General features: G+C 47.5%; 2 protein-coding genes and 2 long non-coding RNA genes across 5 annotated transcripts; 2 read left to right on the top strand and 2 right to left on the bottom strand.

Annotated features, from left to right (window-relative positions):
- Positions 1-19,862: 19,862 nt before the first annotated feature.
- On the top strand, positions 19,863-20,385 carry LOC125546382 (uncharacterized). Its single transcript, XR_007300620.2, has 2 exons — positions 19,863-19,965; positions 20,113-20,385. It is a non-coding gene; the product is annotated as an uncharacterized LOC125546382 (long non-coding RNA).
- A 17,521-nt stretch (positions 20,386-37,906) lies between these two features.
- On the bottom strand, positions 37,907-38,691 carry LOC147982559 (uncharacterized). Its single transcript, XM_087516345.1, has 2 exons — positions 38,302-38,691; positions 37,907-38,107 (listed from the first exon to the last, which is right to left on the bottom strand). Exons 1-2 carry the CDS (start codon positions 38,689-38,691, stop codon positions 37,907-37,909), a joined length of 591 nt encoding a protein of 196 aa, XP_087372471.1.
- A 2,552-nt stretch (positions 38,692-41,243) lies between these two features.
- Positions 41,244-53,073, top strand: LOC125546379 (pectin acetylesterase 5). Of its 2 annotated transcripts, XM_048710635.2 has the most exons (11): positions 41,244-41,490; positions 42,662-42,794; positions 42,942-43,021; positions 43,095-43,184; positions 43,317-43,441; positions 43,515-43,575; positions 43,828-43,881; positions 43,981-44,058; positions 44,146-44,251; positions 44,355-44,500; positions 44,607-46,001. In XM_048710635.2, the coding sequence occupies exons 1-11, from the start codon at positions 41,272-41,274 to the stop codon at positions 44,715-44,717; spliced, it is 1,203 nt and encodes a 400-aa protein (XP_048566592.1). In that variant the 5' UTR covers positions 41,244-41,271; the 3' UTR covers positions 44,718-46,001. The 2 variants fall into 2 exon arrangements, with proteins under 2 accessions (XP_048566592.1, XP_087370577.1); XM_087514451.1 differs by lacking the exons at positions 41,244-41,490; positions 42,662-42,794; positions 42,942-43,021; ... (4 more) ...; positions 43,981-44,058; positions 44,146-44,251 and adding an exon at positions 49,489-53,073 and having other exon boundaries at positions 44,327-44,500; positions 44,607-45,847.
- A 12,777-nt stretch (positions 53,074-65,850) lies between these two features.
- Positions 65,851-69,047, bottom strand: LOC125529978 (uncharacterized). The gene is made up of 3 exons (XR_007300619.2): positions 68,713-69,047; positions 66,458-67,931; positions 65,851-66,063 (listed from the first exon to the last, which is right to left on the bottom strand). It is a non-coding gene; the product is annotated as an uncharacterized LOC125529978 (long non-coding RNA).
- Positions 69,048-72,089: the final 3,042 nt, after the last annotated feature.

Raw genomic sequence — 72,089 nt, 5'->3', positions numbered from 1 at the left:
GGCGCGCCGGCGGCTGGGCGCCGTCGCATCGGAGGGAGATGGCGGCGGCGGCTAGGGTTAGTGGCGGCTAGGGTTCCGGCTCCTTTGGGAACCGGGCAATAGGGATAATAATATTCTTATTGCTTAATTCCAAAAAGAGTCTTACAGCCTATATTTATAACCTAGATAACTTGCATAAGAATTAACCTAAGATAACTTGCATAAGAATTAACCTAAGATAACTTGTGGGCTAAGATTGCCCGGTGGGCCTAGCTAAACCGGCCATAACACTTCTCCCCGCCTGCACAAACAGCTCATCCTCGAGCTGTAAGGTGGGAAAGCGCTTGCGGAACTCCTCGAAGCGATCAACCAGCGTCAAACACCTTCTCGACAGCTGGGGCGGCCAGGTCGGCAGCGACGGCGTCATCCAGAATGTAGTCTGCAACCTCCAGGTAGAAGAGTCGCGGGCAGGCATGGCCGGGCGTGTAGGGCTCGCCGCAGTTGAAGCACAACCCTTGGCGGCGACGCTCGAGTAGCTTGGCTGAGGTGAGCCGGCGGAACGGGCGCGCCGCGGTCGCGGCGAGGGGTGCCGCAGAAGCCTACGCAGGCCGACCCTGCGCGGAATCCGGCCCGGGTAGTGACCCAGCGGTCCGGGACGGTGATTCCTGCTGGATGGCCACCGCGCGGCTTTCGAACGCGCGGGCGTAGTATATGGCCGATTGGAGATCCTGGGGTCCCTGAAGCTCCACGTCCACGCGGATGTGATCCGGAAGTCCACCGACAAAGAGGTCGGCTCGCTGCCGCGCCGTCGCGCCCGACGCATGGCATGCCTGGGCCTGGAAACGGTCGGCGAAGTCCTGCACCATGGAGGTGAAGGGAAGGCGGCCGAGCTCCGCCAGGCGGCTCCCGCGAACCGGAGGCCCAAAGCGAAGGAGGCAGAGCTCACGAAAGCGCTCCCAAGGGGGCATGCTGCCCTCGTCCTGCTCGAGTGCGTAGTACCAGGTCTGGGCTGCACCGCGGAGGTGGTAAGATGCCAGCCAAAGTGCGCTCTAACGCGAGCGTGTGTTGGCCACGGAGAAAGTGCTCACACTGGTTGAGCCAGTTAAGCGGGTCCTCCGTGCCGTCATAAGTGGCCAAATCGATCTTGGCGAACCGTGGCGGCGTCTGGGTCGGCGCGCCATGGCCGACCGGCTCGGCGGTGCGGAGCAGTGATGATGACGGCGCCCGATCAACGGTGGGGAGGCCGTCGTAGGCCCCCGCGGAGCCGGACGAGGCCCCAGGCTGCAGCGTGGGTACCGGTGGGTCCCCGGCCTCTGTGTAAACTGGCGTGGCGACGTCCCGGTTAGCCAGGCCGGGATCGGGGACGGTGACGGCGGAAACCGGACTTGCTGGATCAGAAGTCCTCCGGGTGTGGACCGGCCCAGTCCGGAGCTGGGCGGCGGCGGTTGGAGCTAGACCGGCGCGGGCGGCGCGGTTGGCGCGGCTGTGGTCGGTGCTAGGGCGGGCGGTGGCTGGAGCGACGGATGGGCCCCGGCGATCGCCGCGGGTACCGAGTACCAGGGCAGGTGCAGCAGCGGCGGTGGCCCGCCGGTGTAGCCCGCCTGGAACGGCAGCAGGGGCGTCCCGCTCGGGCCCGACGCGTTCTGGATCGGCCAGTGCGTCACCGGGTGGCTGTAGGCGGGGGGCGCAGCCGGCGGGGTGGTGTGCGGGCCGGCCAAGTACAGGAAGATGCCCTGGACGGCCGTCACGAGGTCCCGCAGGGTGCTGGTCATCTCCTCCGGCGTGAAGACAGAGGTTGTCGGCGGCGCGAAAGTGACGGGGGCCGGCGGTGCGGAGGTGATCAGGGCCGGCGGCGTTGGGGACCCGACAGTGGTCATTGGGGCGGTGGTGATGATGGGCAGCGACGGCGTGGGTGTTAATGACGACATGATCGAACCCGAGTCTCTGGATACCAAATTGGTAGAACCAGGGATCCTACCGGACCTACTCCGTAGGTTGTAGGGGAAGGATGGAGTAGGACGGGGCGATGATCGGCGCACCGTCGCGTCGGAGGGAGATGGCAGTGGGGGCTAGAGTTAGAGGCGGCTAGGGTTCCGACTCCTCTGGGAGCCACGCAACAGGGATAATAATATTCTTATTGCTTAATTCCAAAAAGAGTCTTACATCTTATATTTATAACCTAGATAACTTGCATAAGAATTAACCTAAGATAACTTGCATAAGAATTAACCTAAGATAATTTGTGGGCTAAGATTGCCTAGTGGGCCTAGCTAAACCGGCCATAACAACCGCTCTTACTCGTTCGGGCTCACTATTATCGATCTTAGTTTTCCGGGCTCACAAGTACCGATCTTACTCGCTCGGACCCACAAGTACCGATCTTAGTCGTCCGGGCCCACAAGTGTCGATCTTAATCATTACAAGTGCATATCTTAGTCGTCCGGTCCCACAAGTGCCGATTTTAGTTGTCCAGGCCCACAAGTTTTGATCTTAGTCATTCGGACCCACAAGTACCAATCTTAGTTGTCTGGACACACAAGTACCGATCTTAGTCATCCAAGCCCACAAGTTCTGACCTTAGTCATTCGGGTTTCGGATGGTAAATGTGGGTTCGGACTATCCATTCTGGTAGCTCTGGGTTCGGATGAACCACATTGCTAGTAGTGCCATCAAACGACCCATAGTGCTATGGACCTCGGAGACCGATAGTGCTAGTTGTGGGTTCAGATGACTCATCGATGAAGATGACGATGAGTAGCACCGCCCGACTTTGACGGAAGACGACCCGTGATGACGAAGTTGAGCAGTCGCGCAGAGCGCTTCCCAAAAACTTAATTTATCCTCTCCCAGTGCAGGATCACAAGGACGAAATATTCCGGAGACTTGCTCTCCTGCGCGCCAGCGTTTGGGACAGAGTAGACTATGGTGGCAGAGCAGACGAGGCAAAACCCTAGGTATTTTTGGTGTATCTTTGGCCGAGGCCGGTAAGTAGTATATATAGGTGAACCAGAGGCGGCATCGTGTTGCGATCACAATCTCAATCCAACTTGGTTTCCAAATCAAACTTACTAGACAAGGAAACAATGAAATTGTCCGACAAGACACCAAAAAATAAACGGCATAAGGAAGTTGCGCTCCTGCAAGACAACGAACCGAATTTAAGCAAACCATTCATGCGCATGTCGCACATACGCCTTGGCCCCGGCCAGGCGAGTGAGCGCGTGTGGTCTTCTTTTTCTCTCCTTCACACATCACTAAATGTGATGTAGAGAACCCACCATATAAAGAGGTTCAACACTTCCTCAACTAGCGGTACTAGACTAAACTTTAGCAGCACCACTTGTCATTTTTCTTATGGGCCATTTTGAGATTAGAAATTTTTAATGGGCCAAGCCCATTTATTTCTAACAAAACTTTCCCTCTAGAACAAAGTTACCACGGTTTGCGCGTAAGTCATGTGGGGTCTTGTCTAATTGTTGGTGTTCACACGAAAGTTACCGAGGTACCTTGTCTAACTGTTGGTGTTCTCGTCTGACTTTTGCTTGCGGCCTGTGAGCAATTAGGCATGACCAATTTAAGTAGTAGAGTTTTTTCAGGGAAAGCTTTAAGTAGTAGAGTTATTGAAGGTTCAGTCCTCAAATGACAAAATGAAATGAGTACCAGTCGCTTCCATAGTTGACACAAATGTATGTATCTGCTTGCTGACACCCTTTCCAGCTTGAAGATTACTGAAGCTGTTTATCATTCTGTAGATACCAGATGATATGAATGAAGTGGTGGAGTCTCATAACCAAATGCTGGACAATGGACATAATGGTATGTTGTATCTACTACTTGAAACTTATCTTCCCCCAAAGATCTGAATGTACTGCTGCTGCTATCTTAAGAACACGTGCCTTATTCAGGAAAATGACAGATTCATCAAGGGGGTTTCTCTCTGGAACAATGGACAAATTCAAGATGGTAAGCGGCCGGATTAAATAGCTCGCCATGCATCTTCTGCTCGTATTCTCCCGAGACTGACCGCGCCAGGTAACCTGACCTAACCCGGCCGGGGAGGCATGGGCGTTGCTGCGGCGCGCGAGGTCAAGTCCGGTGTGCCGGCGGCCGATGGAGACGATGCGCAAGTCCCGCTGCCGGCTGTTGCTGACCTCACTGCCGGCGGAGGTGCTCGAGGCGCGGCGCAACGTGGTCATCGTCGATGGGCCAAGGAAGATGGGCGTCAGCAAAAAAAACATCGAAGCGACGAACGAGGCTGGATAGGAAACGAGCCATGATCGATTCGTTCGGCAGTTTTGCAAAAAAAAAAAAAAACTTTGATGCGCGAGTTACATATTCCCTTGACAAATCTACCCCTTGAAAAAAAATTGACCCCACAAAAAATATGTAACGGTCACACCGTTATTTATAATTTCCCATAATTTCAATCTCGTAACTCTTTGTAACTTTTATTTTTTCACCGTCAGATTGAGGTGGATGGACGGCTCCTAAATTCGTCAATCACCGTAACAGTGGTAGTCCAAGAAATCTGCCAGACGTGGTTCGTACAGGTTACTGGTGCTCTAGAATAGGTATGGACGGCCTTTACTGTGTGGTTTTGTACCTAACTAGCAAGTGATGTATGCAGTTGTTTGTTATTTCTCTTATGAACCCTAAGTTTGATTCCTACAAACTGCTGATTTTGATGCTGGCTACTATACACTGCAGATAAAAATTTATTTGGTTCAGTTTTGTTCCATCCTATCTTATAGTCTTTCTATTTGATCTGGATCATACAAAAAAGAATGTTGTTGCAGTTCAGTTGAGCGAATTGAAGCCCCTGGCATCGGCCAGGAAGAGTGATCTAAGCGCCACCGAGAGAATGGCATGGGACAACATCTTCTTATTTTTTCTGGGTCCAAGCCAGGTACATGAGTTGTGAAGCAGCTGGTCGTCCAAGGCAATATCTGGTGTATACATGGAACACATACGGCAAGTTCCTCCATCTCTAATAAATTGCTATTTGACTTTGTTTAATCGTGTTTGTGTAGAATTAGACAGCCATGGATCTACTATTTTCCTCCCCAAATTGTAGGGTAATTTCCCATTGTTATTAGAGGGATTGCAGCATTCTTGCTGGCTAACACGCATATTATGGCTTTAAGCAATACATCATCTTAACAGAATTTGGAGGCTCACAATTACATATGAGCGGTATGGTTCTATATGCAAACAGTGCAGAACCCATATTCATCTGGTAGGTATGTTCCGTTCCGAAATCTGTAGTATACTTTACTGACATATATAACATGCCTATTGATCTGTTGTTCCCCTGGTGCTCTCTATTAGGTAACACTAGTCATCAACCCGTGCATCTGTACGGGCTAGCATTTTTAAATTTAATATATTGATACTCCTTCCCTGTCTGTTTAGGGGGCATATCTGAAAGATTAAAGAATTTCCTATATAAAGCTCTTTGTCTTGGAATATGCAAATATGGCTATGCCCTTCCTTCTTCACGACATTTATTAGAAAAAGTAAGATGCAGTACAAACTCTAACTGGATTTAAATTTGAAAAAAGACTTAAGATCGATCTGAATTTTGTTCGATCGCAGGGATATCTTTTGTTTTCCAATTTAATGGAAATTTTTAATATTTATAATGTTGTCTTTTACATTTGCTATTATGTAGGAAACCCATAAAATAGTAGTACCACAGAGTATATATCGGAACAATGATGTGATGTACTACTCATTACTGTGGACACTGATGGAGTTCTTTTATGATACCCTGAAACTAGTATGGACTGTCCATTCGTTCTAATCTAGTGGATAAAGTTAACTGGTACTCCAACTTAACTATCAGGGAGTACCCTCGCTGAAAATTAGGAAGTATCTAGGCAGCAAGGGTAAAATCGTAATCTCTCGCTAGTAAATTCTAAATCTAATCTAAGAAAAGTCGGGCCATGACAAGAAGGACACGGCGGCTCTGCCCTCCTAACTGGGACGACGGCCGCTGGCCGGCGCTGTGATTGGGGCGTAGGACGCGCCGTGCCTCAGTCGATCCGGAATGCTGCTTGATTGATCCTTTAGGCCAACTTCACCGCGTGACCCTATCCTGTCCGGTCCCGTCCGTTTGAGGTAAAATGAACAAAGGAGGCGGCCCAGCGCGTGACGGCCCGGGCCTATCTTGTCTGTTTTGTGTCCGGGTCAACCCATTTCGAGCGCAAACTTGCGCCGGGTTTGGGTCGCAATGGACACCAAATGGACGCGCGCCTCGTCCGCGTCGGGGCCGCGTGGCAGGCGGCCACCTGCCTCCCACCCGTCCACATCAATGCACACGAGCGGGCGGCCCCACCTGTCATCCGCACGTCGAACGGTCACCGTCCTTCTTTAAATGGGAAGCGTGGACGGGTCGTCGTCCACATTGCCCCACGCCATCCCGCGGCCTCCTCGAAACACGACAGCCCCAGTCCCAAACCCTAGCCAACACCTCGCCGGCCGGCCGCCCGCAGCCATAGGCCGCAAAGGCAAGCACGGCCGCGAGGCTGGTTCCTTGTCGGGACGCCGCCGCGGCTCGCCATCGCCACCACGCCGGGCCCCCGCGCCGCCCGCCTTCTCCATCGCGCCCACGTCCGCCGACGAGCGCAACCGGCATTACGTCCGCTCGTCGGTGTGCCGCCGTTATTGGGAGACGAGGACGCCGCTCCCCTGGAGCGACGTCCATCTCCCCAATAACTGGCATCTCTCCGCCGACCGGGTCCCGATCCCGCCGGTCCCGACGAGCGGCCGTGAGCGCGACAAGGAGATCGAGCGCCGCCGCCGCCTCCTCCCCGACGACCTCTTCTACGACCCCAGGTACGCCCCCGACTCCGGGCTCTGGGACACCTGGTTTTGTGACGAGCATGACACCAGGCGCGCGTAGTTCTTTGCCGGCACCTCGACGGGGCCGCGGCGGCCACGACAGGAGCGCGCAGCGCCTGCTCCCCAGGAGCGCGGGCGTAGGCGGGTGCGCGGCGTCACGCCCACGCCGTCGCCTTCGCCGTCTCCATCGCCACCACCACCTCCTCGCATGACGGAGGAGGAGGAGGCCCGTCTCATGGCGCGTGTCATGGAGGACTCCATGTACACGCACGATGAGCGGCAATGGGAAGGCCTAGAGGAGATGACGGCCCGCTCCGCTGCCGGCGAGGTAGCCATCCCCGAGGAGGAGCCGGTGGCCGCGTTCCAGCAACTGCTGGGCCAGGGGTGGGGCTGGTCCTGCACTGCTCCGGAGATGGCCGCCGGCGTGGGCGTGAACTGGTGCCCCACTCCGCCGCGGTCACCGGAGCGGGAGGCGCCGCCACGGGAGGAGGTGGTGCAGGCACCTCCGGCCGTCCAGCTCGCCCCCGTCTACCACGCACCGCCGGCCTACCTGTGGACGCCGCCGGCCTACGTCGACCTCGTCAACGACGACGACGACACCGGCGGCCAGTGAAGACGTCGACGGCCACGGCACCGACGGGCGCGGCAGGAGCGCGCGGGAAGCGTTTTTTATTTTATTTTTATATGTTAGTTATGAAACTGGGCCTTTTAAGTGGTTGTGGAAACTGGGCTGTTTTATGGCCGACCCCTATATATGTTTTATGTTTTTTTTAAAATGCCTTTATTTACTTTTTTAGTTATTTCATTCTAGTTTTTATATTTTTTTATTCACGTCCACCCGGACATGATTTGGGGCGCGGTAGCGCGATGGGCGCACGCACGACCCATCTGACAAAGCCGGACACGGACGAACCTATCGGCGCTCCAAAGAAACAAAATCCGACCAATCTGGACGTCCGTTTGGGATCGCACAGTGGAGTTGGCCTTTATTGTCCAATCGTTCAACTGGTGCCCTGCACGGGCTGCATGGCACGGAAATCCATGGCCAAACCACCGATTAGTTGATTCAGTGTGTGCTCATGCATGGAGGATTAGATATTTTTTACTCATTGATTGATGATCCTTCCCGCGTACATAAGCACTAGCACGGCAAATCGTTTATCGCGGCGGCGGCAACTTTCATGAATCTCCAGCTATTAGGTTAAACAAAAGTACCCTTTTAATCTCTAAGAAAGTCTATAATACCCTTTAATACGAATGGTCAGATTTTACTGGTACTCCATGTTACTCCGAGGGAGTACCAGGGTACCGTAAAAACTCTCCACTGATGGGCAGCCCCATGTGCTTTATGTGCACAAACAAAGTTCCGCCATTGAAAAGTAATTCATAAATTAAGTGGCCTAACATGTGCAATTCAAGGAATCAAAACTATAGTCTGATTCCTCAAAATACTTTTATTCCTTAAAATAAAATAACAAAAAAATATTTAACTTACTTCTAATCCAATTTACTGGCTCTTCATCTCATGTATTATATCAATTAGTCTTGAATCTTGACTCGATGCAAGTATTTCCTTGCCGCGCACAACCGGTGTCATCTAGACGCCAATCTCGACAGCCTCCACGCATCGCCGACCATTGGTAGGAGAGCAGATCCGAAGCAGAGAAGGAGGATCTAGACGCCAATCTCTACAACCTCCACGCATTGCCGGCCATTGGTAGGAGAGAAGATCCGAAGCAGAGAAGGAGGCAGCGACCATATAGAGGAGTCGACAGAAGAATATTTGGTTGATGTAGGCTTATTTTTATTTCACAGGCAATCAGCCAGATTGTGGATTTTTTTGACCTTTTATCGTTGGAGTTTTTAATGGGGGCTTTCCTCCTTAGTTTGTGGGAATGGGTAAAGGCTTTTTCCTTCTTTTTTACATGATACTTTTTTTCTATAACGTTGCACTGGAAGTGTCAGATGTGTTTTTCTACTGGACGTGATAATCTGCACAACACGATTTTTCCTTCTATACTGATCCTAAGTTTTACAATTGAACAGATGAACTATTTTTTTATTTTTGTACGCAGATGAACTATCAGGGATCAGCGATTCATGAGACGTGCATGCAAAGATGAAGACAAAAGCTCCCCAGCAAGATGAAAGTGCAATGAGTCCACGTGCAACTACCTAATTATGGTGTTGGTATCTTTGATCAAGAGGATAACAACCTTCATACCCGGCGTCAGGCACATGGTTGTTATAGGAATTGAGAGAATGTCATCTAACGTCTTTTATTTATTCTGAATAGATGTGTACGTACTACTCTCTCCGTTCCTAAATATTTATCTTTTTAGAGATTTCAAATGAACTACCACATATGGATATATATAGACATATTTTAGAGTGTAGATTCACTCATTTTGCTTCGTATGTAGTCACTTATTGAAATCTTTAGAAAGACAAATATTTAGGAACGGAGGGAGTATATACTTGAGCTAGGCTATTATCTGGTCATTTGATTTGACTTCTTTGTTTCCACAGATAATCTTCCTCACGCTTAATGTGGTTAGAGATAACATTTCTTGCTGAGTGGTATATTTGTGTCAAAATAATAGACACTTTGTATCGGTCTGAGTTGTTATTTGATCATTCTTTCTATTATATAGAATTGGAATGTGCTTCGTTGAAGGAGAAGAACATGTTGGCAATAACCTTGCCTAATGTCACGCGGTGAGTACAGCTAGATAGATTGATTCGTCTCCACGTAGTAGTACATGTCCGTGTCATAGCTGGAGTGAGTAGCTGAGTTTGGTAAAGTTTGTAGTCAAGCTTGCCGGTGATTAGGAATAGTAGGAGTCCGGCGGATAGTGTTAGTGCAGCACACTTCCGTGTTGGATTCGAGTTTGGGTCGGAATTGTCTTAGGAAGAAGTCACGTTGGTCAGTCCAATTAGGACTCGCGCGCGTATATCAAGCCCATTATTAGATTGTAATATTGTGGATGAGGAAAAAAGAGGCACAAACCTAAAAGTTCTGCAAGTGTGTGTTCATCGTGTTTTCATGTGATTGATCCGTGGGCGAGTTCCAACAGAACATTGGATAAGCCAATGATAAACTACATCACTATCTGCAGTAGTGAGATTATAAAATAATACTTCCTTTGCTGAATTGGTAGGCATTTTACTAGAGTGTAAACAACTAAAATAGAATTCAATAGATTGGAATTTTAAATAATGACATGATGTGGTGAAAATACTCCAATGTTTGCTCGACTCACTAATCAGTGACTTGTACAAATAATATTGTTTATCTTTTATTAGGCTTTCTTGTGTTGTTATATTAGTAAAATAATGAAAAGAAGCTACATGGCAACCATATGAAATAACAGTTCATACTGATTTTTTAATAGAATAATAATAAATATTCACTTCCAAAGATCATTTAGTAATAAATAATTTCATTATAGTCAACTTACATACAATGTGGTATAACTCCTTTATATATGTGATGGTCTCGAGTGCATATATGTGATGTTGTATGTCTTGGAAAAAATAGACTGCATTTATTTCTCCTTCCTAATGTCTTACACAAGATATCTTTCTTAAGTTGAATCACTCAAAAGTTTGTAGCAAATGGCTATTCACATTGATATTTTACATAGTGTACATGGTGAACAAGGATTTCATGTAAATCTTTAGAGATAACAAAATAACAATGATGTTTTAATGAGCTTTATAAAATTCTAGCCCGCGCATCGAGTTATAGTGACATATAGAAAAGCAACAGTGGTGTTTATGGAGCAATCATCAATGAAATTAGGCATAGAGCTTCTTTTTATAAACTGTAGTATCATGTTTGAAGGTAGAGCCTCTAATGGTGATGCGCACCCCTTTTTCCAGGTAGACAAGGTAGCCTTTTATTGCTGATTGATAATTATATTTATCATTACAACAGAGCAAGGAGGCGAATGATTCACAAAAATTAAAGTGCATACATATAGTAGCTTAAGAGTTACTAACTAGGAAGCAAGGTCGGCGTGCACAGGTGGCGGCACGTGGTAAGTTCATGTTGTTACCATCCCACCAAGACGCCTAGCTTAGGACCCCTTGAAGGAAATATGCCCTAGAGGCAATAATAAAGTTATTATTTATTTCCTTATATCATGATAAATGTTTATTATTCATGCTAGAATTGTATTAACCGGAAACATAATACATGTGTGAATACATAGACAAACAGAGTGTCACTAGTATGCCTCTACTTGACTAGCTCGTTAATCGAAGATGGTTATGTTTCCTAACCATAGACATGTGTTGTCATTTGATTAATGGGATCACATCATTAGGAGAATGATGTGATTGACATGACCCATTCCATTAGCTTAGCACCCGATCGTTTAATATGTTGCTATTGCTTTCTTCATGACTTATACATGTTCCTATGACTATGAGATTATGCAACTCCCGTTTGCCGGAGGAACACTTTGTGTGCTACCAAACGTCACAACGTAATTGGGTGATTATAAAGGAGGTCTACAGGTGTCTCCAAAGGTACATGTTGGGTTGGCGTATTTCGAGATTAGGATTTGTCACTCCGATTGTCGGAGAGGTATCTCTGGGCCCTCTCGGTAATGCACATCAGATAAGCCTTGCAAGCATTACAACTAATGAGTTAGTTGCAAGATGATGTATTACGAAACGAGTAAAGAGACTTGCCGGTAACGAGATTGAACTAGGTATTGAGATACCGACGATCGAATCTCGGGCAAGTAACATACCGATGACAAAGGGAACAACGTATGTTGTTATGCGGTCTGACCGATAAAGATCTTCGTAGAATATGTGGGAGCCAATATGAGCATCCAGGTCCTGCTATTGGTTATTGACCGAAGACGTGTCTCGGTCATGTCTACATTGTTCTCGAACCCGTAGGGTCCGCACGCTTAAAGTTTTGATGACAGTTATATTATGAGTTTATGCATTTTGATGTACCGAAGTTTGTTCGGAGTCCCGGATGTGATCACGGACATGACGAGGAGTCTCGAAATGGTCGAGACATAAAGATTGATATATTGGAAGCCTATATTTGGATATCGGAAGTGTTCCGGGTGAAATCGGGATTTTACCGGAGTACCGGGAGGTTACCGGAATCCCCCGGGAGGTATATGGGCCTTAGTGGGCTTTAGTGGAAGAGAGGAGAGGTGGCCAGGGCTGGGCCGCGCGCCCCTCCCCCTAGTCCGAATAGGACAAGGAGAGGGGGGCGGCGCCCCCCTTCCTTCTCTCTCTCCTCTTTCCCCCTCCCGAATCCTATTCCAACTAGGAAAGGGGGGGATCCTGGCGCGCCCTCCTCCTGGCCGGCCGCACCTTCCCCTGCTCCTTTATATACGGGGGCAGGGGGCACCCCTAGACACACAAGTTGATCCACGTGATCATATTCTTAGCCGTGTGCGGTGCCCCCTTCCACCATAATCCTCGATAATATTGTAGCGGTGCTTAGGCGAAGCCCTGCGACAGTAGTACATCAAGATCGTCACCACGCCGTCGTGCTGACGGAACTCTTCCCCGACACTTTGCTGGATCGGAGTCCGGGGATCGTCATCGAGCTGAACGTGTGCTAGAACTCTGAGGTGCCGTAGTTTCGGTGCTTGATCAGTCGGGCCGTGAAGACGTACGACTACATCAACCGTGTTGTGCTAACGCTTCCGCTGTCGGTCTACAAGGGTACGTAGATCACACTCTCCCCTCTCGTTGCTATGCATCATCATGATCTTGCGTGTGCATAGGAAATTTTTGAAATTACTACGTTCCCCAACAGTGGTATCAGAGCCTAGGTTTTATGTGTTGATGTTATATGCACGAGTAGAACACAAGTGAGTTGTGAGCGATATAAGTCATACTGCTTACCAGCATGTCATACTTTGGTTCGGCGGTATTGTTGGACGAAGCGGCCCGGACCGACATTACGCGTACGCTTACGCGAGACCGGTTCTCCCGACGTGCTTTGCACATAGGTGGCTTGCGGGCGACTGTCTCTCCAACTTTAGTTGAACCAAGTGTGGCTACGCCCGGTCCTTGCGAAGGTTAAAACAGCACCAACTTGACAAACTATCGTTGTGGTTCTGATGCGTAGGTTAGATTGGTTCTTGCTTAAGCCTGTAACAGCCACGTAAAACTTGCAACAACAAAGTAGAGACGTCTAACTTGTTTTTGCAGGGCATGTTGTGATGTGATATGGTCAAGACATGATGCTAAATTTTATTGTATGAGATGATCATGTTTTGTAACCAAGTTATCGGCAACTGGCAGGAGCCATATGGTTGTCGCTTTATTGTATGCAATGCAATTGCGCTGTAATGCTTTACTTTATCACTAAGCGGTAGCGATAGTCGTGGAAGCATAAGATTGGCGAGACGACAACGATGCTACGATGGTGATCAAGGTGTCACGCCGGTGACGATGGTGATCACGACGGTGCTTCGAAGATGGAGATCACAAGCACAAGATGATGATGGCCATATCATATCACTTATATTGATGGAATGTGATGTTTATCTTTTATGCATCTTATCTTGCTTTGTTTGACGGTAGCATTTTAAGATGATCTCTCACTAATTATCAAGAAGTGTTCTCCCTGAGTATGCACCATTGCGAAAGTTCTTCGTGCTGAGACACCACGTGATGATCGGGTGTGATAGGCTCTACGTTCAAATACAACGGGTGCAAAACAGTTGCACACGCGGAATACTCAGGTTATACTTGACGAGCCAAGCATATACAGATATGGCCTCGGAACACGGAGACCGAAAGGTCGAGCGTGAATCATATAGTAGATATGATTAACATAGTGATGTTCACCAATGAAACTACTCCATCTCACGTGATGATCGGACATGGTTTAGTTGATTTGGATCACGTAATCACTTAAAGGATTAGAGGGATGTCTATCTAAGTGGGAGTTCTTAAGTAATATGATTAATTGAACATTAATTTATCATGAACTTAGTCCTGGTAGTATTAGCATATCTATGTTGTAGATCAATAGCTCGCGTTTAGCTCCCCTGTTTTATTTTGATATGTTCCTAGAGAAAATTGTGTTGAAAGATGTTAGTAGCAATGATGCGGATTGGATCCGTGATCTGAGGTTTATCCTCATTGCTGCACAGAAAAATTATGTCTTTGATGCACCGCTAGGTGACAAACCTATTGCAGGAGCAGATGCAGATGTTATGAACATTTGGCTAGCTCAATATGATGACTACTTGATAGTTTAGTGCACCATGCTTAAACGACTTAGAATCGGGACTTCAAAGACGTTTTGAACGTCGTGGACCATATGAGATGTTCCAGGAGTTGAAGTTAATATTTCAAGCAAATACCCGAGTTGAGAGATATGAAGTCTCCAACAAGTTCTATAGCTAAAAGATGGAGGGGAATCGCTCAACTAGTGAGCATGTGCTCAGATTGTCTGGGTACTACAATCGCTTGAATCAAGTGGGAGTTAATCTTCCAGATAAGATAGTGATTGAAAGAATTCTCTAGTCACCATCACCAAGTTAGTAGAACTTCGTGATGAACTATGATATGCAAGGGATAACGGAAACGATTCCCAAGCTCTTCGTAATGCTGAAATTGACGAAGGTAGAAATCGAGAAAAACATCAAGTGTTGATGGTAGACAAGACCACTAGTTTCAATAAAAGGGCAGAGGGAAGAAGGGGAACTTCAAGAAGAACAGCAAGCAAGTTGCTGCTCAAGTGAAGAAGCCCAAGTCTGGTCCTAACCCTGAGATTAAGTGCTTCTACTGCAAAGGGACTGGTCACTGGAAGCGGAACTGCCCCAAGTATTTGGCGGATAAGAAGGATGGCAAAGTGAACAAAGGTATATTTGATATACAGATTATTAATGTGTATTTTACTAGTGTTCGTAGCAACCCCTCGGTATTTGATACTGGTTCAGTTGCTAAGAGTAGTAACTCGAAACGGGAGTTGCAGAATGAACATAAACTAGTTAAGGGTGAAGTGACGATGTGTGTTGGAAGTAGTTCCAAGATTGATATGATTATCATCGCACACTCCCTATACTTTCGGGATTAGTGTTGAACCTAAATAAGTGTTATTTGGTGTTTGCGTTGAGCATGAATATGATTTGATCATGTTTATTGCAATATGGTTATTCATTTAAGTTAAGAATAATTGTTGCTCTGTTTACATGAATAAAACCTTATATGGTTACACACCCAATGAAAATGGTTTATTGGATTTCGATCGTAGTGATACACATATTCATAATATTGAAGACAAAAGATGCAAAGTTAATAATGATAGTGCAACTTATTTGTGGCACTGCCGTTTAGGTCATATTGGTGTAAAGCGCATGAAGAAACTCCATGCTGATGGGATTTTGGAATCACTTGATTATGAATCACTTGATGCTTGCGAACCATGCCTTATGGACAAGATGACTAAGACTCCATTCTCCGGAACAATGGAGCGAGCAACTGACTTATTGGAAATAATACATACTGATGTATGTGATCCGATGAGTGTTGAGGCTCGCGGCGAGTATCGTTATTTTTTGACCTTCACAATGATTTGAGCAGATATGGGTATATCTACTTGATGAAACACAAGTCTGAAACATTTGAAAAGTTCAAAGAATTTCAGAGTGAAGTGGAGAATCATCGTAACAAAAATAAAAAGTTTCTACGATATGATCGCAGAAGTAAAATATTTGAGTTACGAGTTTGGCCTTCAGTTAAAAACAATGTGAAATAGTTTCACTACTCACGCCACCTAGAACACCACAGCATAATGGTGTGTCCGAACGTCATAACCGTACTTTATTAGATATGGTGCGAACTATGATGTCTCTTACCAATCTACCACTATCGTTTTGGGATTATGCATTAGAGACAGCTGCATTCATGTTAAATAGGGCACCATCTAAATCTGTTGAGACGACACCGTATGAACTATGGTTTGACAAGAAACCTAAGCTGTCGTTTCTTAAAATTTGAGGTTGCAATGCTTATGTGAAAAAAGTTTCAACCTAATAAGCTCAAACCCAAATCGGAGAAGTGCGTCTTCATAGATATCCAAAAGAAAAATGTTGGGTACACCTTCTATCACAGATCCGAAGGCAAGATGTTCGTTGCTGAGAATGGATCCTTTCTAGAGAAGGAGTTTCTCTCGAAAGAAGTGAGTGAGAGGAAAGTAGAACTTGATAAGGTAATTGTACCTTCTCCCTTATTGAAAAGTAGTTCATCACAGAAATCTGTTCCTGTGACTACTACACCAATTAGTGAGGAAGCTAATGATAATGATCATGTAACTTCAGATCAAGTTACTACCGAATCTCGTAGGTTAACCAGAGTGAGATCCGCACCAGAGTGGTACGGTAATCCTGTTCTGGAAGTCATGTTACTAGACCATGACGAACTTGCGAACTATGAGGAAACGATGATGAGCCCAGATTCCGCGAAATGGTTTGAGGACATGAAATCTGAGATATGATCCATGTATGAGAACAAAGTATGTACTTTGATGGATTTGCCCGATGATCGGCAAGCCATAGAAAATAAATGGATCTTCAAGAGGAAGACGAACGCTAATAGTAATGTTACTATCTACAAAGCTAGACTTGTCGAAAAATGTTTTTTACAAAGTTCAAGGTGTTGACTACGATGAAATTTTCTCACTCGTAGCAATGCTTAAGTCTGTCCAAATCATGTTAGCAATTGCCGCAATTTTATGAAATCTGGCAAATGGATAAATAAAACTACATTCCTTAATGGATTTAAAGAAGAGTTGTATATGATACAACCAGAAGGTTTTGTCAATGCTAAAGGTGCTAACAAAATATGCAAGCTCCAGCGATCCATCTATGGACTGGTGCAAGCATCTCGGAGTTGGAATATATGCTTTGATAAGTTGATCAAAGCATATAGTTTTATACAGACTTGCGGTGAAGTCTGTATTTACAAGAAAGTGAGTGGGAGCACTACAACATTTCTGATAAGTATATGTGTATGACATATTGTTGATCGGAAATACTGTAGAATTATTCTGCAAAGCATAAAGAAGTGTTTGAAAGGATTTTTTCAAAGAAAACCTCGGTGAAGCTGCTTACATATTAAGCATCAAGATCTATAGAGATAGATCAAGATGCTTGATAAGTTTTTTTTCAATGAGTACATACCTTGACAATATTTTGAAGTAGTTCAAAAATTGGAACAGTCAAAGAAAGAGTTCTTGGCTGTGTTACAAGGTGTGAAATTGAGTAAGACTCAAAGCCCGACCACGGCAGAAGATAGAAAGAGAATGAAAGTCATTCCCTATGCCTCAGCCATAGGTTCTATAAAGTATGCCATGCTGTGTATCAGATCTATTGTATACCCTACACTGTGTTAAGCAAGGGAGTACAATAGTGATATAAGAGTAGATCACTGGACAGCGGTCAAAATTATCCTTAGTGGAATAAGGAAATATTTCTCAATTATGGAGGTGACAAAAAGGTTCGTCGTAAAAAGTTACGTCGATGCAAGTTTTGACACAGATCTGGATGGCTCTAAGTCTCGATCTATATACATATTGAAAGTGGGAGCAATTAGTTAGAGTAGCTCCGTGCAGAGCATTGTAGACATAGAATTCACAAAATACTTACGGATCTGTATGTGACAGACCCGTTGACTAAAATTATCTCACAAGCAAAACATGATCACACCTTAGTACTCTTTGGGTGTTAATCACATAAACGATGTGAACTAGATTATTGACTCTAGTAAACCCTTTGGGTATAGGTCACATGACAATGTGAACTATGGGTGTTAATCACATGGTGATGTGAACTATTAGTGTTGAATCACATGGCGATGTGAACTAGATTATTGACTCTAGTGCAAGTGGGAGACTGAAGGAAATATGCCCTAGAGGCAATAATAAAGTTATTATTTATTTCCTTATATCATGATAAATGCTTATTATTCATGCTAGAATTGTATTAACCGGAAACATAATACATGTGTGAATACATAGACAAACAGAGTGTCACTAGTATGCCTCTACTTGACTAGCTCGTTAATCGAAGATGGTTATGTTTTCTAACCATAGACATGTGTTGTCATTTGATTAATGGGATCACATCATTAGGAGAATGATGTGATTGACATGACCCATTCCATTAGCTTAGCACCCGATCGTTTAATATGTTGCTATTGCTTTCTTCATGACTTATACATGTTCCTATGACTATGAGATTATGCAACTCCCGTTTGCCAGAGGAACACTTTGTGTGCTACCAAACGTCACAACGTAACTGGGTGATTATAAAGGAGCTCTACAGGTGTCTCCAAAGGTACATGTTGGGTTGGCGTATTTCGAGATTAGGATTTGTCACTCCGATTGTCGGAGAGGTATCTCTGGGCCCTCTCGGTAATGCACATCACATAAGCCTTGCAAGCATTACAACTAATGAGTTAGTTGCAAGATGATGTATTACGAAACGAGTAAAGAGACTTGCCGGTAACGAGATTGAACTAGGTATTGAGATACCGACGATCAAATCTCGGGCAAGTAACATACCGATGACAAAGGGAACAACGTATGTTGTTATGCGGTCTGACCGATAAAGATCTTCGTAGAATATGTGGGAGCCAATATGAGCATCCAGGTTCCGCTATTGGTTATTGACCGGAGACGTGTCTCACTCATGTCTACATTGTTCTCGAACCCGTAGGGTCCGCACGCTTAAGGTTTTGATGATAGTTATATTATGAGTTTATGCATTTTGATGTACCGAAGTTTGTTCGGAGTCCCGGATGTGATCACGGACATGACGAGGAGTCTCGAAATGGTCGAGACATAAAGATTGATATATTGGAAGCCTATATTTGGATATCGGAAGTGTTCCGGGTGAAATTGGGATTTTACCGGAGTACCGGGAGGTTACCGGAACCCCCCGGAAGGTATATGGGCCTTAGTGGGCTTTAGTGGAAGAGAGGAGAGGTGGCCAGGGCTGGGCCGCGCGCCCCTTCCCCCCTAGTCCGAATAGGACAAGGAGAGGGGGGCGGCGCCCCCCCCCTTCCTTCTCTCTCTCCTCTTTCCCCCTTCCGAATCCTATTCCAACTAGGAAAGGGGGGGAATCCTACTCCCGGTGGGAGTAGGACTCCTCCTGGCGCGCCCTCCTCCTGGCCGGCCGCACCTTCCCCTGCTCCTTTGTATACGGGGGCAGGGGGCACCCCTAGACACACAAGTTGATCCACGTGATCATATTCTTAGCCGTGTGCGGTGCCCCCTTCCACCATAATCCTCGATAATATTGTAGCGGTGCTTAGGCGAAGCCCTACGACGGTAGTACATCAAGATCATCACCACGCCGTCGTGCTGACGGAACTCTTCCCCGACACTTTGCTGGATCGGAGTCCGGGGATCGTCATCGAGCTGAACGTGTGCTAGAACTCGGAGGTGCCGTAGTTTCGGTGCTTGATCGGTCGGACCGTGAAGACGTACGACTACATCAAACGCGTTGTGCTAACGCTTCCGCTGTCGGTCTACAAGGGTATGTAGATCACACTCTCCCCTCTCGTTGTTATGCATCACCATGATCTTGCGTGTGCGTAGAAATTTTTTGAAATTACTACGTTCCCCAACACCCCTACCACCAGACATGTCGGATTTAGCACCATCACCATGGGCCGGAGCGGGACGAACGCTCGTCATGTAAATCAGCAAGAAGCACAATCTTCAAGTCATCATACCGGGACCACTAACCTACCGGCCAACAGGGGGTAATAAGAGATGTTATATGGTGCATCGCAAAGTAAGATGCCACCATGGGTGCCATCCACAGGAAGGAAGAAGAATTCTTAAATGGATACCATCTTAAAGATAGAACATTTTTAAAAAATGATAGCATCTTAAAGATAGAACAATTTTTAAAAATTATGGATAATGATATGCTCAGATCTTTCTGATATTAATTGTATGAGATATGGAGTAAATGATCTCTATCTACAAATCTATATATAAAGATATAATTGTGTAAGCTTTTGGACGCCCAAACAGTGAGGAGAAGAAGAACTTTGTGTCTGGTCTTATGGAAGGGAAAGCCATACTTCTTTGCCTCATGGTGATTGCGCAGCTTGGAAATTCCATTCATGTTGGTATGAAATTGATCTCCATTTCCCTTTTTATTTCCTTTCTCATGACAACTAGAGTAGAATAATGTTTTTCACCCAAATTAACTACGTAAACTTTCTTGGATTTTCTCAATATGGACTTCTTTTAATGATGTGTGTTCTTCTCTATAGAGCAATGCTTTACTGGAATTGCATTTGGAGCCAGTGCATGCACGAAATTAAAATGTCGGTTATCCTGCATGAGAAAATGGGGACCCGAAGTCTCGGATTCTTACTGTAGGGAAGTCATCCCAAACTTTTGGCACTGTGCCTGTGTCGTTTGTGACTCCTAGAACTGTACTATGTCATGATGTTCAACGATGGATAATGATGTGGTCCAGTAATAAAACCTTCTTGTGAGAGGCATGCAAGTTCTAATAATGGACAATTTTAGGTGTTCTATTTGATCAAGGTTGTCACCCGAAATTTGGGGCCCTGGGCGAAAAACGAAATAGGGCCCCAAATTTCAAACAGTTCATATAACATAACAGAAGAATTAATATGCGCGAAGCGTACTCTCACTTTATTATATAACTAGTCGAATACTTGTCTGTTGCTATCTTGTGGAGGCTCCATTAAAGCCACTACCATAAGGATCAATATATGTGTATATGTCTCTTGGTTTAGCTCTGAGATTGTCCTGATTTCCTTGGACGCTCGGTAAATAATGTGTTGTGGTATGCCCTATATTGTTCTTTGGTCTCTGTTTGTAAGAGCACGTAATAGGAATTCCTTACTCTAATGTACAAGAAATTATTTTACTATAAATGGATTGCAATGGAAGAGTCAAATTGTTTGGTTGTTTCCTTTTGTCTAGAAGCTTACACTAGTGCAGAAAAGTCTAGCTATGGCGTGGCAAAAATGGCCTTGCTGGCGTGGACACACGACACCACCAATATGGCGTCATTGTTAAAAAATAGTGGTGGCATTGGTGCCTACGTCAGCAGTATTATACGTGTTGCTGGCATGCCACGTCGGCAACACCACCACTATATTCACTTACCTAACAGCGCGCAATGTAATTTGCACGCCACGAACTTTTCGTGTAGTCAAAAAATATATAATTTTGACACCATCTAACATTTAGCATTTCACAGTACAAGTAAGCACATATATAACATTACACACTAGAACAATACCAAATAAGAGAACATCACGAGTTAATAATTAAGTGACAATCTCACAAACATTATGTAGTAGCTAGATCTCACAAACATTACCAGTTAATAGAACATTACGAGCTAAAATAGTAGTAGATAGTGCTAATAAGCAGTTCATTTAGCATCTACGGCCGTGCCACACACATACTTCTAAATGAGGTCGATGACGATCATCATCCTCAAGTTATGGCGTTGGATGTTCCTGATGGTGACTAAGATGGCCTATCCAACCTGGAGATTCTTGCTAGCAAGGAAGTTGTTTCACCCCCAGCGCTGAAGACAGTGCGACCGTCTGTGTCCACTACATAAGCATAGTTGGTGATGGAGCCTTGGCGGTAAGGTGTAGTCCAATAATGCCCGCTTCATCTGGCTTGATGCCACAACTCTCACTTAGCCTCTTAGGTAATTTCTAAAAAAGACATATATGATATCTGAGCATGTCACATTACTACAATAAGTCTATATCACATTACTACACTAAGCATATCATCAAATTCTATACTAAGAATATCACATCATTACTACACACTAATAAGCATATGATGCATCACACATTACTACACTAATTAAGCATATCATCAAATTCTACACTAATCATATATCATCACATTCTACACTAAGCATATCCTCAAATTCTCCACTAAGGATATCACAACATTATTATACCAAGCATATTACATTACTATACAGTAAGCATATCATCAAATTCTACAGTAAGTATATCACAACATTACTAATTAAGCATATCAAATTTCTACACTAAGTAACATACCATGACATGGTGGTTAACATTCATCCTTGTCAGGCGGGTCCCGAATGGCATACCAACGTAGTCATCACATGGAGGAAGTATGTACCAGAGGTTGCCCGATTTGTCCTCGCCCAGCCTCATTCTTTGGGCATAGAGAGCTTCATCAAGTGGGTCCTCATCATCTTCGTCCTCCAATTTGAGGTAGATAACAGCCAGCCTTGGAGTTTCTCTTTTGATGGAGAAGTTGATCAATTCACCCAAGTGAGATGCATGTGGGCGATCAACGATTCCATTCATCTCTTCCAATCTGGGATATCTTCCGTCCCTTGTCGACCTCCATAGTGTAGGGTCCACTAGGAGCGTTGAAGATCACAGTGTCACCGGTAATGAACTCATTGAACTACGGGAAACAGCTAATTTGCCGTCAGGGGGCATCTTTGCCGTCAGCTTTTCGTCGCGCAGACGACAAAGAAAGGGTTTGCCGTCATCCGCAGACGGCAAAGAAAAACTAACGGCGAAGTATACTTTGCCGTCAGCGAAAAAAATACAGACGGTGAAGAACTCACTTTGCCGTCTAAAAAAATAAACATGAACGGCAAAGATCTTTGCCATCTGCCTAATTTATTACAAATGGCAAAGAGGTCACTTTGTCGTCTGCAAGAAGAAACACATAGAGTAAAGATCTTTGTCGTCTCCGTTTTTTATTACAGACGGCAAAGACAGCTCTTTGCCTTCTGTAATAGAAAAAACACAAACGGCAAAGAAGAAGCACACCATGCGGATTGATCCCACGGATCGATGACAGCTCTTTGCCGTCTGTAATAGAAAAAACACAGACGGCAAAGAAGAAGCACACCACTGGATTGATCCCACGGATCGATGACGTGGCGTGATCTGGTCCACCCAAGGTGCACTCCCACGATGGGCAGCCCAACCCACCGATCTCTCTCTCCCTTATCCCACGATCTCTCTCTCTCCCACGTGACTCTGCCTGTCTCCCACGTACCCATCTCTCTCTCTTACGGGCAGACTACAGCGGCAAGATCGAGTGGCGCAGGCGAGGAGAGAAAGAGACGCGGGCAGCGCGGCACGGGCCGGCGAGCTCTGGCGCCTCCTCCCTCCGGCGAGCAGCGCGGCGGGGCCTCCTCCCTCCGGCGCCTCCTCACTCCGGCGAGCAGCGCGGGCGGCACGGCACGGGCCGTTGAGCAGCGCGGTCTCCTCCCTCCGGCGCCTCCTCACTCTGGCAAGCAGCGCGGGCGGCACGGCGCGGGCCATTGAGCAGCGCAGCCTCCTCCCTCCGACGCCTCCTCACCCCGTCGCCCGTCCCTGCTCGCCGGCGAGCGCCGCCAGCTCGGCCCCCGTCGCCCCCGGTGTGGCCGCCCCGTTCCCCATCCCACTGGCGGCGCGGCTGGCCCCTTAACTCGTCCTCCCGACGCGGCCGTCCCCGTCACCAGCCGGTCCGGCGCGGCCCTGTCACCAGCCGGCCCGGCCCGGTCCCTCCTCGCCCCCGGCGCCGCCGGTCACCGCTGACCGCCAGCCTCTGCGCTTCGGAAGGAAACCGCGTCGACGCCTCGTGATACCGGCATGGCCGGCCCCATCCTCCGTCGCCCCCGGCGCGGTCGTCCTGTCCCCCGTCGTGCTTGGAAGGTCTCCTCCCCATCAACGCCCCGCTCCACCGGCCACCGCTGGCCGCATCGGCTTCTGCCCGTCATACTCGGAAGGTGTCCATGCAAGCTTCGGGTGAACTTGGCAGCCCTGTGTAATCTGATTTTTTTGTCTTCATAGATGATTGTCAGACTATTGAATGATTGATTGTCAAACTACTAGTAAAACGCAAAAACATAAGTGAAGATTTTGCCTACGCCTTGTTATTAGCTGTTTTCATAATGAGCAAAAAGATCCTACACCTTTGATCATCTAGGAGGGTGTCTGTTTCCAGGGACTTATGGGTCTAGGGATTTAAATAAGTCCCTATAAGGTCCATCTAAACCAAATAGGAGGGACTTAAAGTGGGCATTTGGGACTTATGAAATAAGACTCTTAAGGAAGGACTTATAGGGACTTATAATTGTAATATGGTTTTATAGAGACTTATAAGTTCCGGGAACCAAACAGGTAGGGACTTTTTAAAGACTTGAGATTTATAAGTTGTGACTAAAAAAAGTTCTATGACTTATGAACCAAACAGGGCCCTAGGGCCACTGTACCTGGACTATTGTTACCTATGTTTTCTAAAATAATAAAAAAATGTTTGCTGTCTGGGATGTATGAGGCAGACGGCAAAGGCATAGTCTAGCTTACGGCAAAGATGGTTTTCTTTGCTGTCTACTACTATCGGGCTTGATGGCAAAGAGAGAGTTGGCTGACGGCAAAGTCTTTGCCGTCTTTCCTATGAAAAGCTGACGGCAAAGTATTCTTTGTCGACTTATCTTTGCCGTCTGCTTCCTGACGGCAAAATCTTTGCCGTCTGGATTTAGGTCTTTGCCGTCTGGGACTCACAGACGGCAAATTACCTGTTTCCTGTACATTGCAAGGGACGATCTGTGTAAGAAAAATCAATAAACAAACACATTGCATTATTGGAAATAGCAACAAAAAAATAACTGACTGTTAGAAACTTCATATGATATGTTGCCCCTGCAGGAACAAAATACGGCTAGAAGTAGATGCCAAACTGCGTGCCAGTTGCAAGGTTGGTTGCGCACCTTGACATTGTGGTGGCTGCGCTATTCTACACAAAATATTATTGAAAACTAAGTATATAATCACTCTGTACACTAGTAAACCAATTTCTACTAAACATAATTGGAGTTTATTTTACACAAAACATACTGAAAACATATTGAAAACTAAGTCCACGGAGGGAGACACAAAGCAACAAATTCTACACTAGTAATTTATAGGAGTTCATTTTATATATTCCTAATATTCTAGACACTCAAAATATTTCTAATCAAAATGCATTATAAATATCGGATTCTACACCGGATTATCACTAAAATTTCTACACAAAGCAATCCATGCAACTAACTTTGGATTCTACATCACACAAGCAATCCATGATATCTATACCTATACTAACTTGAGACTCCCAAAGAATTCCCACATTAATCAGTACTTGGGAGCCATTAATCTTGTGGGGCCGAGTTATTACGCTCGAGATCAACCCGTATATCCAATACAGACATCTTATTTTTTCGATTACAAAAAAATGAGATGACTCCTTCACCGTGATCTTCCCTAGAGTTCGTTCAAACTTTATCAAATTATCAATCTGCTTGCACCGGTAAAAAATCAATCTCTCTTTCGTAGAAAAAAAGAAAATTAATCTCTCCACGACCCCTCTCCTCTTTCTCTACACCCCATAAAAAAATCAATCTCTCCACGACGTCTCTCTTATTTCTCTCTCCATGTCACCCGACCGCCGTCCACTCGATTTCTATTAGTTCCAGCCGCTTCGAGAAGTGCGTCCTCCAGCTGGAAAGATCAGGCACACATTTTCCATTAGGGAGACTACACGTGAGTGTTTAGATGAACTAAGCCAGGGTTCTACTGTTGTACGTCACATATTACAGGGTGAACTACATCATAGGATCGTGCAAGATTGCATTGGGAAGGAATCTAGCCGACTGACATTATCGTAGTGATGTGGCCGCTGATCTGCATGTGGTATCTCTGCCAAAATCATCCAGACTGCCACAACCTTCTAGAGGAAGGAAACATGAGCTGCTGCACGTATTGCTGCGAGACCATGGGTTTCCTGGTGGACTTTGATCCTCCCATCTTAATCTTAACTAGCAAAGTGGCCCGCTTAATGCGTGAGCTAGGATTTTATGAAATTAAATGTCCAGAATATATTATTTGATTTTCCAAGGGAAAACTGAAATCAAATGTGGTGACAATTTCAAATATCAGGATTTTGCGAACAAAGTTTTATCTTTGGTAAGTTCGGATTTTTATTGATAACATAAGTAGATGTGTTGTCTGGTAATTCTTTACATTCTAATCATGCATACAATACAAACTGTAGTATTATGATCGACAACATTCTTAAAATTATAGTTGTATTTTTTTGACATTTTTATCATGTTGCTTGGTTTTTTATGTAAACAAAAAATTAATAGTTCTGATTGTTTTCGTGTAGTCATAGGTTAATTTTCTCCCGGTATGCAAGGTTGGAATATTTATTTAGTAATCTTGTACTAAAATTAATTTAGTTTATTTATATACTATATACATTTTATTGAAAACTTTGTTGGTAGGTATTTGGTTCCATAGATGTGGACCTGTCAGAACCAAGGGTGGCTTATATGTTGACTTTATATAATTTGCTGGACATACAAATCACTTTTTCTAATATAGGTTTTTATCAGATTTTCTTACATAGTGTTCCCCAGTACGAAGGGTGGACACTGCGAGAGAAAACTTTGTTCTTACTACTAACTAACCCTTAATATATTAGGCTTAATGTGTATTCATAGTACCAAGCTGCATTTACAAAACGTCATTTGGTTGATGGATCCCATCACTATGATTCTTCACTTTCCCATTCTGTAGTCTTGTTGACTTCTTGGTTCTTCTTTCCCCTACGTACTCATACTTTCACACAGCGAGAATGTTCATCTTCCCCGATCCCGTTGCATTTTCCTAATTCTCTCTGCTCACTGAATAATTGTTGTTGCCGGATAGCTCCCATCAACTTACTTTCTTGATTCGTTGCATTGAGGTTAGTGGTCATGAAGAATCGAATACAGGGTTCAAATTAATGTAATATAACAATGTCCCAATGCTCTCATTATCGGTTTGCATATTTTTTGCAATATTTCACAAAGAAAAATCAATATATAATAGCAGAATACGAGAAACAGGTATGATTCATTGCACATATGAAATATGACAATGTCTCGACGCTCTTACTATTGGTTTGCATTAAATAATAAGCTTGTAGAATCAAGAATCACATAATATAGAATCAGGAATCACATAGTACTTTCACATGGTAGTACACCATATTCTACCTGCCATATAATGTTAGAATAGGTAAGTCAGATTTTAGTTTCAGGTTATTTTATTTAATAGGAAGTGGCCTCCTTTAGTGAAAGAAACATCATGCTGAAATCATGTTATTCGTTCATTCCATTAGAATATTTTTTGTATAGACTATGTTCTTGACAACATCATCCTCATTGTTACCTTCATCATTTACCATTACCCGCATTCAATCCCTTTTTGTTACTATTGAGAAGGCTACGTATAACTATCCATGCGTGAAAACTTGTTCAGATAGATATAGTCCTACCTTGTTTAGTGATTGCCCCCGGTCTTTGTTGATAGTTATAGCAAAGAAAACTAATATTATCTCCTTTTTAGAACAAATGACAATGTTGATTTAGTTGTTGATATGACTATTCTTGCAATATATGACTTTCTCCAACATGTGTTTCAGTTATTATCTGTGTGCTTCATTGAATCTTCTTCCAAGTTGAAATCGTCATGCGTGTACCATTGCGTAACCTAGAACTTTGGTTGATACACAATGCCGAAATGCCAGTGGGTGGAGAAGGTTGACCCAAATTGTTGTTTGCCGGAGGAAGATGATGTAGATGTTGTATTCTAAAACAGCATTTTTGCACAATGGAGAGATATTGTGTTTGGAGAGATCGAGTCCCTATATACTATAAGTGAGAGTTTGTATTTTTTCCGAGAGATTGCGTCTATGTTTGTCACTGACAATCTGTATTTCTTTGGAGAGATTGTTGTAGAAGTTGTACTCCAAAATATTCTGTTTGGTCAGTTTTTCCCACTCGAGCCGGTTTCGGCCTTATTTGATCATATTAACGAGTTTGCCGACTAAATCCGATCACTTCTCGAGTTGTTGGCCTAAAGTGTGCAATCCGTTTGAGTTTATGGACTAGTGGTGCATTTCACTTTTTTTGAAACTGTCACCGGGGGGGGGGGGGGGGGAGGCTCCCCACCTGAATATATTTCAAAAGTGTAATCAACAAAGTTTAGGCAAGACGAGAGGATAAGAAATCCCGCCACAAACCGGCATGGATTTTTTGGTCCGCCTTTGAGAGGCGGTGTGACCAGAGTGCGAGGTCGGAGATTACTGCCCTAATTACATCATGTGGGGTTTGGTTAACCCCTCTAAAGGTCATCGCATTCCGTGCATCCCAGATTTTCCAGAGTAGTAGCAGAAGAATGAATGGCCGCACAGACTACGGCAGGGTGGGGTGACATGGCGTGCTCCACAGCTCTGCAAGCGGTGAGCAAACTGGTTGTAGTCCGAGAGCATCCCATATGGCAACAACAGCGGGGCAAGTGATGAAGAGGTGAGCACGATCCTCCGGTGCACCGTCGCAACGGGGACAGGATGATGACTCGATGATGGACTTATGGCGTAGATTGGCTCGAGTGTTAAGCCCGTCGAGATAGAACAACCATCCAAACACCCTCACCCGGCTAGGGACCCTCGAGTCCCATATGTGGACAAGGTTTGGGTCGGCAAGCTGAGAGGCAAGGGCGTCGTAGGCACCCTTGGTAGCGAAGGCGGCCCCGTTGAGCAGCGATCTTTCATCCGGAGCTCCCGTAAGGTGCACATCCCGCAACAACAATCTCAAGGAAGCAAGTTCATTGGTAGCAGTTAAGGTTAGCCGGCTATGCAAGCCCAGATCAATCCCATCCATCAAAATATGTGCAACCATCGCATTTGGCTTTGTGTGGTGGGAAAATAATGCTGGGAAGGTGGTGGCAAGAGGCTCTGAGAGTAACCATCTATCTAACCAAAAGAACGTGGAGGAGCCATCTTCAATCCTAACCTGAGAGATCTCACGTAGAGCATGGAGGTGTTTGGAAATAGCCCTGCCTAGGAAGGAGGCATTTTTACCTAGACCTATATGCAATGGGGAGTGATGTATAATCTAGTTTTTCCAAGGCAGAGGGGGAGAGTGTAGGAATTTGAATGCAAATTTCAACATAAGGCAAAAAATTTGTGCTCGTAAGTTTTTAACACCTAGACCACCTGCTTGCTTTGGCATACACACCCGGTCCCATGCACCTAAGCATTTTGCCCCCGAGAAGGTGTCACCATTTGACCAAAAGAAAATGCGTCTACGCTTATCAATTTCCTCCAGGACGCTTACAGGGAGGGAGAAGCACATCATGAAGTATGTGGGGAGGCTATCGAGGACGGCGGAGAGCAAGATCAGGCGTCCTCCGCAAGAGAGAAGGAGGGCACACCATCCGGCCAAGTATATATCGCAACGGTCTATGACTGGTTGGAACGCGGAGGGGGGCAATTTATGGGGAGAAAGGGGAAGCCCAAGGTACTTTTGCGGGAAGGCAGCCACGGAGGTGCCAAGTGTGGCCGCCACCGCGGTGGCCATTTCTGGCACAATATTTAGGGGGACGAAAGTGGTTTTTGAGAAGTTTATGGTTGGCCCGGTGGCGTTAGAGTAGTCATCGAGGATACGCTTTAGGTTGGCGGCTGCGGAAGCGTCTGCCCTAATAATAATTAGGGTGTCATCGGCGTACTGAAGGACCGGGCAATAGAGGCCTGGGGTGCAAGCAGGTTTTGCTCACAGGCCTTTATGATCATTCTTTGGAGCACATCGGCAATTATTATGAAGAGAAACGGGGATAGGGGGTCCCCCTGTCTTAACCCATTTTTGCATTGAATCCATGGGCCGGGGGTTCTGTTTAGAAGGATGGCTGTTTTGCCAGTGGTAAGTAGTGATTCTATCCATTTAATCCATTTATCAGGGAAGCCCCGGGTAGCAAGGATGGTAAGCATGGAGGGCCAACAGACGGAGTCGAAAGCTTTTGAGAAGTCGAGTTTGATCACATGTTCTGCAGGGAGGGCCACAGATGAGGGCTTTCCTTCTAGCGCACATGTGTAGGACGTCGGCCGCATATGGGAAGTTCTCAGAGATAGTGCGACCAGACAGAAACCCTGTTTGATCCTAGTGGACCAACAACGGCATGACAGGCTTAAGGCGGTTGGTGAGAAGTTTTGCAATGGCTTTGATAGGGCAGCTTTGGAGCGATATGGGGCGGAACGCGTCCGGGGTAGGGTGCCTGGAGCTTTTGGGAGAAGGATTATGAAGGCTCTATTCAAGAAGGAGATGTCTGCAGACTGGTTATAGAAGCAGTGAAAGAGGTCTATTATTTTTTGCTTCAAAATGGGCCAGAATTTTCGGTAGAAACCAGGTCCAAAGCTGTCCGGACCAGGGCTGGCAAACATGTTCATTTTCGCGAAAGCATCATAGATTTCCTGACCCGTAAAAGGAGCCTCCAACTAGAGAAGTTGAGGGTAAAGAGATTCTAGTGAGAAGTTCTATGTTGGGGAGAAGGGGGTCCCAAAAATGGAGGTGTAGTAGGATGTTAGGATTTGGCACTTGTCCTCATGGGCAGTGTAATCCTGATTATGAAGAGAGATAGAGAGAATTTTATTGTGGCGGCGGCGGTGGGGCGCCGAGGCATGGAAAAACCTTGATTTTTCGTCCCCGTCGATAGTTTTCTTGATTTTCGCCTAAGTGCAAGCTATGGAGGAGAGAGGAAGCGGGATTCCTCGGTCTAATCAAGGAGATTTATCGTTTACCTGCAGTTTGTCTCGCGGGTGTTCAGAGGGATTACACTTTTACGCCATACTCGAAGGGCAAGGCGACATTTTTTTAGGGCCCGTGCGATCGTGAGGGGTGCCGAAGGACGGCGTGGAGCCGATGCCCAGGAGGAGGCGATAACCCGCCTACAAGCCGGGTTTTCGGCCCAGCCAAGTTCAAATCTAAAGAAGGCGGTGCGGGGGCAGCAGGTGCTAATCGAGATGATTAGGGGCACATGGACGGAGACATAGCGTGTGAGGCTCGAGATTGAGGACTCGGGAAAGGTCCGATCCCAAGAGTCGTTTACAAAGACACGGTCAAGGAGTTCTAAGGTCGGCTTATCCCGTTTATTGGACCAGGTGTATCTCCTATCAAGGAGAGGTAGCTCAATGAGGGCCAGGTTATGAATCCATTGGTTGAAAAGATCTGCCTCACTTTGTCAGAAGGAGTCATTGTTTTTGTCCGAGGCATATCTCATTAGATTGAAGTCTCCGTAGATCATCCAGGGCATCTTTTGGCCGGGGGCCGCCGCCTCAAGTTCCGAGAGGAAATCCAACTTAAGCAAGTGGTCTGTTGGGGCGTAAACATTGGTGATTGTTAGTGGGAGTGGTGAAGCTAATGATGAGAAGGAAATTGTTTGAGAGAAACGGGATTGGGTGTATGTGACCGCAGAGAACAGTGAAGAGGAGCAGGAGGCCATCATCCCCCCTGATGTGCCATCCGCATCTTTGTGATGAGATATGTCAAGATGAGCAAGGATGAAGGATCGAATTTTTCGAACGTCGGGAGAGTTTAGTTTTGTTTCCTGAAGGAAACATGCATGTCATTTGACGGAAATTAGTTCTGCGAGAACGTCCGAACATTTCTGTGTTTGGCCAAGACCCCGTACATTCCAGCAATAGAACGTAAATTTGTGTTAACCATAACATTTTGGGGCACAAAGGTGAGGCGGGGAGCAGTAAACTAAATGGCCGATCATATTGAAAATAAACATGGGCGAGGGGCGGTTATAGGGAATATAAAGGGGAGACTAGAGGGGCTAGCACAAACTACGCACGGGAACGACACGTGCACCCTTGACTGTTGCCACAGTTCGGCAATGCAAAAAAAGCTAGCGAGGGTCTGATCCTCTAGTTGCTGAAGTGAGGGGGGATGCATGCATGTTGGCCAACGGTGCCAGGGAGATTGGAGCGGCAATTCATGGCTCCGGTGTGGTCACCGCAGAGATCTCACGGACGTCCTCCGTTGTAGCGCCACACTGAACGGCAATGCGGGATAGTGCAGCAACGTTGGCAAAGGGGGTGGACACAACATCATCAAGGCCGACGTCGTTGATGGCCGAGGCGAGCCCGCGGGACGTAGAGGAGAGGTCGAACTTCTTGGCCTTATCCTTGATGGCCTTGGTCCTCATGTCGACGAAGGCAGGGCCCTCGATTCCAGCAAGGCGGCGGCTGCGGCGCAGGGTCTGGGTTAGGTCAGCCTCGCGCTTGTCGCAGGCCCAGAGGCGATGAGCGATGATCTCGTGGTCACCCTCGTCCCCAACTGGTCGTAAGAGTGGAGAAACGGGTTCATTAGACGAGGGAGGTAGGGAAAGCAAGCTGATGGAGTTTGAGGGGGGGGGAGGGCGTACCAAGCGGGTCGTTGAGGTGGGCCTCGTCGCCCTCCTCGTCGACGGCAAGGGCGGAGAAAGAGTTCTCCACCATGATGCCGTCGGAGGTGATGGAGTTGGCACTATCATCATCGCCGTTGGCGTCAATGAAAGCATCGTCGTGGACGGGGGTGGGTGCGTGAGACTCATGGAAGAGCGGGGACTGGCTGTCGGTGGCGTCGCCGCTGCTGGGGGCGGCGGTGGGTGACGGAGGGGGCATGAAGTTGTCGTCGTGGTGGATTCCGTTGCAGGGGCACGGTTGAGTGCCGTTCACCCAGACCCCATGGACGTGGGGGATGGCCTCCAGCTCGGGCCCATGGTCGTCGTGGTCACCGTCCAGGGGGACAGTGAGCCCGCCGAAGATGGCCAAAGTTTTGATGATGGAGAGCCGAACCTCCACAATTTGCATCAGCGGTAGACGCAGGATGCAGCGGTCGGGGAGGCTCGTGGACGACTCCACTTGGACGAAGGCCCGCATGGTGGTGAAGTTTCCAGGATGGAGGCAGTGGCGGTCAACGCAGCAGAGCATGCCCAGGTGGCCAAACACGAAGTTGGCCCCCTGGTGGTGCCACAACTCGAGGGGGTAGGCAGCAACATCGATCTCGACGAGGCGGTCGTAGACCATGGTGGCTCGGTTGTCGGCGTCTTCAGGGCGGAGGAGCTCCATCTTGATGCCTAGGAAGGAGGTGGGGAAGAACTCGACGACCTCCTCCCTACCCTCCGCGGAGTCGAACACCAGCAGCGCAGAGCAGCCGGAGGCAGCCGCGAAGTGGAACTCCGCCGAAGGAAGGCGCGAGTCGAAAAGGTGGCGGATAAACTCGTGCGGCTCCACCATAGCCGTGTTGAGGTCCGTGAAGGCGAAGTGGCTGGCGTCGTACACCAGCCCATGCGGGACAAAGATGTCCGGGATGTGGGCGGGCGAGGCGCCGACAGGTGGGATCCCCGCCGGCACGGCCGAGGAGGCCGAGGTGGCAAGGCCGGGAGGAGGGGCGTGGCTGCTGACGGATGACGCGCGCATGGGTGGTGGGGACGCATGCTGGGAGGCCGGGGCGGAGTCGCCGTCAGATGAGGGCGTGGTGAGCATCGCGTGGGGGATGGTGACGGCGGGCGAGATGGCGGGAGGCGCGTCTAGGTTGATGCGGATGGAGCCAACGCGGATGTCTCTCTGCTGGCCATGGGCGATGGCCCTAGCTTGTGGGTTGGTCATTGTGGGAGGGGAGCGTCGGATTGGGATATGCGAGAGGGCGAGAGGCATTGCAGAGAAGCACTCGAAAGCTTTGTGTCCATTGAAGCCGCAGCGTGCACAACGAAGAGGGTCTCGGCAGTCTTTAACTAGGTGGTCGCTCGCCCTACAACGGAAGCAAAGAGGCCTGGAAATGATGCGTGGCGGCCGGCCGACGTGGTGTGGTCTAGCCGCTGGAGAGGAGAGAGGGGCGGGCAGGCGCAATGCCTCGGGAGGGGGCGCATGTTTTGGGGAGGAGAGCAAGGCGTCAAGGTACGGGGTGCGTGATCCCGGCTGAGCTCCGATGGGACCTGGCGAGGGTGTGGGAGGACGGACCAGCGGCGATGGCAGGGAGTTCTCGACAGGCCTGCATGTAGGGGATGGGTGGGCGTCGGTTGCTGGGTGGGCTAGGTTCACATGCATGACCAGCTGGGAGCCCGGGGATTGAGCGGTGGGTGTATGGGCCGGGGCCATGGAAGGCTCGTCTGCATGGTCAGTTCGCATTAAATGCGAAGCGATGGGCGTCGCTGAGGGGGAGCACGCGCCGAGCGCATGCGCATGCGCGACCGGAGCGACGAGTGAAGGTACGGCCACGCAAGCCAGTTGTGTAGGAGCGTGGGAGGCAACGGGGCGGTGTGCGGGGCTAGGCTGGCAGCAGCCACGTTTGGGGGGCGGGGCGGGAAGGGGCGCGTGCGGGGCGCCAAGGATTGAGGCGACTTGGGCGGCACGCAATCGTCCAGGGGTGTGTTGGGCCGGGTTTGCGTAGCAGGCCAGGGCAACCAGAGTTGGAGCGGCAGGGATTGGAGCCCCGGAATCCTACGCGACAGACCTGGAGTGGGCTAGGACAAGCGACAACCCAGGGAGAGCTAGAGGTGACCGTTGAAGCATTTCCTTTTGAATTTGAATGGATGACACCAACGTGAGGAACAAGTTCTCTTGGTAGTGAAGGACAGCGAACGCGGATACCCCAACAAAACAGTGGTCTAGGGATGTTTTAACTAAGTAAGCACTAGGTTTTGCCTTAGTTGAGTGAAATGCAATCCAAATGAGTAGGTTTGGGTCAGAGTGAGGTGTAAGCTGAACATTTGGTGGAACTAAGGGTAGTTTGAACTTGCGATGGATGTAGAACCGAAAGCTGTGACCATGGCGTAGCAGACTGACCTTGGTGGCTACCAATGACGAGCTTACCAGGGATGTTGGAGCAGAAAGGCAAGCTGAAGGGAGTTCCGTCGGAGAAGACGGCCGAGACGGGAACCGGATCATGATGCCTGCAGCCTGAAGTCGCCACAGGAGCGGATGAGCCCGGCAATGGCGAAGGAGAAGACCGTGAAAGAGAGCACGTCATGCTCGTCCACGATGACGCCATATTGACCGAAGGCACCATCGAAAAGCGCACAGAGTATTAGCTCAACTGTGTCCGCCGAGAGCAGCAACGGGAACTGGATTATCCTGGCCACCATGCGATAGCCAGAGCGACTGCTAGGCGCCCGGCCAGCCACATTGGTGCCGAAACGCCGGAGGGCCTCGGCTTCGAAGTCGAAGCTTTGGAAGGGGCTGATGTGGAGGAGGTCAGCCATGGTGGAGCAAGTGGCAGCAGCGGTGGCATTTTCAGAGCAGAGCGGCTGCTCAGGCGGGGGGAGAAACCGCGTTGAAAAGAGGCGGTGCTGGAAGGGTGTGTCACACACGAGAACCTCAGCAATGGCTGGCGAGGCGACTCTAAACAGGAAGTGTTCGCCGTCGATGGCACGGACCAGGAGGTCAGCGGAGAGACCCCCCAGGGCGGCCTGAAGTAGGGCAGCCACAAGGAAAGTGTCGAACTTGAGGCTGGCCGACGAGACATGGACAAGGACGTCCACCGCCGAGTCCGACGGGGCAGAGACACATGGCACGGCGAGAATGCGGCGGAGTTGGTCTTGGAAGTCTAGCCCCATGGCATCACCTACGCGAAGGAGGGCGCGCATGGCAACAGCAGAGGCATTGATGTAGCGGCATGGGGGGTGAAGCAGGGGGTCGAGCTGCTCCCCTTCGTAGAACGGCGTCGGCGGCAGGGTTGCCGGCACCTGCGGCCGGCAGGCAGACGAGGAAGGCGCATGGCAGGGCGTGGCGACTTTGGGTGGGGTGGCCTGGTGGTCGCCGGGCGGCGGCGCATGGGGGGCTCAGGGCTCCGAGGGGCGGGGGAGGGCATGGCCATCTCCCATTTCACTCTTTTTGGTTGGGACTATATGTGAACTGCATTGTATCTCTGGTTTCAAAAAAAGAAAAGAAAAAACACCTGACGACGGGACGAAGAGGTGATTTGGAGCTTGCATAGGAGGCTCGTGGTGCGGTTCGAGACGGTAGAAAGCCGGTCTTTCACCAGCGAGCAACTGCCTCCTCTGGTCGAAGGGCGGCCATTTCTATTCCTCTTGGCCGTGACATCATGGTGGACTTGGTGTGCAAGGGCTGCGCTGATGGCAGCATCGTTTCCTAAGTGGTCTGTCCAAGGCGACGGTGAGGCTGTATCCAAGTGAAGATTGTGCTGTGCCCGAATGGAAGCACACCCGACGACGCATGAGCTGGATCCAGCTCGTGTCGTGGCGGAGCCATGTGCGGTATGCACATTTAGCAACACCAAAATTGTGGAATCACAACAAGTGAAGATTGTGCTGGACTCATTTTTCGCTATGTTAGTCTCTAGGGTCCTCCTTATAAAAGACACATGGACCAGGCCCGGGCCGAGGGGTATGCAACCAGTGCGGCCACATAGGGCCTCCAGTTCAGAGGGGCCCCCAATTTCCTAGCACTACACTTCACAGGCCATATATAGGTTACAGGACTATTGATCCTTTGCGCGGCTGCGTCAAGCCCGTGCGTCTATTCGCTCAATGCTACCATATCCTGCGCGTCGGTGACGACTCGAACCAGCGCCGCAACGCCTCCTCGTCAGTTTGCCAATCGACAAAATTTCTTTGCCATCCATGCGCTATAGGCCATGGCTATCGCCAATCAATCCTTTGCCTTCCCTGAGCCGTCGTTTCGCCAAAAGCCGGGTCCCGGCCAACCTTTCAGCCACCATGGAGGCATGGACCTCACCGGGAGAAGGTCACATGGCCACCGCTGGCGCTACCAGCGCCACCTTGACCGCTGCCGGTAGTTCTTCCGGCAAGTCAACCACCTGGTCAATGGTGATCTCAAGCTCACGTTATGAATTCTGTATCGGAATTTTATAAGCACATCAATTTCTATTGCACGTTTTTCTAATCCAATTCGGTAGAAAGTGCAGTACATTGCTGTACCAATTTGTCACAGTCTATCAATTCCGGGTCTCTAGCATTATTCTCCGACAGAACTACAGTCCATCAGTTTTCTTTTGCACATTGCGCCATCTAATTTGATTGTTGCCAAATTTACTACTCCCTTAAAGTTGCTCAATTAGTTTGGATCGGAGGGAGTAGTTGATTTTACTCTACACTAGTGAGCCCGTATCACTATTTGATTTTATTCCATGCAATTGGAAGGAATGTGGTATACACAATATTAGTTTCTTAGAAGTATCACTGAGTGAAACACTACTGCATATAGTAGTTCTGACAAAGAAGATAATATTTGTTAAGTGATGTCTTATTTATAGATTATATTTGTTAGCGATAAAGAAGATTTTTTTTAAGAAATAGGCCCCATTTTAGAGTTTGGCACGGGGCCTCCAATTTCGCTGGCCTGGCCCTGACAGGGTCTAGACTGTAATTTTATATTTCTAGTAGGACTATGTGTGAACTGCATTGAATCTCTGGTTCCAAAAAAAAACACCCGACGACGGGGAGAAGAGGTGAGTTGGAGCTTGCAGAGGAGGTTCATGATGCGGTTACGCGCCGTTGAAAGCCGACCACCAGCAAGCAACTGCCTCTTCTAGTGAAAGGGCACCCATTTCTATTCCCGCTGGCCGTGACGCCATATGGGAGGCAGGAGCAGCTTTGGTTTGGTGGGGCTGCACCGATGGCGGTCTCATCTCCGTAAGTGATCCCTCCAAGGCGACGACGAGGCTGGATCCAACCGGAGGTTGCATCGGACCAGATTATTTTTCCTTCTCTTAATTTGGGGTCCTCCTTGTAAAAGACAAAGGGACTAGTCTATAATTCTGCTGGAACTCTTTGTGAACTGTATTGTATCTCTGGTTCTTGTTTAATGCAGTGTGTGGATCCATGCCACGTTCCAAAAAAAAAAGGAAAAAACCCGACTGGCACATTGATATCTATCCATATGCTAGCTTGTCCAACTGCTCACTGATTGATAGTTGATCTTGACCGGCCTCCCTCCAAGGATCACCATCATACAGCTTGATCGCTCTTACTGTATTATTCATATCAAGAAAATGCCCTCTCAACAGTTACTCTAAGGTTGGAGTGTCTGAGATTAAATAGCTCCCGTGCAGTCCTAGGAAAGTTCCTACCAGAGAACTCGTTGAGATGGTATCTTGTTTTTCCTGAAGGGTGAAAGAATACCCGGCCGGCATGCATAGCCAGCATCTCTAAGGTAGAACTTGCCGTCGGGGATGTTGATCCCATCAGGTCAACTCATGCTGTCAGTGAGAATGTTTGCATCATGCGCTAACCCCTCCCAGCCATCCAGCACATATGTGAACTTTAGATGAAAGTCAACAGCAGCAAGCACATTCTGGCTTGTGTAGTGCTTCCTCCCCCTGTATGCTGCAGACTGTGACTTAGAAACTTTGGCAGTGACATGAGTACCATCTATTGCCCCAATGCAGTCCTGAAAATGGCATCACTAGCCTGTGTTAGTGCTGAACTTGAACAATACAAGCATATCAAGCCATGAAAAGTGTATATTGTCAATGCTCACCTTAAAGTATGGATACCATCTTGGGCTTCCGCGAATCTTGGGTGGAGTCTGGCCAGATGGTCTCCTGATCATCTCTCCTCTAAGCTCCCCAACAGCAAAAGCACCTTCTTGAAGTACCTAGAGATGGTCTCCATTGATCTCCTGAACGTGTTGTGAATGACCCTGAACCTCTGGTTATAGCCAACAACATGGAGGAACATGGCCACTTGCTCTTCGACACTGGTGTTGATGCTATCTTGTAACAGGCCCCTGCTCCTGAAGGTCTCGACAAGCCTGGCAAATGATGCTCTTTTCATTCTAAGCATCCACAGAGCCTTGACGTCATTGCAGTTGTAGATGTAGTTCAGATTTTGGATCCTCTCCTGTTCCCGGGGAAACAATGGACCATAGCGGATCAACGGTCTCCCAGCACGACAAACAGCTCTCTGGTGCGTGAACATGACCCATGCCTGAATCACACTAATCAGTGCTGCTGCCTGGATTATCAGCCTCATCCATGCGTCCATAACCTAGTCGATATCGACGGTTCGTTCAGTGGGAAATTGATCCTACACCTAGCTTAAAGGCCTAACCACTGAGCTAACAAAGGGGGAGGGGGTGCTGCTTACCGGCATCGGAGACGAGGACGGCGTAGGGGGGGCATGGCACAGAGTAGGTCGACCAGACAGTGGCCAACAGCAAGGGGAGCACCAAATCTGCCGCAAACGCCGCCGCCTCTTCCGCCGCCGCCGCCTATAGCACAGATCAGAAATCGCAGCCGCCGCCGGTGGTGAGGCAGTAGCGAAGAAAGGGGGCAGTGGCTATGGGTGAGCGAGTGAAAGGGAGGTGAGGCTAATTTGACGCCAGGACAGCGCGCCATATTTCCATCTCCCGCCATCCCCCCTCGCCCGCGCCTTGCTCCCGCCCGTGCGACCTCGCGCCGCACTCAGCCTGGCTCGCGAGAAACTGCCGCCCGAGGGTTTCCAGCGAGCCAGGCTCTGGGCTACTTTGAGAAGCGTGCGATGCAGGCCCAACAAGAAAACCAGGCAACCAAACAGGCCTCTCCCTTCCCGTGTGGGCCTGGTTGGGCTTGGTGCGGGCAATCAAACACGCCCATAGTTTTCTCCTAGTAAATTTGTAGAAGATTCCTTTGACAGCCAACAGGCTGCCCGAAAACGGAGAATCCCTAGATTTTTAGTAGCTCTCGATATAAATTCATCAACTCCATATTTTGTTTTTAACATATACATCGATTTCTCATACACGACACGACAGCAACACCTTTTCACTGCGAGGCACCTTCAAGTAACATCATCGTCGACACACCATTGCAATGCCATCGCCGACACTACATCACCAAGGTCCTCATGAACATGGTCTTCATCACCATCATCGTCAACACAACGCCGTCACCTCGTCCACAAGATGGACACTAGCGTCCTCTCGCAGACTTTTTTGCAAGACGCGACCTCGACGATGGCAATGACCATGTCACGACGACGGCATCAACTATGTCACCCACAATGGCATGACTACATCGACACGGCGTCACTATAGTGACGACCTCTTTCACGGCCACACGGTTCTGGCAAAACAGATGTGTGCTCAATGGGTTTCCTCTGGTCCTGGAAAAATCGGTGTACTCCTCGCCGACTACACCCTCTGACATCCGCAAGGTGCATCCTCCACATCCGTAGCACTACCATGGCGTATTTTTTTTGCGCCTCAGGCTTTGTGTGGCTTCATCATCCATGACGACTACGCCCTCGACCACGGCTACATCATCATGATCAGCTACCTCGACATCGACATTAGTGGCTACGTCTACAACAACTCATCGGCAACAACTCCAGTCAACAATGTATGTGTTGTCACTAGCATCCACGTCACTCCCGTTGTGACTATGGGAGGGAATAGAGGAGAGACAAGGCACCAGAAAGGGACACAGTCACCGCTCTAGGTGTCGACCCATCAGAGACGCAGTTGATGATGGCGCGGCTGAGAAGACGACAGGAGCGCACAACTTCAAATCCAGCCGCAATCGTCCGCTTCACTACCGCTATGAATGAGGGAGGATGTTACAAGTATATTGTGTTTAAGATAGAAATAGGAGTTAGAGATAGAATATATTAAATCATGTATGACTTGCCCTCTACTCGAAGTCTCTCTCACTCACATGTACTTCTATATATACCCCATATGAGAGTCAGATCAATACGGCAAACAACACAAACATTAGACATCCTATAATTTCCACATATCCAAGCGGAGGTTGCATTGGACCAGATTGTTTTTTCCTTCTCTTAGTTTGTGGTCCTCTTTGTAAAAGACAAAGGGACTAGTCTATAACAGAGCTGGCCAAATGGACCAGCCCGGCACTACATGGCCCAGCCCGGCCCGGCCTGCCGTGGCGCGTTTAATAGTCGGGTCATGCCGTGCCAGCCCATGTCCGCCGCTCCTCGGCCCACGCATGGCCTGGTTATTAAACGGGCCGGCCTGTGGTTAGCATGCCGAGACGCATGTTTTTCAGCTTATTGGGCTGTAATTTATGTCATATATATAAAACAATTTTTGGAAAAACATAAAAGATAATTAACGGGCCGTGCCGTGCCGGCCCGTGTGCACAGCCTCTAGGCCCAGGCACGATCGAAGGCGTACCACGTGCCAGGCACGGCCCGTTTAGCCCCTGCCGTGCCTGACCCCATGGCTGGCCGTGCCGGCGTGCTCGTGGCCTGGCCTGATTGGCCCGGCCCGTTTGGCCAGTTATAGTCTATAATTCTGCTGGAACTCTTTGTGAACTGTATTGTATCTCTAATTCTTGTTTAATGCAGTGTGTGGATCCTTGTCACGTTCCAAGAAAGAAAAAGAAAAAAACATCCGACTGGCACATTGATATCTATCCATGCTAGCTTGTCCAACTGCTCATTGATTGATATTTGATCTTGACCGGCCTCCCTCCAAGGATCACCATCATACAGCTTGATCGCTCTTACTGTATTATTCATACCAAGAAAATGACGTACCAGCGGCCCTTCTTCTTCTACTTAAGCAAGAAGGTATTGGAGCATTCAAACCGTGCAGCTTAACAAGAAGATATGGCGCCAATAGCGGCCCTGCTCCTGCTCCTGCTGCTGGCTGCTTCCGGCCCTCTTCGTCCTATGCTATCCGGCGCAGCGCCGCTGGAGCCCGTAGCGGTCAGCCTCCTCGCCGGCGCACAGGAAAAGGGAGCAGTGTGCTTGGACGGTACCCCGCCGGGGTACCACCTGCAGAGAGGCTCTGGTGATGGATCCGGCAGCTGGCTCCTCCATCTAGAGGTCCGGAGTTTCATCCATCCCTTCATCAGTCACCCGTTAATTTTCCTATTTCGCCGTCTTTTTTCTTGTCTCGCACAAATTAGCAAGCAGTGAAACAACAGCAACAAAGATCTAGTGTCACAGGCTCACAGCCCTAGGCATCGTCTTGGAGTCATCTTGGTTGCGGAGTTCTGCCACTGCTTGTTGGGGTGGCGGCCCTAGGTCAGTGTGGCCTGGTCTCTTATTCGGCAATGTTGATGGTTTCGAGCGGAGTTGGGTCATGGCTGGGTTTGGTAGTCGGTTTCTTCCAGTGTATTTCAGAGCCCCTGAGCCATCGGGTCTTCGTGGAGTCAAAGCTGCAGAGGAGGAGCCTTGGTGGTGACCATGACACGAGATTGGTGGTTGGTTGTGGAGGCCAGTCCGTGCAGGCTCTGTGCTTTTGCCGTGCAATGTTCTATGTTAGAGTTATCTAGTCACTGACATCTATAGTCGATTGCTTGGCATGGGACGACATGGTTCTCAGCCCCTGTTGCCATGAGATATTCGTTGGTGGTCGTCAATGGTGAAGTCGGAGTTGTTGGCTCGCGATGGAGTTATGCGATTACGCTTGATGACAACTTCATGGTGTTTTTCTCCTAAACGGTGTGTGTGTCTTCGTGTGGGTAGTCGGGTTGGCCGGTGTTGCCTTGTGTTATAGTGGGGTGTTGTGATAGTTTTTGATTGGTTTCCGGCTAATTAACTAGGAAACTCTACTTACTAATAAATGAGATGATGTATAGATTTTGCCTTCGTTTTGAGAAAACAAAACAAAAGAAGATCATAACTCAGCATACAATTTTCATGTCTCACCATTATTAGCCACCATCCATCCATCATTCACCCGTTAATATTCTATGTATTGCCATGTTTTTCTTTATCATGTCCAACACAAGTTAATTAGCCAGCAAAAATTAAGATTATATTGATGATGGGACGATCTTGTAACGTTCTTACCCACACAATATTTCAAGATATATACAGACCTAACTCCCAAATTATGTTTGGCATCACGCACATGCCGCCCACTCCACGTCATTTTTTGGACCAAAAGATGCCTTCCTAAATGCATGATGGGATGGGATGTTTAGCAAGTGGACTCAAGGCAGGCGAATTAATTAACTGACATGTATATTTCCTCAACTGAAAAACCCAGGGGGGAGGCTGGTGCAGCACACTCAAGGATTGTTCTGGTCGCAGAATGTCTGTTCTTGGTTCATCAAACTTCATGAAACCACTACAGTTCGCCGGTCATGGGATTTTTGACAGTGACGAGATATATAATCCTGGTGATTACTGGTGCTTCATATCCAATCCACTCGCTATATATTTGTTCCATCTTTTTCCATGCCCTCGTTCTGTTTGTTTGTTTGCGTAAGTGATTCTGTAACCTCTTTGATATGTCCTTGCACTAATTTTGATCATCACATTATTAGATTTCTACAACTGGAATAAAGTCTATGTGCGGTATTGCGATGGGGCGTCATTTGCTGGGGATGCAGAAGGTCAAGCGCAGGTGACTTTCTAGGTCATGGTCCGGTGTTGTTGTTTTGGTCGCTAGAGGTAATTCTCTGTTGGTAATTTTTCAGGATGGAACCACAGTTTACTTCAGAGGGTTGCGCATCTATGAAGCAGTTATTGGCGAACTCATGGAAAAAGGACTCGCCAATGCCACACAGGTCATACTTCATTTACCGAGTTCACAGAATACCAAGAACCATTGGCACAAAAGTATTCTGCATGACAACCATTAGTTTTGACAATAACCATGTGAAAATTTAAAATAAAACTCATATTTCTACATATTTCAGGTGCTCTTTACAGGTTGTTCTGCCGGAGGTCTAGCCACGATACTGCATTGCGATGATTTTAGTGCACGGTTTCCACAGCAGGTTTCAGTTAAATGCTTTGCGGATGCTGGGTTTTTTCTTGACGTGTAAGACCCCTGAAAATAAATGTAGTCCACTAGCATTGTATACCTGAACTAAAGTACCACTTTTTTCTAGCAGAAAGGATATTTCTGGAGAAAGGTCCTTTTGGTCTTTCTACAACCGAGTTGTGCAGCTCCAGGTTAGCTGTCGGGCTTGCTTGAGACTTTAAAGGATATGTCTTATTTATGATCAAACATTCCGGTCATCTTCTAATTTTTTATGCACTTTCTCTGAAACATGAATACAATAGTAGGCTTTTGTAAAACTCTAGTTCTTCATGTGGTTAGTCTTGTGCAAAACTGCAAAAAAATTCTGTCCATGTGATTGATGTCATTTGATAATAAATACCTTTAGTAATTTTTCTCGCCTTCTTTTGCTAACTTAATTTCAGAATGTTAGACAAGTGTTGCACAAGGACTGCCTTGCCAACAAGGACCCAACCGAGGTAGTTTCCGCTGTATATTTTGAATTGCTTCCCACACTTCCGCATGCCATCACCAGATTATGTCAGTAAGTTTGTTATCTGAAATAATGTTGCTCCTAGTGTTTCTTCCCCACAGAGCTTATTAAGAGCATCCGCACCCCCATGTTTATTCTCAACTCTGCGTATGATTCATGGCAGGTATTTTCAATATTTTTTATTGTTATTCTAATATCTACTTATGTGTATTGATGTTATGACTGTTTTATATGTGGTTCTTCACCATAGATACAGAATGTTCTCCTACCGAGTTCATCTTCCCCTGAAAAGTCGTGGTTGAGTTGCAAGGACAATATCGGAAACTGCAATTCAACCCAAATTAAAGTTCTTGATGGTTGGCTAAGCTTGTCAATCTACTTCCTTTTTACCCTCTCATTCATCACCGGTGCTCTTCCTGTTGTCTGGAACACTAAATAATATCTCTTCTTCTTCGATAGAAATCAGGAACACAATGATCAATGATTTGAAGGTCATCAATGATAAGGCAGAATGGGGCATGTTCATTGATTCATGCTTCACTCACTGCCAAACGCTCTTTCGCATCTCTTGGAGTTCACCAACATCCCCAAGGCTGGGAAATAAGGCAGGGAGTTCAAAATTCTACTAGAAACTTGAATTTTCTGTGTTATATTTGATGCACCATATTGTCACTTGGATTGATATAATTTCGTTACCATTTTGTGGAGCAGAATATTGCAAAGGTTGTTGGAGATTGGTACTTTGGAAGGAGCCAAGGAGTGAAAGAGATTGACTGCGAGTATCCATGCAATCCAACATGCAATAGTCTGCCACCACCATGATCTGTTACTACTCCCTCCTATCCATATTAATTGATGCTGCTTTAGTATTGTACCAAAGTAGCGTCAATTAATATGGATTGGAGGGGGTATATTGGATTGTGTTGATATTTACTATGTAAAGATTCAAGACAAAAACACAATCTTCATATTGGATTGTGCATCAAAGAGAAAAGCAATGATCACACATAATGAAATTAAATATGGCAGATGGGTTACAACATATGGAGTAAAAATAAAAATAAATATTTCAAGTACATTATCATTGGAAATTTTCCCAAAAAGATGCATTATTTTGTTGATTCGTCAAATGTTGCTTCAAAATTTCAGTTCATGTTTATTTTTGTCCAGAGAAAATAGGGAATAACAGAAAAGTATAAAAAAAACTCATTGTGAACAACTATTATCTCAATTTGTACTCTATTTTTTTAGGAGTTGTTTAATATCTCCTCAATATTTTTGAAAATTCGGTGTTGAGTGACATGTAAAACGACATTTAGTCATGTTTGTAAGCATGAACGCAAGTGAAAGAACATGCGGTGCCCCCATGTTTGGTTTTGGTAATTGATGACAATCTCTATGGACTAATGGTTGCCTTGAGTTATATTTGAAGGTTTTTGTCCATAGGCTTTTCTTGGAGTACATGTGTTGGTTTCAAGGAGAGTTTGTGTCGACCAAGGTGCTATTCAAGGAATTACCTAAAGATTGGTCTTGTGAGAGGTTGATCAAGACTAAGTCAAAGAGTGAATCAAGTTGACCAACCCACAAAGCGTAGAAGATGTACCGAGAGGGATCAAGTGATCCCATGGTATGGTATCCCATGGTATGGTAAGCATTGTCAATTACACTTCGTGTACTAACCCATGGTCTTCGTGAGGGTTCTTTGTGGGGTTAGGTTGCGGTGTGCAAGTTCAAGTGGAGCATCCCCGAAGAGATCAAATGCTTGAAGCTTGCCGTCCTTTGTGGTGACAATGGACTTGTGAAGATGTGCGGAAGAGTGGCTCACCCATAGTGGAGTATGGGGGAGCAATCAACTAGTCTTCATCAAGTCAACCCAATCAAGAAAGGTGGTCCAACTTGAGGGAGTCAAGATCGTCTTCATCTAGCTCAAGTGGACCATGTGCAAGGCAAAGGTTTGCCCTTGATAGGTTTTCTATTTTACCGGTCTCATGATGGTAGTTGGGAGACTGGGTTATAGGATCGATTGCCGTACTATCAAGGGGGCTCTCGATGAGTAGCTTGATCGTATCGTTCGCTGAGAGCTCAAACCATTGCATCCTTGCATCATATTTCTTGGTTCTTGTTTGGTTCTCTTTGAGAGTCTTAGAGCTTTTGGTCATCTTGATGACAAGCTTGAGTTCATCGAAAACGGAGTTCGCTTGCATACTCTATGATGTTTTCATTGTTGGAGGTTTTGCCGGTTCTTCTCGGTTGGAGGTTTCACTCCTCTATTTGTTGGCATACCTCCACTGCCTCTTCTTACTATAACCAGTCGTTGTTTTGATGCTACTCGTCGTCTTGTTTCCAACAAGCTTGAGTTTGCTCAATTCGGAGCTCATATGCAGAAGTTATGGCAGTTCTTGTTCTCTTGAGTGTGGTTTTGTCAGGGTCCGCGTTGGAAAGGTTTGGGTGGATTCATCACGTTCACGTCTCCTTATTTTCCCCTCCTTCTTCCTTGGAGCTTCCTCCGTTTTCTTGCCTCCCTTGTGTGGCTGCCGTTGTTGGTTGCGGTAGTACTGCTCCCAAGAAAGCGGTAGTACCGTAGGCATCAGCGGTAGTACCGTGCAGTGGCATGGTAGTACCGCAGGTGCCCACGGTAGTACCGCTCCCCTGGAGCCGCACTATCGCTGCCCACCAGGCTAGTGCCGCCCCTTTGCGGTAGTAGGAGCGGATGTAACTTTTTACATCCACACCTACCGCGGTAGTACCGCTTTCGCCGTGCGGTAGTGCCGCGCTATGCGGTCAGTCAGTAGTACCGCCCCTCGGCAGTACTACTGTGTCGGGTTTTTGCTACTTCCGTTTCTTTGCGGAAGTAGGAACGGAAGTTTTCCTTTTCCCCTGGCTGGGACTTTTGCCTCGCGGTAGTACCGCATGGGGGGCGCGGTAGTACCGCGCGTGCGGAAGTTCCGCCCCCAGCTCCTGTGCGTCTGTTTATCGGTTCTGTGCTGGGGTTGCGGCAGTACCGTGGGTCAGTACGATAGTACCGCACAGCCGTGCGGTAGTACCGCTTGGATGCAAGCAGTAGTACCGCGCGGCCTTGCGGTAGTACCGCTGGCCAGGCGCGGTAGTACCGCTGGCCGCGGGCTGGTTGGTGGGTAACGGTTGGATTTTTCCCCACCTATAAAAGGGGGTCTTCTTCCCCAATGAACCTTATCCTTTGAACTCGTGTTCTTCCCCCATTGTTGACCTTCTTCGAGCTTTCTAACTCTCAATCCCTCCATGGATTCTTGCTAGTTTTTGAGGGAAAAGAGAGAGGAGATCTAGATCCACATTTCCACCAATCACTTTCTCCTCTATGTGAGAGGAACCCCTTGGATCTAGATCTTGGAGTTCTTGGTGTTCTCCTTCTTGTTCTTCCTCTCATTTTCCTCCCTAGTATTAGTTGCTCCGGTGGGATTTGAGAGAGAAGGACTTGGGCACTCCGTGTGCCCTTGCCATTGCATTTGGTGCATCGGTTTGAGTTCTCCACAGTGATACGTGGAAGTGAAGTTTGAGAAACTTATTACTCTTGGGTGTTTGGGCACCCTAGAGCTTGTTCCTCTTGGGTGCCTTGGCGCCCTAGACGGTTGGTGTTGTTCGGAGCTCAATCATTGTGGTGTAAAGCTCCGGGCAAGCGTCGGGGTCTCCAATTAGGTTGTGGAGATCGCCCCGAGCAATTTGACGGGTACCGGCGACCGCCCCCAAGGGTTGCCAAAGTGTACGGGTTCGGTGACCGCCCCCAAGGGTTGCCATTTGTATGGGTTCGGTGACCGCCCTCAAGGGTCCCTTAGTGGAATCACGACATCTTGCATTGTGCGAGGGCGTGAGGAGATTACGGTGGCCCTAGTGGCTTCTTGGGGAGCATTGTGCCTCCACACCGCTCCAAACGGAGATTAGCATCCGCAAGGGTGTGAACTTCGGGATACATCGTCGTCTTCGCGTGCCTCGGTTATCTCTTACCCGAGCCCTTTACTTATGCACTTTACTTTGTGATAGCCATATTGTTTCTTGTCATATATCTTGCTATCACCTAAGTAGTTTATCTTGCTTAGCATAAGTTGTTGGTGCACATAGGTGAGCCTAGTCGTTTTAGGTTTTGTGCTTGACAAATTAACTGTTAGGTTTATTCCGCATTTGTTCAAACCTAAACCGTAATTATTTTAAAACGCCTATTCACCCCCCCCCCCTCTAGGCGACATCCACGATCTTTCAGCAAGTGGGTAATACTCCACTTAAATACTATCAAATTCAAGGGGGGCAACTTTTTGATGGCCAGCCTCTACGTACCTCACTGTCATGACACACACTTGTCTGTCTCGCTTCCATCTCCATCGGAGCTAAATTTGGCGGATCTCGGGTAGCAGGTCCCGATCTGGTAGTCTTGCCTAGGATGGTAAAAAGGACACAAGGGACACGAGGTTTATCTAGGTTCAGGCCCTCTCGAAGAGGTAAAACCTTACATCCTGCTTTGTTGTACTCCCTGCGTCCCGAAATACTTGTCGGAGAAATGGATGTATCTAGATGCATTTTAGTTCTAGATACATCCATTTTTATGCATTTCTTCGACGAGTATTTCCGGACAGAGGGAGTATTGATTATGGATGATGTACAGAGTATAGGTGATCTACTACGAGATCAAATGTGAATGAATCTGCCCTCTACGGCCTTGGCACCCCGGCTTATATAGATATCGGGGGTCCCTAAAGTTTACACATGGTCGGCCGTATCTAAGGGGCAACCGTTCTGAGGACTATCTCTATGCCTTGGAGTATGCGCCAAGTCTTCGTGTCCTTCCTTCTTGAAGCTTCTGGACCAGACGAACGAGGCCCACCATGGACAGGCTTAGGGAGGGTCCTCGGCCAAACCCAAAGGGTGGGAAACCGACATATGCTGAGCACCCCCTAATCAAGGACTCCATCAACCTCCCTAAAGACTAGCTTTCATAGGCTTTAATAGAATATTCAACACATGAGCTTGGCATTATATCATACCAAAACTCACAATTTTCTTATCACATTTGCAGAAAAGACACCCCCTTGTAGGATGTGTCTATATCTCTATCGTTATGTGACGTGGATACATATTGCACGCATCTAACGTCTGATCTGATGTACACGCCATGACCGGCTCGCATAATCCCCGCCCTCGCACTCCCATCGTCACGCGCCGCCTGCCATTCTCGCTGCAGCGGTCGTGGACGCCGACAACCGCACATGTCGACATCGCAGTTCGGACGCTGCCGCCACCCCCGTCAAGCCATGATTTAGCACCACCTTGGTCACGCTGCCGTCCTCACCCCATCATCGTGCGCCCCGCCTGTCCGCTTGCGTATATAAGTAGTTGTTTTTGTGAATGGTGTTTAGTTGAGATCTAACATTTCAAATGGCCTTTACCTTCCATGTAAAGGCCATTCCGAGGGCATATAAGTAATTGTTTTTGTGAAAGATGTTTACTCAGTCACGCGGACCACTGAGTGCTTACAATTGGTTGGGATGACAGTCCAACAATAGGATAGATGTCTAGTCATCTTACCCTATTTTCGCCGGTTATGACAACTTTTTTCTGAATTTTGCAGCACTGTTTGAGACCTTGTTCTGAACCTGGATTTTTAATTATATGGTTGTGTGCATCAAGAAATGCAGAGGCTGGGGGTATTCCTCCTTTTCGGAAAAAAAATGCCGCAAAGCCCTGGAAGAATATCACATACTCCAACGATCTTGGAATGTATGGAATGTATATGGTGTGCTATTTGCTACAATTATATTGACTGGGCACAATATCCAACCAACTGAACCAGTCCTTCTCTTCTTTTCTGGAACTAGCGAAAACCACTGTTCTTTGATTGCGATTGTTATAAAATTTATCTGGTTTGAAAAAAAGTTCTCTGAAATTTGTTTCTAGCTGAACACCACTTGGAGGTACCTGGAAATATATAACTTGCTGAAGTATAGAAGTCCATATGTACTTGTAGACAGACCACGCTGGCACGCTCTTCATATCCTTGATTCCAAATTGTAAGGGTGTGATTTCTAGGACGGATTACTCATCTCCTATGCATTATTGGCTTTGTACGTCTCTTGGTGCCTTTTATTGCTTAAGATATGAATAAACCAGAGTAGCTAAATAGTTAATCATTTGTGTATTTAATCCATAATATTAATAAAGAGTTCAATTGTATTGAAGCAGGGAAGTGGACACGGACTGTGGTTTCCCTGAGCATGAGAATATTACGAGTAATAAAATCCTTGCACCATGTGCCCGCCCACGCTCTCCCCACCCGCGCCCTCGTCCGCGCCTGCGCCTGCGCCGGCGGGGGCGGCCGCAGCTCCCTGCTCCGGCTTCGCCTCCTGGTTTATGCCCCTGCCGCCGCCGCCTGCTGGCGGCCCTGTTGGCGTCCAGCTCGCGCTGCTTAGGAGAACTTCGTCCTTCCGGTGCTCATCTGCTGCAGCCTCGCCAGATCCAGATTCGCTGCCGGCAGGTCAGGGCGGATCTACCTCTTCAGGCGGCTTCGTCCCCGACTCGCAGCCGCCAAGTGCATCTCCGAGCCAGGCTTTGGTTGGGCCGGGGCTCGCCGCCCCTGCTGTGGCTTCCTCGCGCATTCAAGTCCCAGGCGAAGCCAGCCTTAATTGCGCTGTTGGGAGGCAGCTGGCCTTCTTCCACCATGCTGCTGGTGCGTCTTCAATGCCGGGGTTGCAGCCCTGCGCGGGGCGCGAGGATGAAGTGACCGGCGACTGGCGCCTCGTCGCATCGCGTAAAGGCCCGCGCCGCCCGGCTTTGGCCGCCCCGGCATTCAAGCCGGCGCCCATTCCCCGATGGCTCCTAGGCCGGTGTTGTCGGTGCCTCTTCCGCGGTCATCGTGCTGAGGGGTGCCGCGACCCAATTCGCTGCTCCCGCTGCCTACAAAATGGGCACAAATCGCGCGGCCGTCAAAACCTCTGGAAGCCTCTGAGCTCTCTTGACAGCCTAGCCGTGCCTCCACCACCTCTCCCCCGCCCTACTGCTGCTGTCTTCGGGGCATCTCGCCTGGGTCGTGGCTGGGAAGCCCCTCGCCCGCTGCTGCTGCCTGCTACCCCTCGGACCAACATGGCGCGGCCTGGTGGCGCCTCGCTACGGCCTGGTGACGCTTCGCTACGGCCGGCGGAAGACTTCGTTGTTGTCCCAGCGACGCCTGAGATGCAGCTGGAAGCGGCCGTCCTCTCCTCCAACGGTGCGGTCGCTTGGCTCGAGGGTGGCCGGCAGGACGTCTCCTGCCGGCAGGTGGCCTCTGAGCTTGCAACGGCCCTGGGCGCGCGTCAGGCGGACGGCGAGGTGGTCCAGCACTATCCCAAGCAATTCTTTGTTCGGTTTATGCATCAGCACCACTGCGCCGAGGCTCTGTCCCGCGGTGATCTTCCCGGCGCTGGCTACCGCATCTATGTGCGTGAGTGGAGGCTTGAAGCGCACGCCGACAACGAGGACCAGCTCCACCACGTCCGGCTCTGCTTGGAAGGCGTCCCGCTGCACGGCTGGAACAACTACATCGCCACCTTCCTCATCGACCGTGGCTGCTCTCTCGACTACATCGAGCCACGTTCCCTTCGCAAGGAGGACACGAAGGACATGGCGCTGTGGGCATGGACGGCCGATCCCAGTGCCATCCCCAAGGTCAAATGGCTAACGCTGCCGGCCCGTGGTCACCGCCGTCGGGGACGGCGCGGCCTTCGTCATTGCGTCATCATCCATCTGGACCTCCACGAGGACCACTCCAAGGCCGGCGACGACGATGACAACCCGCCGCCACCGGAAGTTCATGAATTCACCTGGTATAGGAAGTTTGTCGATGGCACGTACACCCCAAGGGATCGCCGACCTGCGCAGGGGTGTACTGAGCGGCGCCCAGATAGGCGCCAAGATGACGGCGACCGCGACGGCCGGCGCGGGCGCGATGGTGGCCGTGCTCGGGAGGGCTGGGGCGCCAAGGTGCGGCGCTCGCTCTCTCGCAACACTCGTGAGCGCCACCGCGATGATGGCCAGGACCGCACCAGGGACCGCTCGGGGGGGCACCGACGGGAGGGCAACGCTGCTGTGCTTGCCCCCCTTGCATGCCCCGGCTCTGCTGCAGTTCTGCGAGGCTCGGGATCGGGTAGTGGTGAGCCAACTCGTGTCCTCGAGCTGCTGCCCGTCCAGCTGCCGGCGGAGCAGCTTGCGCGTGGGCGTAGCCCCATCCGTCACGCCTCGCCTCGCTCCTCCAGGCTGCGATCCCAAGATGAGTGCACTCCACCGGTGTCCCCGCCGCTCTCCCCAACCACGGTCCTGCCGCCAAGCCCTGCTTCTAAACGTGACGAGACCAGGAGCTCCCTCCTGTTGGGTGCGACTCATAGCCAGCCTCTGCTAGAGCTGTGCTCGCCTGAGGCCATGGTGAGGCCCCTTCCATCGCCGTCCAGGCCACCTGGCTTCCAGTCGTCGCCAACGCCGCCGCTGGTCTGCGTCGGCACCATGAGGCGTACCCCCTCCCCAGTGCACCGTCGCGCCGCACAAGACGGAGTGGAGACCCTGGCGCCCATCTTCGAGGAGCGGCAGCTGGGCATCCTCGCCCCTCCTGCGTCGCCTCGTCCCAGCCCTCCAGTGGCTCGTCGGAAGACCCTGGCAGGAGTTAAAATCTCCAACAAGGGCGGCCTCTCACTGCAAAGGATCAAACGAGCGGGTGCAGGTGTTGTTGCAGCTCCAGCAGCCAAGGTGGCGGAGAAGCTCATCTGTCGCACAATGGGAATCACAAGAGATGGAGAAGATGTTACTGAGGCTACCTTGAACGACTTCACAGCCAAGTTTAAGGAGCAGCTGGCTCCAGAGGTGATCATGGCCATGAGGGAGTTCTTCCACCTTGTTGATGCTGCTGTCAACGGTGTCGAGGATGCATTGCTGGACCATGGTGGTGAGGGTGCGCTGGAGCTTGCTCAAGAGGGCCATCTAGCACAGGAAGTCGTGGGATCGCAGCCGGCTACGGCTTGATCTCCCAGTCTGCATGCTTGGGCTGTTTTAGTTGATTATGTTAGTCCAACTAAGTAATGTGTCATGGGGTGGCCCTGTTGCTTTCGTTTTTAGGTGTGTGTGTTGTATCAGGGGTGCATGGCGTTGCCTTGTGTTGGGCTACATGCGGTGTTGTACTGCTCTAGTTGGACAGCTGTATCAATGGCTACGTTCTGTGTCCTTTCTAGCTACATGGTCAGGACCGTCAGGTCTATGTGCATGATGGTGTGTCCCATGCTGATACAGCCGATCAACACGCTCAGTTGGAACGTCCGTGGCTTAAACTGCTCAGCTAGGCGGGCAACAGTCAGTGCAACGATCGCTGCCTCCTCGTGTCAACTCGTCTGCTTACAAGAGACGAAGCTTGCCAGTGTTGACAAGTTTGTTGCTGCCTTCCTTGGTGGTAACAGACTCAAAAATCTCGCGCAACGCCCAGCCATTGGGACTAGGGGAGGGATCCTTTTATTGTGGGACGACAATGTTCTTGACGTCTCCGATTTCTCAGCTTCGACCTATTGCATCTCTGGCATGGTCCGCATCCGTGCGACCGACATGTGTTACAAACTCACTTCCGTCTATGGTCCCACAGACTATGCTTGCAAGGACGACTTCTTCGCCGAACTTACCGCCCACAAGCCTTTGGCTGGTGTTGGTTGGCTTGCTCTAGGAGACTTCAATCAGATCTATCGTGCATGTGACAAAAACAAGAGAAATGTTAATCGAAGTAGGATTAACCGGTTCTGCGCTACTTTGCAATCCTGCGAGCTCAAGGAAATCCATCTTCAGAATAGACGCTTCACGTGGAGTAATGAGCGGGACAACCCAACGCTTTGCAAGCTTGACTCCTTCTTCTGCAATGCGGAATGGGATACAACATTCAACACCCATGTCTTGCATGCTTTGTCGTCCTCCCTTTCCGATCATTGTCCGCTCCTTCTCGCGGATGACAGGGGCCCCAGAAGGCCACGGTCCTTCAAATTCGAGAATTTCTGGGTATCTTTGCCTGGATTCAACGAGGTGGTTCAGAAGGCGTGGGACGAGCACGTGGGTCACACGGAGCCTTATCAAGTCTTGCACCATAGGCTCAAGAAAACTGTGATTCGGCTCTCCGAGTGGAGCAAGAAGCTCTTTTCCAAGGCTAAGATTCAACTACATGCAGCCCTGCTTGTGATTCTTCGCCTCGACATTGCACAAGAAGAGCGGATTCTTTCTCCCGAGGAACGTGACTTACTTTCTAGGCTCAAGCGGAGGGTTATTAGTTTGGCGGTGCTTGAGAGGGCTAGGAAAAGCCAATGTGCCAGGATTTCAAATCTGAGGGATGGTGATGCAAACACCAGATTCTTTCATCACCGCATTAATGCCCGAAGATGGAAAAACTACATTCATCGTATCAAACATGCACAAGGGTGGGTGACTGAACATGAGGTAAAAGAAAAGATCATCCATGACCACTTCTCTGAGGTCATGGGGAGGAGAGGCACGTGCAACAAAGATTTTAATTGGGAGGAGCTCAGCACCGAGCCCCATGACTTGCATGACCTTGGCAACACCATCACGGAGGATGAGGTGTGGGGGGGCATTAAGGAGATGCCTGGCAATAAGGCGCCTGGACCGGATGGCTTCACGGGAACCTTCTTCAAAAAGTGTTGGGGAATCATCAAGCATTCCGTCATGAGGGTTATTCAACGCTTCGATTCCCTACACACCTCCAACTTGCAATGGCTCAATTCTGCCAATGTCGTTCTCTTGCCCAAGAAGGAGGGTGCGGAAGGCATCTCTGATTACAGACCTATTAGCCTTGTCCACGCCATTGCCAAAATCATTGCCAAAGTTCTCTCACTTCGGCTGGCCCCCCACATGAACGACCTTGTCTCAAACGCTCAGAGCGCCTTCATCAAGAGAAGAAGCATACATGATAACTTCATGTGTGTGCGAAATTTTGCTAGACGCCTGCACAAGTGCAAGACCCCAGCTCTTCTGTTCAAACTTGACATCAAGAAGGCTTTTGACTCAATCAAGTGGGAATACATCCTTGATGTGCTTCAACGGTTGGGGTTCCCCGACAAATTCCGGGCTTGGATTGCCGCGCTTCTATCCACATCTTCATTTCGGATCCTTTTAAATGGGTTGCCCGGCCCTCCAGTGAAGCATAGGTGCGGACTTAGGCAGGGGGACCCCATTTCCCCCCTGCTTTTTGTCATTGCGATCGACCCCCTCCACAAGATTTTGGCCCTTGCAACTCGAAAAGGTCTCCTGCATAAGATCCGTGGGCGTGGGGCCATGGTGCGAACCTCCCTCTATGCTGACGACGCGGCGGTTTTTGTGGCTCCTATCAAGAAGGACATTGACAACCTTGCCTCTATCTTGAGAGGCTTTGGCGAGGTGACGGGCCTATGCACCAACTTCCAAAAAAGCTCCGTCGTGCCAATCCACTGCAATCACCTTGACCTTGACCATATTCTTCAGAGCATGCCAGCCGCATGGGCATCTTTCCTGGTTAAATACTTGGGGTTGCCTCTCTCTGTTTGGCAACTTAAGCATGTTGACTTCCAATACCTCGAAGACAAGGCGGCTGGCAAATTGGTCACTTGGGAGGGCCAAGACATCACTACCATCGGACGCACGACCCTCGTCAAGTCGGTCATCTCCTCCCAAGCGGTGTACTCTATTACGCCTCTTATCGTGCCAGCAAGATCACTTCATAACCTAAACAAAATTGAGAGGGCTTTCCTTTGGTCCGGCGCGGATAAAACAACGGGAGCCAAGTGCAAGGTCAACTGGTAAGTGGTGTGCCGACCAAAGGAGTACGGTGGATTAGGAGTCCTCAATACCGACAAGTTCGCACGTGCTCTGCGCCTTCGCTGGCTTTGGTATGAATAGACGGAACCCCACAAGCTGTGGGTGGGTTTTGGCAATCCTTGCACCGAGGATGACCGCCAGTTTTTCTACGCCTCTACCACCATCACTGTGGGTGACGGCTCTAGAACACCGTTTTGGGATGCCCCCTGGCTTCTTGGTCGCAAGCCCAAGGATATTGCGCCGCTAATCTACGAGGCATCAAGACGGAAGAATTGGTCGGTGTGTGAGGCTCTTCGAGGGAATGCGTGGATCTTCAAAATCCGCCACAACACCACTATCTCCAGCAACCACATTCGGGAATTTTTCACTCTTTGGATGCTTGTGCACAACTTCCACCTTGATGAACAAGCCGAAGATGAAATTGTTTGGAAACACGCGAATGACGGAATCTACACGGCGGCTACCGCATACAAGGCTCAGTTCCTTGGCTTGACCCTCTCTCCCATGGACCGCATGGTCTGGAAGGTTTGGGCTCCTCCCAAGGTTAAATTCTTTTCCTGGTTGGCATTGCAAGATAGGATTTGGACCGCCGATCGCTTGGAGAGGCGTGGGTGGCCAAATTGTGGCCTCTGCCCTCTTTGCAAGAGGGAGCAGGAAAACGGTGCTCACCTTTTCTTCAAGTGCCGCTACACGATTAGGCTTTGGAGAGCCATCATCGAGAAGATTGGCTTACATCACATGGATACATCAACGTGGCACCTCCACGAAACCGTCAAAGAGTGGTGGGACAAGAGAACCGACTGTACCAATCCTAATTGGCATGCTATGGCCTCCCTCACCATGCTTGTCTCTTGGACAATTTGGAACGAAAGAAATGCTAGGGTGTTCCGTCACAAGTGCATGCCACCGCCTGTTATCCTTACCACCATTCTGGACGAGGCCAAGCTTTGGGTAACCGCTGGCGCTAAAAGACTAGGGAACTTGTTGTTGCGCGAGTAATTGTCATGCCGCTACTGTGGGTGTGTTATATAACTCTAAACTCTATTCTCTACTTATTTAATTGATGAGGCAAATCTTTTGCCTCCGTTTCAAAAAAAAAAGAATATTACGAGTTACAATCTTCTAGTGGGTATATTTTTGGCATAACGGAGAGCAGCTTTTGACTGAAGTTTGGTTTGAAAACTAAGCACTTCTGCAAACCTATCAAACATTAATCAGTTGTTTATTTATACCTTACAATGTGCACTGTTTGATCGAAGTTTGTTTTGACCATAACATCAGCACAGTACTTTCAAGGGGATAGACTGATAAAAGATGGAAGTTGTTTGTTAATATTTATCCCCCCGCCACCCTACATCTGAGCCTCAGTATGTTGTTCCCATTAATCAGTTAAATACCATTTCTTTTCCAGGCGTTGAGGTGACCCATTTGCTTCCAGCCCGTACTTCTCTAAATGATTACTTGGGTGTGGATGTATTTGAAATTGGGCGCTGACATTTTCATAACCATAGTTTGCTTTTCTGATGGTTGATGTTTATGCTCACTGTGGGCAGATGTGACTGGGAAAGACCCTACAAAAAGTTTCTCTGTTAAGCTATTTGAAGATCAAACACATTGCTCTTGGACCATTTCATGTGTACATTACCTTATTTAATTTCATTCATTTGACAACTTAAGAGCTTATTGCTCTATCATTTCGATTTCATCTCATGAGGGTATTCTTCTTTCAGTTGTTTTCTGCCCTCTAAATGCGACACATGTCGTTGTTAGATTTTCGTAAAATTTTCCCTGCCATGAAGGACATCCAGTATGTCGGCGTATCATCATCATCCATGAAAAATGATACACGCAGATGTCCAAAAATCCCCAGCATCATCTGATTCAAATGTATGCTATTTTCGTACGGATCTTTGATGTATGATGCGGTTTTTCAATCACCGAGAATAGCTTTGTTTAGCTCTCTTCCAAGTTTAGACACTATTTGTTAGTGTACTTCTGTAAAAAAAAAGAGTGCATGGTCTATATCTTCTTTATTTGTCCTTCATATCAAATAAGAATTGCCATTTGATGTGATGCTTAGAAGCTATGACATAGGCTCAAAGGATCAAGAATTTCTTTCACAAATTCCCTGGCTCTGTGTGGTGATTGATGAGGTCGGGCGTCTTAAAAATCCATCCAGTGTATGCAAAACTGCATTTCAGTTAGTACAAAAGACTTGCTTCTTCCCTACAATGTGAGACCTCTTATCTAGCGAACGTTCGCTAGTAGGGGGTGACTTTTGCGAACGTTTTGATGACAGTTTTTGAGAGGAACGAAAATATGAGTAAAAACAAGAAGAAACTGTAATTGTTTAATCTCGTGTGGCAACTAAAACTGCCAGAAAATAACATTCTATTGCCACCCCCCTTCCCAACGAACGCCCACCAAATAGCATTACTGTAAAACTATTAACATTGCGGTGGGAATATGTTGCAATTTTAAATAAAATTTGGTCATATGAAATATCTGGATTAATAACATATAGAAAACTAAAAATACATATTATATATTGTATTGGATTATTATATAGTTGCAAAATATTTATTTAATATAGGCAGTATTCTATAATGAATTTTGATGAGGTGATATGTGTGCATGTAGAAATAAATAAAATTAGTGAGAAAAAGCTAATGACGAAAAGTAATTCTTATGCATATTATGGTGGACCTTTAATGATGTGGCATGTGTGCATGTGTTAAGATAATAGAGTAAGGGCATCTCGAACGCCGATCCTCAAACCTCTCGCAACAGTCCGGGCCACGCTGTTCGGACCACGAAAGACATCCTACGCGGGCCTGTATCAGTCTGCGGGACGGTCTGGACGCGATATCTCCCGCAAACCGGAGACAAACGGGGGGGGGGGGGGGGGGAGCTTTGAGGGAGTCTGAAACGCTCCCAAGCCCTCGTCTAACCGCCCTGGCCCACCACCCCCCTCCTCGCCCGCGCGCGCTTCCCGCCCGTCGTCCAGCTGCCCACATTCATGTCGTTCTAGAGCGCGCTGCTCCACATTGAAGGCGCCTCAGGGCGGATGCAACCTCTCACTGCCATTGAAGCGATGCGCCGACCAAGGGCGCCACCTGCTGCATGCCCGTTTAAACACGCCTCCTTGCCGCATTCAAACGTCTCCATTAAACCCATGTGGAAGCCAAGAAACCTAGTCCGGCCACTCGTCCATTCAGCAATGGGATGGCATTAAACGCTACGCCGGGCAGGCTCCTCCCATCCGCCCTCCATTCAAACTAGGATAGACACCGAGCAAGAATCGCACCACTCCGCCGCTCCCCTATCTCCTTCTTCCACCATTTTCTCCAATCTTTCGATGGCATCCGACGAGTCGAAAGAGCAGTTGTACGACATAAAAGTTGGCTGGGTGGCCCACCGAGCCCGGCGGATACGAGCGAGGCAGCTTGCTGCTCCACCTCCCTTGCCTAGCCCGATAGAGCAAGTTGTCGCCCCAAGCCGGTGCGTGGTTCAGCAACACGCTGCTCCAAGCCAGGTCGTAGAGGAGTGGTGAGTTGCTCCTGACCGGCATGGCGGGGAGCATGGCGGCACGAGCATCGCCGCCTCCAGTGCCTGCGACCGTGCATCTGTCGTCGACGCGCGCGCATCCATGTCATGCAGGCATAGAAAGAAGCCGGTTGTGCGGAAGTCGACGAGGTGGCGACCAGCACGTCCGCGCCCACCGCCATTGATACGTCTCCAACGTATCTATAATTTTTATTGTTGCATGCTATTATATTATCTGTTTTGGATGTTAATGGGCTTATTTATACACTTTTATATTATTTTTGGGACTACCCTACTAACCCAAGGCCCAGTGCAAATTGTTGTTTTTTTTGCCTATTTCAGTATTTCGCAGAAAAGGAATATCAAACGGAATCCAAATGGAATGAAACCTTTGGGAGAGTTATTTTTGGAACAAACGTGATCCAGGGGACTTGGAGTGGACGTCAAGAAATCAACGAGGAGGCCACGAGGCAGGGAGGTGCGCCTGCCCTCCCTGGGCGCGCCCCCACCCTCGTGGGCCCCTCGTAGCTCCACCGACCTACTTCTTCCTCCTATATATATCCATGTACCCCGAAAACATCCAGGAGCACCACGAAACCCTATTTCCACCGTCGCAACCTTCTGGACCCAAGAGACCCCATCTTGGGGCCTTTTTCGGAGCTCCGCCGGAGGGGAAATCAATCACGGAGGGCTTCTGCATCAACACCATAGCCTCTCCGATGATGTGTGAGTAGTTTACCTCAAACCTTCGGGTCCATAGTTATTAGCTACATGGCTTCTTCTCTCTCTTTGGATCTCAATACAAAGTTCTCCTCGATCTTCTTGGAGATCTATTCGATGTAACTCATTTTGCGGTGTGTTTGTCGAGATCCGATGAATTATGGTTTATGATCAAGATTATCTATGAACAATATTTGGTTCTTCTCTGAATTCTTATATGTATGATTTAATTATCTTCGCAAGTCTCTTTAAATTATCAGTTTGGTTTGGCTACTAGATTGATCTTTCTTGCAATGGGAGAAGTGCTTAGCTTTGGGTTCAATCTTGCGGTGTCCTTTCCCGGTGACAGCAGGGGCAGCAAGGCACGTATTGTATTATTTCCATCGAGGATAAAAAGATGAGGTTTATATCATATTGCTTGAGTTTATCCCTCTACATCATGTCATCTTGCTTAACGCGTTACTCTGTTCTTATGAACTTAATACTCTAGATGCATGCTGGATAGCGGTCGATGTGTGGAGTAATAGTAGTAGATGCAGAATCGTTTCGGTCTACTTGTCGCGGACGTGATGCCTATATACATGATCATGCCTAGATATTCTCATAATTATGCACTTTCCTATCAATTGCTCGATAGTAATTTGTTCACCCACCGTAATACTTATGCTATCTTGACAGAAGCCACTAGTGAAACCTATGGCCCCCGGGTCTATCTTTTATCATATAAGTTTCCAAATCTATTTTATTTCACAATCTTTACTTTCAATCTATATCATAAAAATACCAAAAATATTTATCCTATTATTATTATTATCTCTATCAGATCTCACTCTCGTAAGTGACCGTGAAGGGATTGACAACCCCTTTATCGCGCTGGTTGAGAGGTTCTTATTTGTTTGTGTAGGTACGAGGGATTTGCGTGTAATCTCCTATTGGACTGATACCTTGGTTCTCAAAAACTGAGGAAAATACTTACGCTACTTTACTGCATCACCCTTTCCTCTTCAAGGGAAAACCAACACAGTGCTCAAGAGGTAGGAGCCATCATCGAGGAGAAGTAGAACACTGGAGGCCGCGGTCGCTTGAGTCTCGGAAGGCCACCGTCGGTGACCTGTCTAGTTCTCCTTTAACTTAATCCATTCTGGGCACCCGTCTGAGCTCCACAGAAACACCCTTCCCCTCTGGCTGAAGCACCCTCTTTGCCGTTTCGATGAGCGACGCAACCGAACATAGGGAAGATACGGGGAAACAATATGCCTGTGGGACTCTTGGCGGTCCGGTTAGCGGGCTTCCGGACATGTGGAAGACAAAGGGATCCACCGCGGCCGGCCGTAGACTAGTGTATCCGTGTCATGAGAGTGAAGCTCCGCGTGACCACATGTGCACATAATTTTTCCTTTTTAGTTGAAAATATGTCCAAAATCCAAAATGTAACCGTTTTCGTCCGATTTGTATGAAACCCATCAAGTTATATAAAATCTGGCTGAGTTTGCATGAATTTCATCCGGTTTGCTGAAAAGGAGTTTGAAATATATGCGATTAGCGTTGGATGTCGTCCTCCCGCATCTGTGTCCGTGGATCCTCTATTGAGGACGAATGCGGGAGGAAATTTGTGGGTTGATGTTGGAGACGTGCTAATGGAGATGAACTATATGTAATGCACGGTCAACCAGTAAATGCTCGTGGTCACTTTGCAACTCTCTCTTGCAGGCGGGCCACACCAGGAATGGCGACTCGTGGGTGCACAGCCACCGCCGCCGCCGGCCCGTCCACCACCACCGTAAACATCCAATGCCGACACGGCGGCGGCCGATCCCGCCATTGCTCGTGCTCCTTGCTCCACCATGGCTTCGTTCTCCTCCATCTTGCAGCTATAGAACTTATTGGAGACTTCATATCTCTCAATTCGGGCATTTACTTGGAATATTAAGTTCAACTCCTGGAACATCTCATATAATCGATGATGTTCAAAACGTCTTTGAAGTCTCGATTCTAAGCCGTAAAGCATGGCACACTGAACTATCGAGTAGTCATCAGATTTGCTCTGCCAGACGTTCACAACATCCGGAGTTGCTCCTGCAGCAGGTCTTGCACCTAGCGGTGCTTCCAGGATGTAATTTTTCTATGTAGCAATGAGGATAATCCTCAAGTTACGGACCCAGTCTGTGTAGTTGCTACCATCATCTTTCAACTTAGCTTTCTCTAGGAACACAGTAAAATTCAAGGGAACAATAGCATGGGCCATTGATCTACAACAACATAGACATGCAAATACTATCAGGTACTAAGTTCATGATAAATTAAAGGTCAATTAATCTTATTACTAAAGAACTCTCACTTAGACAGACATCCCTCTAGTCATCTAAATGATCACGTGATCCATATCAACTAAACCATGTCCGATCATCATGTGAGATAGAGTAGTTTTCAATGGTGAACATCACTATGTTGATCATATCTACTAGATGATTTACGTTTGACCTTTTGGTCCCAGTGTTCCAAGGCCATATCTGCATATACTAGGCTCGTCAAGTTTAACACGAGTATTCTGCATGTGCAAAACTGGCTTGCACCCGTTGTATGTGAACGTAGAGCTTATCACACCCGATCATCACGTGGTGTCTCGGCATGACAAACTGTAGCAACGGTGCATACTCACGGAGAACACTTATACCTTGAAATTTAGTGAGAGATCATCTTATAATGCAACCACCTTACTAAGCAAATAAGATGCATAAAGGATAAACATCAGATGCAATCAATATATGTGACATGATATGGCTATCATCATCTTGTGCCTTTGATCTCCATCTCCAAATCACCGTCATGATCTCCATCATCGCCGGCTTGATACCTTGATCTCCATCGTAGCATCGTTGTCGTCTCGCCAACTATTGCTTCCACGACTATCGCTACCGCTTAGTGATAAAGTAAAGCAATAACATGGTGATTGCATTTCATACAATAAAGCGACAACTATAAGGCTCCTGCCAGTTGCCGATAACTTTTACAAAACATGATCATCTCATAGAACAATTTCTATCTCATCACGTCTTGACCATATCACATCACAACATGCCCTGCAAAAACAAGTTAGACGTCCTCTACTTTGTTGTTGCAAGTTTTACGTGGCTGCTACGGGCTTCTAGCAAGAACCGTTCTTACGTACGCATCAAAACCACAACGATTTTTCGTCAAGTGCGCTGTTTTAACCTTCAACAAGGACCGGCCGTAGTCAAACTCGATTCAACTAAAGTTGGAGAAACATACACCCGCTAGCCACCTGTGTGTGAAGCACGTCGGTGGTACCATTCTCATGAACGCGGTCATGTAATGTCGGTTCGGGCCACTTCATCCAACAATACCACCGAATCAAAGTAAGACGTTGGTGGTAAGGAGTATGACTATTATCGCCCACAACTCATTGTGTTCTACTCGTGCATATAACATCTATGCATAGACCTAGCTCGGATGCCACTGTTGGGTAACACAGTATTTGAAAAAAATTCCTACGATCACGCAAGATCTATCTAGGAGATGCATAGCAACAAGAGGGGAGAGTGTGTCTACGTACCCTTGTAGACTGAAAGCGGAAGCGTTTAGTAACGCGATTGATGTAGTCGAACGTCTTCACGATCCAACCGATCCAAGTACCAAACGTACGGTACCTCCGTGTTCTTCACACGTTCAGCATGATGACGTCCCTCGAGATCTTGATCCAGTTGAGGACAAGGGAGAGTTCTGTCAGCACAACGGTGTGGTGACGGTGATGATGAAGTTGCCGGTGCATGGCTTCTCCTAAGCACTACGACAATATGACCGAGGACAATATGACCGAGGTGGTAAACTGTGGAGGGGGGCACCGCACACGGCTAAGAGATCGCCTGTTGTTCTTTGGGGTGCCCCCTACCCACGTATATAAAGGAGGGGAGAGGAGGAGGCCGTCCTAAGGGGGGCGCGCGCCATAGGGGAGTACAACTAGGATTCCCAATCCTAGTTGGAGTCCCTTTCCTTTCCAAGAGAGGGAGAGAGGGAAGGTGGAGGAAGGGAGAAGGAAAGAGGGGGGTGTCGCCCCCTCCCTAGTCCAATTCAGACTGGCCATGGGGGGCGGCCTCCCTTGCGGCCCTCCTCTCCTTTCCACTAAGGCCCATGAAGGCCCACTACTGGGGCCCGGTAACCCCCGGTACTCCGAAAAATACCCAGAACACTTCGGAACCATTCCGGTGTCCGAATATAACCTTCCAACAAATCGATCTTTACCTCTTGACCATTTCGAGACTTCTCGTCATATCAGTGATCTCATCCGGGAATACGAACAAGCTTCGGTCATCAAATCACATAACTCATATTACAAATCGTCATCGAACGTTAAGTGTGCGGATCCTACGGGTTCGAGAACTATGCAGACATGACCGAGACACATCACCGCTCAATAACCAATAGCGGAACCTAGATGCTCACATTGGCTCCTACATATTCTACGAAGATCTTTATCGGTCAAACCGCATAACAACATACGTTATTCCCTTTGTCATCGGTATGTTACTTGCCCGAGATTCGATCGTCAGTATCTTCATACCTAGTTCAATCTCGTTACCGGCAAATCTCTTTACGCATTCCGTAATGCATCATCCCGTAACTAACTCATTAGTTACATTGCTTGCAAGGCTCATAGTGATGTGCATTACCGAGAGGGCCCAAAGATACCTCTCCGATACACGGAGTGACAAATCCTAATCTTGATCTATGCCAACTCAACAAACACTATAGGAGACACCTGTAGAGCATCTTTATAATCACCCAATTACATTGTGACGTTTGATAGCACACAAGGTGTTCCTCCTGTATTTGGGAGTTGCATAATCTCATAGTTAGAGGAACATGTATAAGTCATGATGAAGCAATAGCAATAAAACTAAACGATCTTTATGCTAAGCTAACGGATGGGTCTTGTACATCACATCATTCTCTAATGATTAATGATGTGATCCCGTTCATCAAATGACAACACATGTCTATGGCCAGGAATCTTAACCATCTTTGATTAACGAGCTAGTCTAGTAGAGGCATACTAGGGACACTCTGTTTATCTATGTATTCACACATGTACTAAGTTTCCGGTTAATACAATTCTAGCATGAGTAATAAAAATTTATCATGATATAAGGAAATATAAATAACAACTTTATTATTGCCTCTAGGGCATATTTTCTTCATTGCTTGGAAGGCTTCTTATGATGTGTATTACCGAGAGGGCCCAGAGATACCACTACAAGGATCCGGGTCTATTGTAACAAAATTGGTCGTCGCAATACATGTCGATTTGTGGCGATAAGTACCTATTGCCACAAAACAACATTTGTTGGCAGCCGTTGCGACTGGACGCATGGTAATAGGTTATTGCCACAAAAAAACAACCGTGGCAATAAAGTCTGCTATTGCAACAACCATGCAGGAAGTTGGCACATATTTTCCCGTGGTAACACTCACCTGATGCCACAATTTGCTTTGTGGGGATACCTTTAATGCAACGTGTAACAAATCATGGCGACTGATAGCTCGTGGCGATAGACATTTGTGGCAACAACCTATGCCAACGATGCTCGTTTTGTGGTGCATGCTCTTCCGTGGCAATAGTCAATTGTGGCAATAAACTATGGCAACGATACTTGATTTCGTGGTATTAGACATTTTGCCACGAACCACTACACTTGTGGCATTAACTTATCGCAACAAATATTCCAATCGTCGTAACAGGAAATTGCAACATAGTAGTTTTAGTGGTGATAAATAGGTAACACAACAGGTGAAATGTTTGTTGCGAGAAACTATTGCGACAATTTAAACTTTTCGTGATGCTAACATGTGGCAACCGAAAGTGGATTGTGGTAATAGCCTATTGCAACCATAAAAAAAATACATGCATTCAATTACAATATTCAAAACCATACGTATAATATATAGATTCATAAAATTCATAATTCTCATAGCAAATATCCATCAAATGATACTCAAATGTAATTTGGCCATCCTAATTAAGGCCAAGACTAACTGTCCAGTCGAGCTAGATCTTTGGATCCTGCAATCAAGAAATCAAAAAAATAGTTCTAGTTAATGAGTCCAACATAACATACATCATACAATTATTCCAGCCCTTGTTAAAAATAACTATCACCAAACTATTTGTGTCAACAAGCATGTAACTGAGGGATCAGAACAGTTTTACAAGTGTAAATGTCTAAAGCATAAGCACAAGTACATGTACTAAAAGCATCCACTGTTGATTTAAGTTGTGACTCAATCTGGAGTTTCGGTTAAGTTCATGTCCCTAGCTAGCACATATTCGTTTTTTCAAAGTTGTGACTCGATGCAGCAACAACACATTGTGAAAGAGAAGAAGCAGCTAGCTAATTATGAAGGCCATACATATAAAATGCAGGTGAACATTAAGAGAAAGCAAGGTCGTGACTTACCACTTTAAACATTTGAGAATTCCTTGTTCAGCTTGTATGAGCGCACTTGAAGAAATAACAATTAGAGCGCACTTGAAGAAATAACAGTTAGCCTTGCACCTGGAGTCTTATTAGGACTAGATCTCTGAAAAAGGTATTTTGCAAGTTTGGACTACTATCTTACATGTCAATCCTCTTCGTTGGCACCTGCAAATAGAGTTTGCTCTTCAATCTGGATTTAGTACCTTTAAGAACCAGTTGGACAGTGTCAGAAATACTAATCAAGTTAATCATAAGGCATGTAAGCAGGATCTGATGAATATGGCATGAAACACCAGCAATGTGAAGCTGGAACTAGGAAGAACAAAAAACAGAGTAAAAATGTTTAAGAAAGGGAAAAATGGGCAGTTTTTTCACATCAGGATCAGTATATTTCCTTGGAAATATCATCAGAACCCTGCAAAGAACCCAGGCGATCTCCAGAAAATTGAGGCCCCTGGACTGTGGCTAACAACAAATGAACTACATGCCACATAATCAAATTAAACCAACATCTAAGTAGCCAAAATGACTGAAATTATAAGGGGAAGCAAGCATATTAGGAATAACATATATACCTAAAACTTAAAGTTCTGACATTGACAGAAGTAGCTAGTTTCATTCAAATCTAACTCTGCATATATACTCCAAATCTAACTAGGAGTAGCTGTTTGGGGCAAGTTGTATTGGAAATTAAACTAAAATAATGCATCTGTTCTAATGTAGTGGTCTAGTACAGCATTGACTGTACAAGTTATTTTCCATGCTTGTCTCAATTAGCATGTTAGTGCCTTCTAGTACTGACCAACTCAAGAAAAGAGCCTCTAATTAGGAACGATTCCAGCCATGAGATGGGCAACAAATAAACATGACAGAAGGAATTCCCAATCATACAAAAGAGGAACATGGAAATTAGAAATAGCCATGTGGTGATGTCAATATGAACAAAATATTCACATTGACTATGGGAATGCGTCAGGCAAGGGAAACGTACATGCCTGCTTGTTCTGGCGACGGATGATAGCATAGGCACAACAATGATGCTATAGTGCTCCATGGACGAGATCATGGGCCTCACCGCCCTAGGACACACAGAGGAACCAAGGATGCCGCTCGTATCGGTGCGGCCGTCAGCCATGACCACGTCGTCCATCTAGGGCTTTCCCCTCTCGTATTTCGATCAGGTGTACTGACTGGTTTTTTGTGGCTCCTTGAAGAAGTGGCTGAATCGCACACGTACAGCTGGTTGAACCAGACCTGCAGTAGGCACTTACCCCTTCGCCAAAGGGGCCCACGACCTAGGTCCCTCTTCTTCATGTTCTCTCTTCTCCAACAAAAACAAGCAGTTCGGGCACTCTCAGATCCATGGCGATGAAGAACACATATACAGGATTTGAAGCCCCCTAATTTTTGGGGGCCCTGTGCAGTCACCCACCTCACATCCTCGTCAACGGCCCTGCAAAGAACAGTGTGCATCAGACAAGAACCACCAGAGATAAAGCATCAAGACAAACCGAATACGAGATAAAGCATCAGACAAGAACCCTAATTTTTGGGGGCCCTGTGCAGTCGCCCTGGAATTAAATGTGGAACCTATTTTGCGCATAATGTAACCAGGATGGATACTTGGTAAAAGGTGATGAAGTCTTACATTTACCTAAATAAAAAGGTAACCCTGATGGGTAGTTGTAAAAAGTGATGCTATCACCCATTGGATTATATATCAAACAAGCATATGAGATTGAGATACGAGAAATATAATAATTGAAGTGAAATAAATAGACAAGTTTCTGCTGTATTTTCATAGTGAAGTTGGGATATACTACACTAAAATGATCATACATGTACTAGAACCCTTACCATGAAAAGCACTATGTATTACACCTACATTCCCTATCAGTAAAGTACATGTCCGTGTTGCTCTTCACAATTTCTAATACCCAATTTGACAATCAGTAGACCTATTTAGCTGAATTAAAAAATCGCACAGGTATTCGGGTATGTATGTATACGTGCCAGTTTGAGAGTATTCGAGTATGTATGAATATGTTACGGGTATTCGGGTATATGCATCTCCACCATGGGCAGGAACACGTACGTACTACTATTATTACCAGGAGAATCAATTAGCAGCGGGCATGTACCCTCGATGTCGTCCTTGCATCTTGCTCCCCTTGGCACTAGTACACAAACAAGCAAGCATCCTGTTGGATGGATTATTGTGGAAGGTAGCTTACATATGGATCGATTCCTCGTGGATGCTAGCGGATGACGAGGACCGGTGGCTCCTAGCGCGGGAGGCGCGCATGGTCCATGCGCTAGTTCTGTGCAAGCCGCTTCAATTCTTCATGGCCGCCCGGAGGGAGGGATGGCTGCCGACGACCCCGGCTAGATCTGCCCAGGATTGCGGCGACTGCGCGCTCCTCATGGCCGCCTCCTCGAGCCTGGTTGGGAGGAGGGAACGATCCTGGGGCCCAGGGTTGCGTTGGCGACTTATATACAGAGAAAGGGGCGAGCGGTGGCGGCATGAGGCGACTTGCGGCGTGGTATGCGGTGGCTTCGATGGGTAGGCGTGCGTGTGAAGGATAAGGAGAGAGAGGAGATAAAAGGATAGGGCACCTGCAGGGCCACAGCCGTTCGATCTAAGCAAACATAACAGTTCCGATGTGTGATCCATGAGAGGGCCATCTTGACCAATCAAAACACGGTGTATTTTTTAGTGGTATATTTTTGCACTCGGTAAAATTTTAATATTTTTTTTCTTCCCTTATCTTTTTCTTGCTTTTTTAATAAGGCCTATTAATGGATATAAATAGGATTTTCTTTAACACCAAAATTTTGCCAACATTTTTATGCACTTGTGATTTAAATTTGAATTCTATGCAATAAATGACTATAAATGCATTAAATGTACGAAAGAACCCATGAAACTTGGGAATTGTCACTCAAATATGGTCTACTTTCTGTGCAAATTTAAGTTGTGCCATTTCAAACCTATTTCCGTACTTGCTTCACAAAAAATACCCATTTTTTACACTATAAAACTAGAATTTTTTTAAAACAAAAGTTTAGAAACTCTATTTGTCAACATTGTTTTTTGTTTTGATGTTTGTCAATATTTTTTGTAATGGCAAGATGCACCTATGTGCTCAATTTGGGCACATTATCATAAACTATGCAAGAATATGGCCATCACCTTGGAAAGTCATGAATATTCATACATGATACCTTGTTTTGTGAAGATTCTTTTCTTCAAAATGATCATATTGCAAGTTTAGTATTTTTTTTCTCGCAACTAGTAGACATAAAAGGACTCGATGCGAAAGGATTGCATTTACTGAATTTGTATTCTTTTCTTTAATTTTTTCCACAATGGGGTCATCAAAGCGGGGAGCTGGGGGGGGGGGGTAAATCTGATCGTATCGCATCCTCTAAAAATAGGAAACTACCAAGTCATGCCTACCTATACAAGAGATCGTGTCGAGGCTTCATCAAAGCGGGGACATTCTAGAGGATCTTGGCATGTACTCTAGCTCAAAGAAGATTGATGCAACACTATTTATAACCCACGTCAAACGACAATGACAAGGGCTACTGGCTACTATCTGTGACATGGGAAGTGGGGTGTCCCAAGCACACTATAATTGAGTACACTAGCAAGCAAGGGATTACTATACATTGAGATTATGATCTACTAGTTAATATTAAAAAAGCATTAAGGTTGCAGACGACTCGCTGGAACCATTTGCGTCCTTGATCTGCTATCCCGACGGCCAAATGCAGTACGCTTCTCTACCTCGCGAGAGCTAGCGTCTTTGGTATGCTATCTCGCCTGGTTCAACTCCGACCTTCCTTCACTCCAGTACAGCACCGACCATAACTCTCTTCGGCTGACAGTCCAGGGGCAGCCAAGAAGGACGACCCGGACGCCTGACAATCATCTTCAGACCTCCCTTCGCTTTGGATCAGGATGCTCGGTCGATGCTGGTAAGATCTCTCTCTCGCTCTTCAGTGCCTCCCCGTTCTTCTACCAAAATGGATTTTTTAGGGTCCTAGAAATGTGCCCCCAAATCCCGTACAAATACCGCTCCAAGGGGGACGACTTTAGGTTTCCAGTAAAAAAATATGCGGGCTGGGCCAAGATACGGGATCTATTAGTCATTGTTTGGCCCATAAACCGCATATCATCCGATTTTTGGGGATCGGGTCAATATGTGGGATCTGTTAGAGTTGCTCTTAGCCCGATATACAAGGAATAACCTATGGGTTGCCCTCATAGCCGTTACTTTCGTGGTTACCTGTTTAAAGGCTCTTTCTTCCCAGTAAGCTCCATACTCTCACATCTCATATCTAACGAAACATCACATACAAGAAAATATTTATATCTCATTGTGAGAAAAACATATATTTTTAGAAAATTTGAATTTGCATGCAAAACTAATAGCGAAATTATTGTTTGAGAGTATTCGAGTATGTATGAATTTGAATTTGTGCATTGTTTGATTTGGATGTGTTTAATTTTTCATGTTATTGCATATTAAAATATAAAGAGCGCCTATACATCACTAGTGGCGCAAGCAACGCTAATTGACACTCACCCGCCGCGCGCCCTGGGCTGACCCAGCTAAGCGAGGTCGCTTTGCCCAGCTCACTCGCTCGGCTGTTTCCATCGGTTCACCATGTTGAGTCTAATGGAGAGTCTGACCGTAAGTCATGGAGCCGGCTGTGGGGAGCCTTGGTTCCTTCAAAAGTCAAAGTCTTTACCTGGAGACTAGCTAATACGTCCATCCCGACGGGTGCGGTGCGTCACCACCGTAGCATGGCTGATTCGGCGGAGTGCTCGATATGTCACGCGGCAAATGATACTTGGCGCCATTCCCTTTTCGACTGCCATATGGCCCGGTGTGTTTGGGCATTTGCTTATGAAGACCTCACGGAGACGATCATATCAAACCGATCGGAGGATGCGAAGCTATGGATGTTATGGCTGGTTGATACTTTACCCTCGGCGGAATTAGCATGGGTGCTTGTGACGATGTGGGCCATCTGGTGGGCAAGGCGTCGCGCCATCCACGACAATCAGTTCCAAAGCCCACTGAGCACCCATGTTTTCATTAGCAAATTCCTGGCTGAGCTGGAGATGATTCCCGAGAAGAAGGCAAAGCCTAAGGGCCGGCAAGCAAATCTCAGGGACCTGCATGTAAAATCTGGGGACCTGCATGCAAATTCAGGGAGTTCGAACAACCAGATGCAACCTAGCTTGTGGATTCCACCCGCCAACCACGAGGTCAAAATGAATGTTGATGGTGGCTTCTCGAAGATCGGCGACCGGGCAGCGTCAGCAGTGATATGCAGAGACAAGCGAGGTATGTTTCTCGGTGCTTCTGCCATCATACACGACGGACTCCTCGATCCCGCAGTTCTTGAAGCACAAGCTTGCAGCGAGGCACTCTCGCTCGCTATGGACCTGCATGCCCAATCCATCTGTGTCGCATCGGACTGCCTCGAAGTGGTGACCAACATAGAGGATGAAGTCCCATGCCGATATTTTGCTATCTTGCAAGAAATTAAGTACCAGAGGAGGCTTTTCCACGATGTAAAATTTATTTATGAA

This window comes from Triticum urartu, chromosome 3A (genome assembly GCF_056163025.1).
Source record: "Triticum urartu cultivar PI428250 chromosome 3A, HENAU_Tu73, whole genome shotgun sequence".
NCBI lineage: Eukaryota > Viridiplantae > Streptophyta > Magnoliopsida > Poales > Poaceae > Triticum > Triticum urartu.
Note: the sequence above shows the minus strand (reverse complement) of the source record. Positions and strands in the feature narration are given on the sequence as shown.

Coding starts and splice junctions, on each gene's coding strand:
- LOC125546379 (XM_087514451.1), top strand. CDS start 50,166: ATGTGCCCGCCCACGCTCTCCCCACCCGCGCCCTCGTCCGCGCCTGCG.
- LOC147982559 (XM_087516345.1), bottom strand. CDS start 38,691: ATGAGGCTGATAATCCAGGCAGCAGCACTGATTAGTGTGATTCAGGCA. Junction 38,108..38,301: donor TCTCTAGGTACTTCAAGAAG/GTGCTTTTGCTG, acceptor TGCCATTTTCAG/GACTGCATTGGGGCAATAGA.